Here is a 72089-nt window from a genome sequence, read left to right on the forward strand (position 1 = left end):
CGTCGTTCCCCCGGCGGCGATCGGCGGTGCTCCCGGTGTGGGGAGACTGCCTGCAGCCCAGACAGTCTCCCCATGGCGGTTTAGGACCCCTGTGGCCATGTGATCGCCCAACAGGGCGACCACATGGTCACAATAGGTGTCCTAGTCTCTGCCTGCAGGGGGACTGTCTGTGCTGACAGGCAGTCTCCCTGCTAGTGTAAGATCAGTGTAAAATCAAAAAAAATTTAAAGTTATAGTTAATAAAAAAAAAATATTATTATATATGTGTATATATATGATATATAGACATATATTATACCTATATAATATATGTCTATATATCATATATATAATGTCATGCTAAGTGTATTTTTATATTAATGTGTACATATATTAATATAAAAATACACTTATAATTAATTTACACACGTATATATATAATATATATAATAACTATATATATTGTATATATATATTATTATAAAATACGAATAATAAATAATTTAAATTAAATTAAAAAAATTAAAAATAATAATAAAAAAAAAAAAAAAATTATATATCTATACGAAATTTTATTCTAACTGTATTTTGATATTAATATGTATATATTTATATCAAAATACACTTAGAATGAAATTGTATATATATCTATGCATATATAAATAAATAAAAAGAATGCGAACTATTCATATGTCCATATACAAAATTACATAAATAATTATATAAATATACACGTAGACTTCAAATATATAAATATGCATATATATTTAAATTCTACGTGCGTATTTATGTAATATTTTTACATAATTAAGTTATTTTATTGATTGCAATTTAAGGGACCTGCCTGCCAACCCAGTCGGAAAGTACAGAGAATTTAATTTGCTATCACTGTATTTTACCCTGTAACGTTCTACGACACCCTAAAACCTGTACATGGGGGGTACTGTTTTACTCGGGAGACTTTGCTGAACACAAATATTAGTGATTCAAAACAGTAAAACATATCACAGCGATGATATTGTCAGTGAAAGTGACTTTTTTTGCATTTTTCACACACAAACAGCACTTTTACTGATGATATAATTGTTGTGATACATTTTCCAGTTTTTAAACACTAATATTTGTGTTCAGCAAAGTCTCCTGAGTAGAACAGGACCTCCCATGTACAGGTTTTATAGCGTTTTTGAAAGTTACAGGGTCAAATATATGGGTCAAATATTTTTACATTGAAAATGGCCAGGTTGGTTACGTTGCCTTTGAGAGCGTATGGTAGCCCAGGAATGAGAATTACCCCCATGATGGCATACCATTTGCAAAAGAAGACAACCCAAGGTATTGCAAATGGGGTATGTCCAGTCTTTTTTAGTAACCACTTAGTCACAAACACTGGCCAAAATTAGCGTTCAATTTAGTTTTTTACTTTTTTCACACACAAACAAATATGAACGCTAACTTTGGCCAGTGTTTGCGACTAAGTGGCTACTAAAAAAGTCTGGACATACCCCATATTGAATACCCTGGGTTGTCTACTTTTAAAAAAAATGTGTACATGTGGGGTGTTATTTAGCAATTTATGACAGATAATAGTGTTACAATGTCACTATTGATACATTTTAAAAATGTATGTTTTGAAACAGCAATATCCTACGTGTACTTATAGCCCTATAACATGCAAAAAAATAGCAAAAAGCATGTAAACACTGGGTATTTTTGAACTCAGGACAACATTTTGAATCTATTTAGCAGTTTTTTTCATTCGCTTTTGTAGATGAGTAAAAGATTTTTCACATAAAATTCAAAAAAACGTGTATTTTTTAAAATTTTTCATCATATTTTTTCATTTTTTTTAAATTAAATTACATGAGATTATATAAATAATGGTATGTAAAGAAAGCCCCTTTTGTCCTGAAAAAAACAATATTTAATTTGTATGGGAACAGTAAATGAGAGAGCGGAAAATTACAGCTAAACACAAACACCACAAAAGTGTCAAAAAGATGCCTGGTCGCAAATGTACAACATCGCAAAAAAAGTCTTTAAGTCTTTAAGGGGTTAATGGATGTTTCATCCTGAGTCAGGGTTGTGGGTTACATAGTTACATAGTTACATAGCTGAAAAGAGACTTGCATCCATCAAGTTCAGCCTTCCTCACATATGTTGTTGCTGTTGATCCAAAAGAAGGCAAAAAACCTAGTCTGAAGTGCTTCCAATTTTGCCACAAACTAGGAAAAAATTCCTTCTTGACCACAAAATAGCAGTCAGATTTCTCCTTGGATCAAGCAGCTATTACCCCACTAATTAGAAATTATATCCCTGTATGTTATGTTTTTGTAAGTATTTATCCAATTGCAGTTTAAACATCTGTGGTGACTCTGACAAAACCACCTCTTCAGGCAGAGAATTCCTTATCCTTATTGCTCTTACTGTATAAAAACCTTTTGCCTTAGATGAAATCTCCTTTCTTACAGCCTAAAAGTGTGACCTTGTGTCCTATGTATAGCCCTGTTTATGAATAGATTTCCAGATAAAGGTTTGTACTGGCAGCATATTCAAGGTGTGGTCTTACCGGCGATTTATAAAGAGGCAAATAATATTTTCATCCCGAGAATTTATGCCCCTATTTATACATGACAAAACCTTACTGGCTTTAGCAACTGCAGATTGACATTGCATATTGCTGCCTAATTTGTTGTCTATAACAATTCCCAAATCCTTCTCGTGTGTGGTTATTCCTAATTCACTACCATTAAGTGTGTAAGTTGCTTGTGCATTCTTAACCCCGAAGTGCATATATTTGCATTTCTTTACGTTAAATTTCATCTGCCATTTTAGTGCCCAGTCCCCCAATCTATCCAAATCCCTCTGCAGCAAAGCAATATCCTGCTCACATTTTATTACTTTACAAAGTTTTGTGTCATCTGCAAATACTGAAACATGACTTTCAATGCCCATTTCAAGATCATTTATAAATATGTTAAATAGAAGTGGTCCCAAAACAGAACCCTGAGGGACACCACTTACCACTTTTGTCCAGACTGAAAATTTACCATTAATCACAACTCGTTGTACTCTATCCTTAAGCCAATGTTCTACCCAAGAACAAGAATATTCATCTAGACCAATTTCTTTTAGTTTGAAGACTAACCTATTGTGAGGAACCGTATCAAATGCCTTGGCAAAATCCAAGTAGATCACATCCACTGCAACACACTGATCTATACTTCTACTTACTTCTTCGTAGAATGCAATTAGGTTAGGGTTGAACATTGGCATACATTGAGTACATATCATAGGTGTTGCAGATGTTCTCTAACTTAAAATATTATACATTACATTTTTGTAACTTGTATATCTTAGATATTGAAGACATTTTTTTTACCATATCACATTCTACATTACCTATGTATAACTTGTGGTATAAAAAAGAAAAATCTTAAGTCTAAAACTAAGGAAATGATGACGGCTGACATGTTGGAAGAGGCGAAAGTACTGAAAAACGGCCGGAAACATACCATATACGGAGAAGGGGGAGGTTAATGGATGTACACCTGTTTCTTTGTTTTAATTGATTATGAAGTGTTTTGTGCCCTATATAAGGGAGCTTATTTTAGTTGCAAACTGATATGCACCTGAGGAAGACCTATTGCATTAGGTCGAAACGCGTTGTGCTATTTATTGTTTTTCATTTATTTTGCATCAATTATAGTATTTATTATATATTCATCTTGGTTCCTGGTTCCTGATCTACTAAACAGAGGATTATCTATACCTCCTGGGGGACCCCAAACCAGCAATTTCACATCTGTTTGATGTATCCTGCCTTCATAGTTTAGAGCAAACTCAGAAATGCTCTAAACATTGTGAGTTTTCCAATTATTTAATTTTCCATACCTTGTGTGTGACTTTATTACGCTATGTTGGCTTTTTATACTTACAGATTTTAGAGATTATTTTCACAATCCAGGAGTTCCTTCTATAAAAGTGCGCAATCACCTCTCCTTCATTTTGTAAAACTTATTATACCTTATGTATTTATACCTTGTATATCCTAGGTGTTGAAGACAACCTCTAACATAGCATATTATACATTATATATTTATAACTTGTGGTGTAGGAAACTTTAGATCTAAAACTTATGCTTTGTGTCACCTGTGCAGCACTCTAGGCATTGTACGTTTGTGAGTGCCATCGACTTCTTAGACACTGCGCTAGTGCTATAGTATGCCTGACTGTCCAAATATCCCAATAATCTCCTTCCAATGGTCTAATTGCCCTGGCGTGTCACACAGACGACATCTATTAACTCATATTTATCAACTATATAATGCAACATTTAAAACATTTTATTTTTTTTGAATTGAGTCAGTACATCAGCTCTTTGATGGCTATCCCCTTTCCTGGGGAGGTATGGTGTATTAGTTACTTGACTGTTCGTACAGTTGCACTTAGCATATTTATGTTGCGTACGATGCAGGTTGCTTTGGGTCATAAGATGGGAGAGTGGAGATTAATTAGCAGTAATAACCCTTAGCAGGTAATTTACATAGTCTCTTACTGTGGGAAATTTTAACTACATGTTGCTTAAAGTACAGGTTGTTTACATCATTAGTTGGGGGAGTAGAAAGCAGATTAGCAGTAATAATTCTTAGCAGTTAATTTACATGGTTTCATACCATAGAGAGATTGAACAGTATGCTGCTTAATATGCAGGTTGCTTTAACCCATTAGGTGGGAAAGAAGAAAGCAGGTTAACAGTAATAATCATAGGCAGTTAATTTACATGGTCTCTTACTAGAGTAAGATTTAACCTTATGTTGCTCAATATGCAGGTTGCTTAAGCTCATTAGTGGGAAAGTAGAAAACAAATTAACAGTAATAACCCTTAGTAGGTAGTTTACATGGTATCTTACTATGGGGAAATTGAACCATTAGTTGCTTAATATGCAGGTTGCTTTAAATCATTAGGTGGAAGAGTAGGAAACAGATTAATTGTAACAACCCTTAGTAGGTAATTTACATTGGCTCTTACCATAGGAAAGTTGAACCGGAACCGCAGGCTTGTTGCTTAATATGCAGGTTGCTTTAGATCATTAGGTGGAAGAGTAGAAAATAGATTATCATTAATAACCCATAGCAGGTAATTTACATTGGCTCTTACTATGGGAAGGTTTAACCATATGTGCTTAATATACAGGTTGCTTTAAAACATATGATGGGAAGATAGAAAACAGATTAACATTAATAACTTTTAGCAAGTATTATACATGGAGGTCAGTCCATGCTGTGTGCAGTTACAACTTGCTTGCTTTTGTTTTATACTTACAGTCTTTCAGTGAGGTTTTTTCGTGGGGGTAGCTCTGCTCCATTCAAGCTGCAAATGACGAGGTGGTGAAACCTGCGGTTCCGGTTCTTTTTCTGTGAGTCCCCAGAGCCGCAATTTTCTTATCCCGTCCCCCGGTGATGTGATAACTTGTGTGGATCCGTCTTTTGTTAACAGCATTTTTGTTGGGAAACCCCAGCGGAATCTGATGCCGTTGGACCGCAATGTGTTGGCTATTTGTGAGAAGTATTTTCTTCTGCGTAAGGTGGAAGCCGAAAGATCCGCAAATATTTTAATCTCTGGGAAGTCTGCCGGCGGTTTCACTTTGTTGCGGCTCACTCGCAATATGTGCTCTTTTATATTATAGTAATGAATGCGCATCAAGACATCTCGGGGTGCTGTTTCAGGCAAGAATCTTGGCCTTGGAAGCCGATGCACTCTATCTATGAGTAACATATCCGCTGGTATCTCTGGGACATATGCATGAAGGAGACCTCTAACATAGGTTTGTAGGTTTTCTGGTAGTATTGATTCTGGTATCCCTCTGAGGCGCAAATTATTTCTGTGCGCCCTATCCTCCAGGTCAGTTAGTTTCAATTCAGTAGTGGTGAGCTTTTGTTCAATCTGTTCCACGTGTCTGGCCAGATCGTTATATGCCGAGGCAAATTCCTCCATTTTAGATTCAACATGTGATGTCCTTTTGCCCAGTTCTTGATCATCTTTCCTTAATGAGTCCATTGAATGCTGCCAAGTTGTAATCAACTTCTGTGACAGTGCATCCAGTGCCAGCTGTAGGTGACTTTTTGTGAGCTTGTCAGGGTCTGGATCTATCTCCGTTGGAGTGGGGCACTCTGTGCCGTCGGAGCTGGCGCCTCCATCTTGAGAGAAGGCCCGAATCTCCGTATGCTCGTTTTGTGATTTATTCCCCAAAACGTTACGTTTTTCTGCCTTTGTGGCGTTCTTCTTCCCCTTCTGTTGTGCCATGTCGCCTTTTTTGTCTTTATATGTGCTCAGATTGTCAGGATAGCATCAGATTGTGACCCTGTGAGCCAGAGCTAAAGGATTAGGCATCCATTGCTCTAGGCTGTTAGCCCCACCCCCCTCACCATTCAATTTTAACCCCTGCTGGACTCCCAAGGATCAAGAAAGGTAAGCTTGAGAGGGAGCATAACACGGAGCACCGTAAAACACACATTGACAATCCCCAACACATAGCACACAGCCAACATCTTCCACACCCATTCCACACAACCTACCCTCACCACATTCCACACAGCCAACAAATCCCCCACACGTTACACACAGCCATCGCACACCACACATTACACACAGCCAACAAACCTACCACATATTACATACAGGGTGCAAAGAAAGGAAGACAGAGGATCAACGCTAGAGTAACAAAACAGAAACAACAATTATATATATAGAAGGCAGCACACCTAAGGGAATTGGGCTCCCTCACAACCCCAGAATAAATGTAAACAACAATCAAATACCAAAGGAAAGGTTGCACCTAAAAAAGATATAAGTGAAACAATTAAAAATAAAACTTAAAGAGCACAATGAGAAGGATATGATTATCCTATGTAAAATAGTGAATATAAAACACTGTAAAATAAATATTATATAACAAAGTGCAACAGGGAAATAGCAAGGAAATAGCAGTCAGTCCTGTAGAGGAGTCTTTTCTCTTAGTAGAAGTATAAAATAATTAATTGCTTAGGATTCGTATCCACATAGAAATAAAACACAGAGACTCCATTGGTGTAGTATGTCACATCAAAATAATGAATAATTCATGGGTCTATACAGTCTTACTGACATTTAATAGAGTTAGTACCAGCTCTAGTATAATTCACATTCAGTGGTGTTGATCTCCTATGTACAGGATATTAGTAAAGATGCGATCAGCAGACCATGCAGCAGAGTGGTGACCATAAAACCTAAAAAAGAAGGTTGAAGTAAACCATGAGTAAACCAACGTTCTTCCATTGCGCCTTGATCCAGTTCTGACGCTCACGTTACCATTGAAACCTCTTTTGGCGGTGGACAGAGGTTATTATGGGCGCTCTGACCGGTTTGCGGCTAATCAGCTCCATCCGCAGCAAACTGTGAGTTCTGAAACCTTTCTGTCATGGCCAGCATTAGGTTTTTCAGCAATTTGAGCTACAGTAGCTCTTCTCTGTTATCGGCTAGCATTCCCTCCCATCAAAGAGGATACTGCTTCCTTGCACCACATTTGCTAGGTAGTAACCACTGCATACTGGGAACACCCCACAAGTCTTGCTATTTTGGAGATGATCTGAAGCAATCATCTAGCCATTACTATTTGGCCCTTGTGTAAGTATTTTCGCTTGCCTATTTTCTTGCTTCCAACACATAAAATTCAAGAACTGACTATTCACTTACTGCCTAATACAGGAGCAGGCAACCTAGTCCAAAACATCTGGAGTGCAGAAGGTTGCCTACCCCTTGACTAATCTATCCCACCCCTTCACAGGTGCCATTGTAACAATATAAAAATGGAATTCACTTCACCTGTCAGTGATTTATTGTCACTTCACCTGGCAGTGATTTAATGTTGTGGCTAATCCTTGTACAGAGTTAGCAACTAAACCTGAGAAAAGTTAGACATAAAGAGCCGATCTAGCAAATCTAATATAGAAAAAAGTTCCATCTCAGCTCAAGTCACAGTTTGGCTACTTTAACCTAATTTTTGCCATTTGGATTTTGATTTACTAATAATGGAAAAGTCTCGGAAAATATAGAAGTGTATGTATTGTGATAAAGTGAAGGCAGAGAAGCCATTTAACCCCAGGGGGAGTATATGTAGTTTGTGTTTTGTGCAACACAAAGCGTTGTTTAGTTATGGGCCCCTGGGGTGGAGTATTTGGAGAGAAGGGAGGGCCAATGCTCCACTCCACAGTTTAGTGGTTTTCATGGGAGACATAGATCCAGGCCAGGGTTTTTTGGACTGTCTCCAACACACTGCTCAGCTGCTGATAATCAGCTGTAGCAGTGGGAATAAACCACTCCCTGCTAGGCAGGTAGAGGGGGATTGCTGGCTTCCTCTCAGGAAGCAGGTAGGAGAGAGGGTGTTCTCTCCAGTAAGAGAATCAAGGAGACTAGGCACTGGGAGTGCTAGCTTCGGCAGCACATATACTAAAATTGGAACGATACAGAGAAGATTAGCATGGCCCCTGCGCAAGGATGACACGCTAATTCGTGAAGCGTTCCATATTTTTTTAGTGTAACCCCTGAGAGATAGGGAATCTGATGTGAGTTAGTGCTCAGACGAGCTAGGCTTTTTGTTATAGGGATTTGTGTTACATTATTTCATTTATGGTTACATTTGCTGCTGCCTCATGTGTGGATTTACGAATAAAGTTGCCAGGATTAAAATAAAATTAAAGGACTGTGCATGTTTTTGCCCTAGAGGACCGTGCTATCTACAGACAAGGATCACAATATGGTGGAGAATGCGGGCACAGTAGCACATTGAGGGTCTGTGGGTGTGCCAGTCATCCGTTGGTCTGCTTATTGAGGACTTTTATTTTGTCAGACCTGCTAATCGAAAAAAAAAAAAAAAAACACTGTACCTTTAAGACTGTTACCTGTGTGGTGCTATAATGGAGGACCTGCTGAAGGCTCTGGTACAGACAACTGCTGTACAACAAGAGGCAACCGCTAAACAACAAGGCACAAACAGTTTCCTGGCTGCACAGGTTAAGAACCTGAGGGACACTCAGCAGGAGCATAGAGCTGCCCTTACTGAGGTTTTGCAGATTGCCCCCTGCAGGGAGCGTGGGGACAAGGGACCCCGTAACCAAGCTACTGACATCCTGCATAAGATAACAGAGGCAGTAGAAGAAGTCTTTAGCAAGCTGAAAAGCATGGAGGAAGCAAAGCGTGATGTTGAGAAACACGCAGAAGAGAGAGAACAGGAATTAGAAGGCAAGAAGGATATAACTGAGCCTGAAAGTAGTGATAACGTGGAAGAGAGTGAAAAGGCAGCTGGATCCTCCAAGGAACAAAAAGCAAAAGAAAAAAAGGTAGTAATGAGACCAGCAAAACTAAAGGAAAAAGCGGAATTGTCAAGAGGCAGTGATGGTGACACTGATGACATGCGCCAAAGTAAGAAAGGTCAGAGGACTCCGAAGGGAGAACAAGACAAACTGATTACTGAAGTTGACAAGTGTTTATATGAAAATCAAAACATTGCAGCTTCACGTGAAAGCCTCAAACTTGCTCTGAGTGACATCACAACAGATGAAGTCTTAGAAAAAGAGTTGAAAACTAAAACATTTTCAAGCTCAGACACTGAATCTTGCATGTTTCAAGAGAAAGCTGGAAAGGCATTTGGAAACAGAAAGGTACTGAGAAATCTTCCCAAGGCAACAAAAGGAGAAAGAAAGACTGTGACTGAGGCCAGCAGTGTAAAGTCGGTTTGTGCTATAAAGCATGAGACAAGTAAAAATACACCATGTAAAGGTGATAAGACCAAAGCATGCAGAAACATCCTAAAGAAAACTGCAAAGATGAGAAATAAATGTACGCAAGGCCAAGTGTTGGTCGTAAGCAAAACCCACCCGGAAGGTGCAAGTGAAGCTAGTGGATACAGCCAGGGAAAGAAAAATGAAGCAGAAGCCGCTGATGTTCATCCAAGTGAACAAGTTAAAGGCATGAGAAGCAGACTGACTTGGGGAGTCAGAGAAGACAACAGCGAAGGAGCTGAGCTTAATAGAGAGAAGCAAAGCACCCCAGTTGAGCTAAAAAATACTGTGCACTGTTTAGTAGCAGAGGCTACCCAAGAATGTCGACCAGCTGTTGAACAGTTGGGCAGAGAAGTAGTGGCAAAACAAAGTCACAATAAGAAAGGCAATGTAGCCGCTTCTGATCTAAGCCAAGAGAGAGCGACTGTTACAGAACCATGCTGGGATGAAAAAATGGGCACTTCCGCAGCTAAGCCAAACCAAGGCGAAAATGACATAGTAGATGACATTGGCGTAGCAGAACGAAATATTTCAGAGACACCTGGTATTGCTACAAAGACTTTAAATGATTGTTCGGGAGCCGTAAAACTGGAACTGCTGGCAAAGACTACTGCTACAAGGCCTGGGCGCACTGACTACCTGGAACAGCTGCCAGATCCTGGGAACACAGTCATGGGATTAAAGGCGGGACTCGGAATGCCTGACCGGCTGTTTGATACCGGGGCTGTCATGACCCAGCGAGAGGCCATAACTGCGTCTCTGTACACCCCTGAGGGAGCAGGGAGACCACCAGACAGCCCAGAGGAAAGCATTGCTAACATTGAGAGGTGGCTGCTCAAGGCCGAGCAAGCAGAGGATACCCCTGGGAAGGAAACCAGGCAAAGGAAAGAGGAGCTAAGCTGGGAGTCTGGGCCTCCGGCAGAAGAACAGCGCTCCATACCAGGCCAGGCCGAGCATGATAACATGGAGCTGAGATCAAAGGCTGCATTCATGCAGGAGGAAGTTGCTCTAGACAGCCTCCATGGCCAACCCTCTGAGGATATAGAGAGGAGACCTGTAGCATTAACAGTAGAGCGCAATGAAGGCTCCCAGGAATTCACAGAACTGATGGAGGGTATTGTGGAGCCCTTCACGGAGGGATCTGTTCCAGTGAAGGATGAGCGTGACTCTGCCTCTGAGGGCGAAGCGAATGAAGTTGGAAGTTCAGGGCACCAGTACGAGAATGAACATAGCGATGCAGAAGAGGACAGGAGAGGGGGTGCCAGTGGATCAGAGAATGATGAAGCTCCTGCAAGGCGGGTTGCAAGTGACTCTGAAGATGAGACGCCTGCTAAGCGCACAGCTGCCAATAAGCGAAAGAAAGTTGCAAAGCATGCAAAAAGTGACTCTGAAGATGAAGCTCCTCTAAAGCGTGTAGCTGCCAATAAACATGTAGCTTCTTCAAAGCATCTGTCTAAGCGGACAACCTCTGCCAAACATTCAGCGAGCGACTCTGAAGATAATGCTCCAGCAAAGAAGGCAGGAAGTGACTCCGATGAGGCTCCCCCGAAGCACACAGCAAGCGATACTGAAGATCAAGTTCCTGCTAAGCGTGCAGTTATTGATCCTGATGATGATGATGTACCTGAGCCAATGGTTATTAATGACGATAAAGCTCCTCCTAAAAGTATTCCTTCTGATTCAGAGGATGAAAAGCCTGCTAAGATAGAAGACAATTCAGAGGATGAATTTCCTAGAATGAAGAGGAAAATTGTGTCTTCTGATGACAGTGAGGACGATTTTAAACCTGACCCTAAGAAGAATAAGAAGTCCTTGCAGCGCAGCTCCAGTAGTGATGATAGTGAAAATGAGGGTACGAAAAAAGAAAGACCTGAAAGTGAAGGAGATAAAGCAGGGAAAAGGAAAGCGGCAATCTTGACAGACAGTGAAAATGGAAAGAGAGGACAATATAACTATGATGGTAGAACGTACCTAAAAACCCCATTTTGGCTACAAGACCAGACTGAGAAACAACTCCGATGTTTCAACTGCCACATGCAAGGACATATTGCATATAACTGTCCTGAGAGTGAAGAGCCAATACAATATGACTTAGTAATAAGGGCTCTGCATGGGATTGTATTGACTTGCTTAAAGAGGTGTATGGTGACTGGTGGTGGTACAGCACAGATAAAAGTGGTGATGGTGGTAGGGAAGAGTGCACAAGCACTGATAGATTCAGAGATGGAGGTTACTTTGATGAAAAGTGTTCTGTTCCAGCAAGAGTATGCAGCTGCCCACCTTGGTGGTGTGGCGATTCACAGGGTGGACTGTGAAGCACACCTGATGAAGGTCCAGTTAATTGTGCATAATGTAAGGGCTGCCGGTTTGACCGCTAACAAGTGTTATCTAGGATTTGAGGAAGCTAACTATTTGGGTTATCCACTTGGGTGGAGGTTCCTTAAAATACAAGGGAGCAAGGTAGCAGCCATCTACAATAGGCCACTTCCTGTAACTGAGGAGCAAGTCAGGGCTGGTACAGCCCTAGGTGACGTGAATGTTCACGGTTTGTGTTTTAAGGCCGCTCGACCCGATGGGTCTGAGCTGGGGGGGAGGATATGTGATAAAGTGAAGGCAGAGAAGCCATTTAACCCCAGGGGGAGTATATGTAGTTTGTGTTTTGTGCAACACAAAGCGTTGTTTAGTTATGGGCCCCTGGGGTGGAGTATTTGGAGAGAAGGGAGGGCCAATGCTCCACTCCACAGTTTAGTGGTTTTCATGGGAGACATAGATCCAGGCCAGGGTTTTTTGGACTGTCTCCAACACACTGCTCAGCTGCTGATAATCAGCTGTAGCAGTGGGAATAAACCACTCCCTGCTAGGCAGGTAGAGGGGGATTGCTGGCTTCCTCTCAGGAAGCAGGTAGGAGAGAGGGTGTTCTCTCCAGTAAGAGAATCAAGGAGACTAGGCACTGGGAGTGCTAGCTTCGGCAGCACATATACTAAAATTGGAACGATACAGAGAAGATTAGCATGGCCCCTGCGCAAGGATGACACGCAAATTCGTGAAGCGTTCCATATTTTTTTAGTGTAACCCCTGAGAGATAGGGAATCTGATGTGAGTTAGTGCTCAGACGAGCTAGGCTTTTTGTTATAGGGATTTGTGTTACATTATTTCATTTATGGTTACATTTGCTGCTGCCTCATGTGTGGATTTACGAATAAAGTTGCCAGGATTAAAATAAAATTAAAGGACTGTGCATGTTTTTGCCCTAGAGGACCGTGCTATCTACAGACAAGGATCACAGTATATACTGCTTTATTATGTTGCCATGCATATATATAAACTACTAAACATATATTTTATAAAACTAGTCAATGATCGTACTGCTGCTAGAGTTGTACAATAAACACATATTTGACCACTTCAATAAAGAGTTTAGAATTACAATAAGCTTTTTTTTTTTTTTTTAATGCAGGTAGTCAGGATGTTAGAGTGTTTCAGCAACCCGCTGTGAAAACATGGTGTCATCATGGGATTTGTTCATTGTCTGGATGGTCTCCCTCATGATGATCCAGTCATCTTTCCAGTTTTCTGGCACTCTGATAGAGAGTTGCTGTTTCAGAAAAAGAAATCTCAGGTGAATATACCAATATCATTAATTGATCAAATTGTTTTATATTTTTAAATAAGAATGCATCACATAACATGATATTCTACAGAAAACGTTTTGTCAAAGATTAATGTCGAGTAACAACATTATGACTGAGAAAACAATCAAAGTAATTTTAATCTAAGCCTGAAGCAATCAATCCATGAGAGATTTACTTGTGTTTTATTCAATGAAAAAGACTCCACTGGTAAATCCCAGACTCATTTATTTGTTTGGGCACAGATTAAAAGGAATTTCATTCATTCGTAGGAGCTGAGCATAATTTCTCCACAAGTCTAATTAAGATATCATTGGTATATGTGCTAAATTTTTATAATCTTCACATCTTTATACAAACCTGAAAATCTGGAATGAGAGTTAGATTAAACCCAAATACTTCAAATGCAGTCAACCACTCGAACAGTGCAGTGAGTGCATGGATGGTCTAGGAGAGAAGATACAAGACATGTATTTTTTTTACTGGAATAATATTAGGGATATCTAAAATCCTAAAACATTTCCAACCCCAACAGGCAAATAGCCCATCACCCCAATGCTCAACTTAAAGGGACACTATAGTCACCTGAACAACTTTAGCTTAATGAAGCAGTTTTGGTGTATAGAACATGCCCCTGCAGCCTCACTGCTCAATCCTCTGCCATTTAGGAGATAAATTCCTTTGTTTATGAACCCTTGTCACACCTCGCAGCATGTGACTTGCACAGCCTTCCATAAACACTTCCTGTAAAGAGAGCCCTATTTAGGCTTTCTTTATTGCAAGTTCTGTTTAATTAAGATTTTCTTATCCCCTGCTATGTTAATAGCTTGCTAGACCCTGCAAGAGCCTCCTGTATGTGATTCAAGTTCAATTTAGAGATTGAGATACAATTATTTAAGGTAAATTACATCTGTTTGAAAGTGAAACCAGTTTTTTTTTTCATGCAGGCTCTGTCAATCATAGCCAGGGGAGGTGTGGCTAGGGCTGCATCAACAGAAACAAAGTGATTTAACTCCTAAATGGCAGTTAATTGAGCAGTGAAATTGCAGGGGAATGATCTATACACTAAAACTGCTTTATTTAGCTAAAGTAATTTGGGTGGCTATAGTGTTCCTTTAAGGCCTAGACTTTCACCTAAACACAGTTATTGATCAGAGTCCACCTCTAGTTTGTCTTGCTGGTCCAAAAAATTAACATTTCCAGGGTTTACACCCACAAGTGACATTGTTGCTCAATGACCTCCAAATAAATTACTAAAGGCTTGTATATAAATAGGGAGATACATTTAGTGACATAAACAGAAAGGTTGCTGCTCAGAGACCCAGAAACACACACACACATATCATGGTGCAGAAGCAGAGAGCATCATGTACATGGTTAGATAGGTTATATATAGCATAATGTCATGCTCAATTTTAGTTTTTCTGGCGCTTTTCCTATTTGTACCTATTTATTCTCTTTGTAAATTGAATTTCATACAACAATAGAATTACAATATACCTTGTTTAATCTGAGTTTAGATGCAGGCAGTCAGGATGTTAGAGCGTTTCAGCAACCCGCTGTGAAAACTTGGTGTCATCATGGGATTTGTTCCTCATCTGGGATGGCCTCCCTCATGATGATCCAGTCATCTTTCCAGTTTTCTGGCACTCTGATAGAGAGTTGCTGTTTCAGAAAATTATATCTCAGGTGAATATACCTATATAATTAATTAATTAATCTTTTTTTTTTTTTTTTTTAAACACATCACATAGAACAAATTAGGAGAATATTTACAGAAATAGTGTCTGGAAACCTAAAAGCTAGAGACTAAACCACCAACATGAGGACTGCGCACACAGGTGCTTGTTAATGAAAATAGTTTTCATTGAAAGTAAACCTCCTTGGGATAATTTAGAATACACAATATCAGGTAGTATATAGTAAGTATATAGTAAGTATACCTTAAAATCTGGAATGAGAGTTAGATTGAACCCATATACTCCAAATGCAGTCAACCACTCGAACAGTGCAGTGAGTGCATGGATGGTCTAGGAGAGAAGATACAAGACGTGTATTTTTTTTACTGGAATAATATTAGGGATATCTAAAACCCCAACAACATTTCAAACCCCAACAGTCAATAATATCCAATAGCACATCACCCCAGTGCTCAAGTTAAGGCCCACATTGTCACGTGAGCCCAGTTATTGCAGAGTCCACCTCTAGTTTGTCTTGCTGGTCCAAACAATTTCCAGGGTTCACACCCACAAGTGACATTGTTGCTCAATGACCTCCAAATAAATTACTAAAGGCTTGTATATAAATTGGGAGATACATTTAGTGACATAAACAGAAAGGTTGCTGCTCAGAGACCCAGAAACACACACACATATCATGGTGCAGAAGCAGAGAGCATCATGTACATGGTTAGATAGGTTATATATAGCATAATGTCATACTCAATTTTAGTTTTTCTGACGCTTTACCTATTTGTGTCTATTTATTCTCTTTGTAAATTGAATTTCATACAACAATAGAATTACAATATACCTTGCTTAATTTGAGTTTAGATGCATGCAGTCAGGATGCTAGAGTGTTTCAGCAACCCGCTGTGAAAACTTGGTGTCATCATGGGATTTGTTCCTCATCTGGGATGGTCTCCCTCATGATGATCCAGTCATCTTTCCAGTTTTCTGGCACTCTGATAGAGAGTTGCTGTTTCAGAAAATGAAATCAAAGGTGAATATACCTATATCATTAATAAATTAAATAAATAATTCAGTTTTTTTTTTTTTTTTTTTTTAAACACATCACATAGAACAAATTAGGAGGATATTTACAGAAATAGTGTCTGGAAACCTAAAAGCTAGAGACTAAACCACCAACATGAGGACTGCGCACACAGGTGCTTGTTAATGAAAATAGTTTTCATTGAAAGTAGACCTCCTTGGGATAATTTAGAATACACAATATCAGGTAGTATATAGTAAGTATATAGTAAGTATACCTTAAAATCTGGAATGAGAGTTAGATTGAACCCATATACTCCAAATGCAGTCAACCACTCGAACAGTGCAGTGAGTGCATGGATGGTCTAGGAGAGAATATACAAGACGTGTAATATTTTTACTGGAATAATATTAGTTATATCTTAAACTCTAATAACATATTCAAACTCCAACTATCAATGCTATCCAACAGCCCAGTGCTCATTAAGACCTAGACTAGGGGTAGGCAACCTTTGGCACTCCAGAATTTGTGGACTACATCTTCACTGATGCTTTTCCAGCATTATGGAGTTATTGGTTGCCTACCACTGGCCTAGACTGTCACCTGAGCTGAGTTATTGGCCAGAGACCATCTCTAGTTTGTCTTGCTGGTCCAGGCAATTAACTTTTCTAGCACCTACGCCCACAAGTCATACTGTTGCTTAATTACCTCACTTTAATGAGAGCCAATGATGAAACAAAGTGGGGTTTGACAAAGTTTCCTATGTGTGCCTATTTATCCCGTTATTACATTAATTTATTCACTTTGTAAATTTAGTTTCATACGTTTAATAGTAGATCTAACAAAAATAACACAATTTGAAATCTCCCAACTGGGTAATTAAGTGGGGCTAAGTGCACAACAACCTAAAATATTTAATAAGCAATGCAAATCTAATAACACCTACCTCTAGAGTCAAGTTCCCTTCAATGCCTTTAACCATCCCGTATATATGGAATGAATATACTAGAAACACGGTATATTAAGAAAAATAATAATACGTCATATAAAGAGGAAATAAAACAGTGTATGGGTTAACACACACTTGTCTATTTAATAAACAGTGAAATGTGATAATTGAAAACAAGCTTACAAAATTAAGGTCAAAATGGCAGAGTTGGAAAACATCTCTAAGTCTGCTGAAATAAGGGTTATCTCCAACTCTGCAATTTTAGCTTGAATTGTGCCAGCCACTTCTCAGGTCACCACAGCTCACAGTTTAATGAATAAACCCCAATGATTCATTAATGTGATTTAGTAAATCTCATTCAACATCCTGTTTATCCTCTGCCAATAGAGCAAATCTGTAGAGATCACAATTTTTGCACTATTAAAACATGTTAAAAGGATACAATGCAGCATGAAAATGAATGAAAGGAAGGTTAGTGCTATTCTCCAATAGATGATGGTATTGCTGTTCCATCGAGGATTTGCTCGGTATGCCCTTATTGAATTGCAGAGCATAAATATCAGAGCACACGAGATTGTGGAGACCCCTACTACGCAATGTATTATGGGTAATTCATTTTCCTGGAAGACAAAATGTTCAGGTTATTTTCTCATTGTTCATTATAAGTTCTCTGTATAACTTAAAGCAGGGGTTCTCAACCCAGTCCTCAAGGACACCCGAACCAGTTCAGGATTTAGGGATTACGCTGCTGTGTCTGATGTGTTTTTAGGGGGGGAAATAAACACTTTAGACACAACAGGGTAATCCCTAAATCCTGGACTTGTAGGGGGTCCTTGAGGACTGGGTTGAGAACCCCTGACTTAAAGGAACATTCTCACCCTACTAAGTTGTTATGGGGGCAGGAGTATCTGTTTCCTTGAGCTGCTTAACCCATTTTAGAGCAATTTTACCTCAAAATTGGATCCCTGGCTCCAAACGTACTGGACTTCTTCTTGTGCCCTTAGTAACCTGGCTCCAACCAATGCTTAGTACTTAAACGATTTCTAAATAGTTTAAAAACTTACCAGGATCCCCCATGAAAGTATCAAATAATTTAATACATAATAGTCAAATAATTAAGTACATTATTTTACTACTAACTGTTGGACAAGCTCCCCTGAAACTATAAACACTGTAGTGGGCTGTAGAAAGTATTGTGCCCAGGATTCTACTTTGATGAATATATTGCACTTACTATTGTCTACAACTGTGAACTTTTAATTTTACGAAATGCGGTTGCATTCATCCTTTATATAACTATTTTCTGATGCCCCACACATCATGGGTACAGATGTGTTTCTTTTATTTGGAATTAATTCAAAGCAGGCCTGTTGTCTTGTCTAATTTTTCCTATCTAGATACCCAGTGATGATCTAGTTTAGTTTAAATGTTTGGACAGTTTTCTTGTAAATTGATGTTTATTTATAGGAAACCAATAAAATAAAGTGTGATGATATTCCTATGAGACTGTTTAGCTAATGCTGCCAGTTTAAAACAGTGATGGTACCCTGATTATGTGTCAACTACACTTCCATGAATAACAGCACACCTAGAGATGTGTGTAGGCCATTGTCGGTTTAGAATTTTCTTTAATATCAACAATAAAAGCACACAGCATTGTTTTTTGTTCACGTTTGTAAAATTGTTACTCACCTTAAAAAGGACAGCCATCAGATATCTGAGGGACCCTATCCACCCAATGCACAGAAGGGCATACTTGGTGGTTTTCTTTACAGTCGGGTTCCTCAGTTCAATCAGCTTGACCATCATATATATTTTAATGGCCGCTAAAAAAAGAAATAAACTGAATTAATAGCAGGCTTTCTTAAACAAGACTTGTATAAAGCATTTTAGAAAATTCTAATACAGCACAAAAATAACCTTAAATAACCTTCAAACACATCATCAGTACAGGTTTATAGATTCTCTTTTTGAGAGACTAAATATTTGTGTTTAAATGTTTTGTTCACAGTTACTATTGTCCATTAGTAAATGTTTCAACCGCTGAAGTGAACCTATAGATTATTTCAGTCAGCTCCCATCATTGTATTTCAAGAGCGCATAGAAGAGCATGTATTTTCTTTTAATTTCTATTATCAATGTCAAAAATCTATCCACACATTAATTCTAGTTAATAGTAAATGGCAAAACTGGTGACACTTACCAAACATGCCGGATAAAGTAAGGACAAAAGTCAAGACAATGTTCTCTGGGTACCTTTCACCGAGAGAGCTGGAAGAAGAACAATGACAATGATGCTTACAGGGAAATATAACGGACTGAGTAGTGACAATGCTGTGAAATGTACAATTAATGATTAAATATTACATAGCTACGGAACCATTCTGTTTGTGCTCTATACCATTAGGATCTTGATAACATTCCCCCACTAAGAAGACCTTGAAACTTTTGACACAACTGATTGTACCCCAAAACATAGTTTTATTCTTTCTTTTCTATGTCACAATATTTTCAAAATTATTCATATGGGAGATAGAGGGTTCACGGAATCACGGAGGCTTCGTGGGACTCTCAGGGTAAACTTACTACAATTACCTGGGGAGCCTCCACTGAAGCCAAGACTTCTATTATACAGTCATATGAACCAGTTCTGCTCTTGTAATTACTCCGGTCCATCTCCTTTGATGCAAAACCATCCTGAATGATGGATGAAAATCTCCACAATTTTAAAGTATTTTTGTGCAGTAAGACTAGTGGTGGTGGGTTAGTGAATTATGGATGCCTATATTATTATCATTTTGTCAGTTGAAGGCTGATTTATTTGTGCATGTTGTATTCAGTTTGGCAGCATTGAAAGTGTTAGTTTTGTTAAGCGCTAGCTTGGCTGCACATAATATTGATTAATAGTTTAGGGGTTAGAAAAATATAATCAGGTGTCAACACAGACATTAGGACAGGGATACAAATATCTCCATGTTCTAAATGCTTTTTTTCTTGCTTCAAACTTTATAGCTGCACGATAAATGGAAATTCTTTTTATTTGTACCAGATTTCGTCTATTAGTGTTCTAGTAGTCAATAGGATATATACAGATAGCATATACATGCAATTATGAAACTTCCTAACGGTCTGCAGATGGCCTGGTGCAGTTGTTGAGTTGTGTCTGCACAGTTCACATTCTCCAGGTTAGCACATTGAATGTTCATGCCTTGAACTGCGTCATCAATAATTCATGTTTTTATCAGCTGATTACTATTCTCAACTACTCTCAGAAAATGAATGTTTATTTTTAACCCAATGAAAGAGCGAATTGAAATAATGATGATAATAATAATACTAGCACTAATTACTTAACCTACCTGAGTAGTTATTATTTAGTATTATTTTGGTTCTCAATTAAAAAATAAAATTGGGCAACATACAGTATATATAGATCAATGATGGCTGCTGTAGGCTACTCCACATTTTCACTTCTCTCATCAAGCTCAGCCCTTGTAGTGGCTGACACTAGGATAATCCTCAGTGATAAAGAATTACAGTAACATAGCTTACCTTACAGATGGCAAAAAAGGCGCACTGTGCTTTAATAACACAGCTAGCATATAGGCAGTTGCGTGTCCCATGAACGCAAACAAAGTAATAAGGATCGGAAAGAACGTTAATCCTTCACACAGCATTTTGTGTATTCACAATTAATACAATTCTCAAGAAACAAATCAGTCTCAATAATGAGCCAAGGTCTCTTTCGGAATGCAGCCTGTAAATCTACCCTGGAATGGATAGTATCACACTTGGTGATGTCATAATTATGCATTGTGATGTCATTGGAATTGTCATTCAGATTGCCTGTGTGTTGAGTCATAATGCAGATTCATGCAATAACTGTAATACAAATTTCTGATAGGCCAATAGATATTACACACTGAATGATGCTTATATTTTTTTTATCCCCACTGAGGACATTTGCATAACAGTTACCATTGCTTTCTCACTGACCACAGAAAGGCAACAGCTGGAAAATGAACTTTTGGCTTATAGCTGTAATGCTGCAAGTTTGTGGCACATTTATAAGAATAATTGTGATATTTATCTACCAATCAATCTAATTCATATGAAACACAATCTTTCCTTCCATAAACATGTATAACGTTCTGTTATGTTGTTGTAGAATTATTAAAACCTGTATTAAATTTCTCCATTAACTCCATCTAACTTCATTATATGACAGATTTTCTTAACAACATTTAGAATATTAGAAAGAGAATGTATTTTCTAGAAGAATATGAGTAACACCGGAATTATCAAGTTCCTGTAATATGAAACATTGTATGCCCTAGTTAGATCACGAGAAACTGTACTAATGAAATGTCCATTCACTAAAAAAGCCTTGAACCTGACCTCGAATCTAACAGCACTAACTACTCAAAATGGCTGGCTGCCAGATCCCCCCTCCCATCGAGCGAGCCTCGTGCTAAACAACAATGGCGCTTGAATCTTATGTCCAATCCCTGTCTAAGATGACGACATCCCATGATGGGAGGATGCCTAACTGACCACTTAACACATAGACCAATTAATAATATAGATGGGAGGGCATTTAACTTACCACTTAACACATAGACCAATTAATAATGTTTATTTGTTGTTATCTTGATATTCTATGATGATGTAATATTGCCTTTAAAAGGGTCTGCATACCCGCTTTTTAACCAGATGCCATTAAATTTTCTCGAAGTTCTTTTAACCTGAACTCCATGTGTCAGTGTGAATTTACTTCTGCGTATACGCAATTTAATCATCTCAGATTTGGACAGGAACAGATAGTCATTCAAACATATTTGTTTGCTTAAAATAATCTATATCAATTTCATACGTTCTAAAGAAGACATACTTTTATCTTGCTCTAATAGAGCAAGAAAATATTTCTAATTTTAATATATTTATACATAATGTGGAGTTTTCTTATTTGTCAATACTTCTCCATAGAACTGGATATAGTGCAGGAGGAAATTTCCCTTTGCATTATATATAAAATATTTTACCAGGATGGATACATTTTCAAGTATGTCCTGGGTCCACAAAACATTGCATTGTTACAATAGGATACAATAGTACAAAAATACAATATACAAACGATATATATATATATATATCTATATATATATAGATATATATATGCAGGCAGTAAGTAGAGCACTCCAGAGGACTTGTTAAGATCATTTATTCAGTGCAGAAGAAAATCGACGTTTCGACCCTCAGGTCTTTATCAAGATACTAAACAGTGTACAACAGTGACATTATATACCCTAACTAATTAAAAAGTAATCACTTACCCTGGAATAGCTGTGCACCCCCGAGCCATGTGTGAACGCTGACATGTGATTGCAAACCATGCCGTACAGGTCCCGTAAGTGAGTGATGACGTCACGAATAGTGCGACCGGAAGAGGTCGTGAACATGCGTCTAGGTAACCAAGGGAACTAGTTGTAAATGGACTTACGTGATAAATGTGGAATAACGTGGGTTAAAGGAATATGTAAGTTAGATAGACCTACTGATGGATCTGAGTACTGATGTGGGTATGTACTGTTGCAAAGAGCAAAGATGCTTAGGGTAATGAGCTAAGCGAAGAGAGCATAATATACGTAGAACACAGATAGCTGGCCACAAGGAGCCTATATTACACGCCACCTATATACTGATGGACACTATACTGAATATCCATATGTAGACTATGTTGATATTATGCTGCACATATTTAGGTATTTACAGTGTTAACTAACCATGTCCACCTTGCTTTTTGCTTTTTGCATTGTAGTAGGGAGGGCAGGACTTTGGTTATAGAGTCTGCCATTTATAGTCCCTATATACCTTGATTCTTGTATTTTCGCTTCTTTCATCTTGTACGCTTGGGTCCTTAGGTCTGTTATTAATTTTCATTTTTCTGGTCACGGTTTTATCTTCATCACTTCTATTTACCATGCATTCAGTCACGCACGCAATCTTTATTCTTTATCTTCACACATCTATACTCTCATGACACTCTCTTAGTGTATTATCATGCTTATTCACAGTCTTCTTTATCATCTCTCGTCGGCCTCATCACTCTTTATCCCCTGGCGACTAGGTTCGCATTTATATATTTTTCTTGTGTATATAGCATCATTTGTCATCCCACATAGGTTCGTTCACCTATACATATTTCCCCTCCTCCACGTTCTTTTGTCACGTTCCCACTATGTACACACTTACTCTGCACTCCGTCCACCAATACCTTTATATAGGCTCCTTGTGGCCAGCTATCTGTGTTCTACGTATATTATGCTCTCTTCGCTTAGCTCATTACCCTAAGCATCTTTGCTCTTTGCAACAGTACATACCCACATCAGTACTCAGATCCATCAGTAGGTCTATCTAACTTACATATTCCTTTAACCCACGTTATTCCACATTTATCACGTAAGTCCGTTTACAACTAGTCCCCTTGGTTACCTAGACGCATGTTCACAACCTCTTCCGGTCGCACTATTCGTGACGTCATCACTCACTTACGGGACCTGTACGGCATGGTTTGCAATCACATATCAGCGTTCACACATGGCTCGGGGGTGCACAGCTATTCCAGGGTAAGTGATTACTTTTTAATTAGTTAGGGTATATAATGTCACTGTTGTACACTGTTTAGTATCTTGATAAAGACCTGAGGGTCGAAACGTCGATTTTCTTCTGCACTGAATAAATGATCTTAACAAGTCCTCTGGAGTGCTCTACTTACTGCCTGCATATCTATTTACGCTTTGCAGCACCGAGGCTTTTTCTTCTGAACGTATTTAAAGGTAGAGTGCCAGACTTTGCATACATTTTCTATATATATATATATATATATATATATATATATATATACATACACGCACACATATATATATATATACACACACACACAAACACACACACACACATATATATATATATATATATATATGCACACCCACATATATATATTTTATACATAACAGGTAATAAATATATTCAACCATTAAAGGTGCATTCTGTATTGAGGTAGATTGCCATAGATCTCTTAAAAGATTTTAGATTGAATGAAGATTTGACGGTGTCCCTGAGGTTATTCCATAATTTCAGTGCTCTGTAGGAAAATGAGGAACGAGACACTTTATTTTTGTATTGCGGTATGCTAAATATCGTGCTAGTACTGGATCGGAGGTTATAGGAGGTGGGAACAGCTGGGGAGAGCATTCTACTCAGGTAGGGTGGGAGCTTCCCAGAAATGCTCTTATGCTCAAGGCTGGAAAGATGAAGAGTGCGTCGGGATTCCAGCAATAGCCAGTTTAGCTCTTTTAACATGTCACAGTGGTGGGTAAAGTAATTACATTCTAGTACAAAGCGACAGAACAAATGTATTATTAGTTCTGGGTTTTTCTCTGATTTAATTCTTTTTTTGTACTTATTTATCAATTTAATGTTTCGATTAGTCCAACATTTGTTCAAGACATTTTCCATTAAAGAAATCTGCTGCTCTTACTGCTGATCACAATTACCTAAAGCCTCTGTTCTAAGCCTTTAATTATGACACACCATCATGGATGATCAAACAGTGCATTGTAGTGCATCATCCAGTTTGACATTTATTTTGCTACTTGCTTTACCAGTTACTACAGTTCAATTTCGAATAAATCCTCAAGCGGTTGCCTTCATCTATGGTGCTGTTGAGAAGTTGACTATAACTCTTAATACTCCTTATTTTTCTGAAAATAATGAGAGTTCCAGTCAACAGATTAACTCATGCACAGCTCCTCAGAAATTATAAGCCGATTTACTTAACTCACAGAACAACATTGAAAGTAAACATTGGCCGAGAGCATGAGTTGATTACTCTTAGTGTTTGAGCCTAATTCCTTTGCTGCCAGATTTAGTTCAGATAGAGAGCTTCTGCCTCACTCTCTGAAATAATGGAGGTGGGGAGCAGTGCCCTAGCAGACCACAGATACAAAGTCAACCGTTCTGGAATAGTTTAACTACTTTCTGTGCGTGGGGTGTCATGGCAATCCTGGCACCATAATCACTACAACAAACTGTAGTGGCTAAGGTACTTGCAGTGTTCCTTCCATAGCGTTCAGAATGAACATGCTTGGAGTGATGACCATGAAAGTGAAAATGTTCTCTACAGGTCTCTTAAAAGAACACTATATTGCCCTCTGATCCCCCCTCACTCATGGCCCTCCATGCAGCACATAAAAGGTTAAAAAAAAACTTTAATCACTTACTTAATTCCAGCGTTGATGTTTCTCGGTGCTGCGTCGGTGCTCCGCCTCCTCCAACATCAACCCATGTGCGGACCTAATGCACATGCATGGCAAGCGCTATGAGCGCATTAGGCCCTCCCCATAGTAAAGCATTGCCTACTGACTCACTAGAGCCCTTAACCCACCAATTGCAGCCCTGCTACATCCCCTAAACAGCTCCTACCCCCCAACTAGAGCCCCTATTCCCTACTACAGCTTCTATCACCCCCACTTTAGAGCCCTTATTCTCCCATTGCAGCATCTTAACCAACACTACTGCCCCCTATACCTGCACACTACAGCCCCCTATCCTTCACCACAGCCCACAACCACTGCCCCTCCTAAGATTATGTTCTGGATCCCCTCCTGATTCTACCAGGAATTGTACAATCCTATCACATTTGATTGTATAACTGAAAATCAATATCTAGGACAAGTAACTGTATCTAAAAAGTATTGTAAATTAGAAGTATCGCATCAATGGGGAAACAAAGCATTGTCTGAGATCTTCTACATGAGCAATTGTGAAAATTGGCATTGCGAGGAATGAAAGGAAAGTAATACTCACCCTTCAAACCCTTACATGGCTGTTGGTATACAACGATATGTAGATGGTACTATAGTGGGAGTGGGATATAGTGACAGAAAAGGTAAGGGTAGGGTAAAAATGTAGGTTGCTAGGATAGTATTCACTGAGGGCTTAGTGTTTTGATTTGATGACAGTTGCAGGAGCTTAATAGATATGTGGGGTTGTTGCAGATCAGATATTCATGAATTCTTCTACATGCAAAGCTGGTTGCAGAAGCTAGCATCTTGATTAGATGTTCATGTGTAGATGTCATTGTTGCATTTTCAAAACCTTTTTATAGCTTACTCATATTCTACAAAATCTATGTACAGCTGTTACTGAGAAAGGTAGGGGGTAGACTTGAGCTTGTGTGCTACCCAAGGTCAGAAAGAAACTTTACAGTCAATAGTATCAGCAACTTTGAATACAGGAGATACCAGGCCTCCGTTCTTTTAGCTATAATAAACTCTATTTTAAGCCTTGCTTTGCGACACAGCAAATACATATTAAACTTTCAATATCAACCCTTTATAATTTTTTTTATAGGGGCTATGCGCTCTAGCCGCCATTTCATACTTTTTTGTATCTTCCATTTGTTGAATGCATTCATTTATGTGCGGAGGTTTTGTTTGTAACCATTTTCTGCTTATATTTGTGAGTGCAGCGGAAATAATGTGGTATATTAAGTATCTGTCAGCTTTTTTAATGCTAGTTGGTAAGCACTGGAGGATGTAGTGTTCAGGTGCTTGTGGTAGGTTAGTCTTGGTCACCTTTTGTATTAGTTAGTGTATGTCTGTCCACAGTTTCCCCAGATCTGGGCATGTCCACCACATGTGCAGCATTGTTCCTGGGTGTTTGTTGCATCTCCAACAAATCCCCGAATGTGCCGGTGTGATATGTTTCATTCGTGTAGGGACCAAGTACCAGCGGTACAGTATTTCCTACTTATTTCCAAATGGGACGTGTTCAGTGTTAGGGTTTTGTTTACGCGGAATATGTATGCCCATTGGTCATCCGTTAGTCTCTTGCCCAATTCTGTTTCCCACGCTTGGACAAATGTAAGGTCATGTGGGGATTTTGTTAGATAGTTTTGATTGTATATCTTAGATAATGGATGTGAAGGCTGTTTGTTCTGTAGGCACATCTGCTCTAGGATTGTAAGGTTTGTCCACCTGTCTTTTGAGGGAAGTAAATGTTTGTGTTTTCCCAGCCAAGAGCCAACCTGCCTATGTGCGAATTCTGCTGAGTTAGGGAGTTTGTGTTCCCTTTGCAGCTGCTTAAATGATATAAGTTTGTGTTGGTCATATAGCTGGTATAGGTGTCTCAAACCTGTCGTGTTCCAAGTGACGATGTTCACGCTGTTACCCTGTGTGTAATGCCGTAATTTGAGTTTGTGGAGGTTCTGGGCAGTTTTGTGGAGCAGCAGGTCATTGATTTGTTTAGTGGTAAGTGCTATTTCTATTAGTCTTTCGTTTTTGGGTTTTATTAATATAGATGTCCCGAACAGTTTTCAGGCGAATAGTTCCAGGCGAACATAGCTTGTTCGCGTTCGCCACGGACGGCAAACATATGTTCGGTTCGCCACGGACGGCAAACATATGTTCGGTTCGCCCCTGTCAGGATCGGGACAGGGATCCAACACGCAGAGTACAAAGAGTAGTAGGTACGTATACCGGACCTTAGAATGGCCGGACTAACGTAAGGACTAAGTAGAGAATGGTCAGAGACAAGCCGAGATCGAGGGAACGAGAAGACAGGTAAGCGAGAGACAAGCCGGGTCAAAGGATAACAGAGATAAGCAGGGTAATACAAACAAGCCGGGTCAGAACCAAAGAGACAATAGAAATAGAAATAGAAATTTCTCAACCACACATAAATCATGCTTTCCCTACCCTTCAGACTTTCTCCCCAGCTACTGAACAAGAGGTGGCTGCACTTCTCCATTCCTCTCGCCCCACCACTTGCCCACTTGATCCTGTCCCATCTCACCTCATCAGATCTCTCTCCCCTTGTCTTGTGCCTATCCTAACACACATCTTTAACTGCTCTCTCTCTTCTGGCACTGTTCCTGCTGACCTTAAACATGCCACTGTAATACCTATCCTGAAAAAACCATCTCTTGACCCGTCCTCCCCCTCGAACTATCGTCCCATATCCCTGCTCCCTTACTCATCAAAGCTTTTGGAAAGACTTGTCTTTACCCGTGTGTCTCACTTCCTTAATTCCAACTCTCTCCTTGACCCTCTTCAGTCTGGCTTCCGCCCTCTCCACTCTACTGAGACCGCTCTTATCAAAGTGACTAATGACCTAATCTCCGCTAAATCCAAAGGTCACTACTCCATATTAATTCTCCTTGACCTCTCTGCTGCCTTTGACACAGTTGATCATTCTCTCCTCCTTCAAACTCTTCAATCACTCGGTCTCTGTGACTCTGTCCTCTCTTGGTTTTCTTCCTATCTCTCCCAACGCTCATTTAGTGTCTCCTTTTCCAAGGATACCTCCTCCCCTCGCCCTGTCTCGGTTGGAGTTCCCCAAGGCTCTGTCCTTGGTCCCCTTCTATTTTCTCTTTATACTGCCTCTCTTGGAAAACTTATTGCCTCTTTTGGATTCAACTACCACCTGTACGCTGATGACACTCAGATATACCTCTCCTCACCGGACCTCTCCCCGGCCGTCCTGCAACGTGTCACTGCTTGCCTCTCTTCCATCTCTGACTGGATGTCGTCACGCTTTCTCAAACTTAACCTCTCTAAAACTGAACTCCTTGTCTTTCCTCCTCCTAATACTGATCCTCCTCTCTCACTCTCCCTTCAAGTCAGTGATATCCACATAAGTCCATCCCTACAAGCGCGCTGTCTTGGCGTCATACTTGACTCTGGTCTCACCTTTGAGTCTCACATCCAGTTTGTTGCCAAGTCCTGTAGGTTCCAACTCAAAAACATAGCCCGCATCCGCCCCTTTCTTACGCAAGATGCTACCAAGGAGCTTGTCCATGCTCTAGTAATTTCCCGCATGGATTACTGTAACCCTCTCCTGATTGGTCTCCCCAAAAGCCGTACTGCCCCGCTACAGTCTGTAATGAATGCTGCAGCTAGACTGATTTTCCTATCCAGTCGGTCCTCTCACACCTCGCCCCTCTGCCAGTCCTTACATTGGCTCCCTGTATCCTATAGGAGTCAATTCAAAGTGCTAACCCATACATTTAAAGCACTGAACAATTCCAGCCCCTCTTATATCTCTTCACTGATCCAGAGGTATGCCCCTCCTCGTACCCTCCGCTCTGCCCGCGACCACCTCCTGACCGCTGCTCGCACCCGTACGGCCAACTCACGCTTGCAGGACTTCTCACGGGCGGCTCCTCTCCTATGGAATAACTTGCCTACTGCCATCAGACTCTCCCCTAGTCTTCAATCATTTAAGAAGGGCCTTAAATCCCATCTCTTCAGGAAAGCGTATGGCCTCCCAGAGTAATCTCTCCCTTACATACCTGTCCCTATGGGATAGTGCTTTGCTCTCTCCTCCAGCTCTGCTTCACTCCTACTTGATATTTCCTATCCTAATGTTTCTAATACCCCACCTCCTATAGACTGTAAGCTCATTTGAGCAGGGTCCTCTTCAACCTATTATTCCTGTAAGTTTTCTTGTAATTGTCTTATTTATTGTTACATCCCCCCCCTCTCAAAATATTGTAAAGCGCTACGGAATCTGTTGGCGCTATATAAATGGCAATAATAATAATAATAATAATAATAAATACCAGAGCACTGAGTGACTAGACAGGCTAGAACCACGACAGGGCAATGAGCAAATGCGGGAAGCTCTATTAAATACCCCGGTTCTAGGAGGTAATCACACCCCCGACGAGTCCTGATTAGTGTTCAGGGCTTGACTGACAGGTCGAGCAGGATTGGCGTCATGACGTCGGCTACTGAGCGTCGCGTCATAAAAGGACGTGGATCCCTCGCGGCCGGCGTGTAAACGACCGAGGGGACCGCGAGGAACGGGGGAAACAGCCCTTCTGAAAGGAAAAACGTCTAAGTCTCTCCTCTTATCAGAGGTAGAGACTACAGGTACCCTGACAGTAGGGACGAGATGGAAAGCGGGAGTGAAAAGCCCTGCGGAGACGAGGAGCATGTACATCCTCCTGAGGTACCCAAGTCCTCTCCTCAGGACCATATCCCTTCCAGTCGACAAGATACTGTAACCTCCCCCGAGAGACTCGAGAATCGATGATGGAGTTGATCTCGTATTCCTCCTGACCCTCAACCTGAACAGAGCGAGGGGAGGAAACAGTAGAGGAAAATCTGTTGCAAATTAGCGGTTTCAGCAAGGAAACATGAAAGGAGTTAGGGATGCGTAAGGCAGATGGAAGTACTAGGCGATACGCAACCGGGTTGATACAAGTCAGGACCCTGTAAGGACCAATGTAACGAGGAGCGAATTTCATAGAAGGAACCTTTAAACGAATGTTTTTTGTACTCAACCATACCCTATCACCAGGAACAAAAACTGGAGCCGCCCTTCTGCGCTTATCAGCGTGTTTCTTGAACAACATGGAATTATGTAGGAGAATTTGTCGAGTCTGATCCCACAACTTCCTCAGATTGGCAACATGAACATCAACCGACGGTACCCCTTGGGAAGGAGAGACCGAAGGAAGAATGGAAGGATGAAAGCCATAATTCATGAAAAAGGGGCTAGAACGAGTAGAATCACAAACAAGATTATTGTGTGCGAACTCTGCCCAAGGAATCAAACCGACCCAATCGTCCTGATGTTCGGAAACAAAACAACGCAAATATTGTTCAATTTTTTGATTGGTACGTTCAGCAGCTCCGTTAGACTGAGGGTGATAGGCAGAAGAAAAATTCAATTTGATGCCTAATTGAGAACAGAAGGATCTCCAGAAACGTGAAACAAATTGGGAACCTCTATCAGAAATAATTTCGGAAGGTATCCCATGTAAGCGAAAAATTTCTTTAGCGAATATTTCCGCCAATTCAGGAGAAGTCGGAAGTTTAGGTAAAGGCACGAAATGAGCCATCTTAGTAAACCTATCGACCACCGTGAGAATAACAGTCTGTCTCTTAGAAATAGGCAAATCCACAATAAAGTCCATGGCCAAACAGGACCATGGTCTCTCTGGAATGCCCAAGGGATGTAATAGACCACATGGAAGAGTATGAGGTTGCTTAGTCTTAGTACAGACCTCACACGCTCCGATGAAATCCTTAATATCCTTCCGTAAAGAAGGCCACCAGAAATCTTTAGAGATCAAGGAATATGTCTTGCGAATGCCAGGATGCCCAGCCACCTTACTTTCGTGAAAACACTGTAAGAGCTCCAGTTGGAGTTCAGGAGGAACGAAGTGTCTTGCCACAGGAGTCTGTCTAGGTGCCAGATGTTGCAACTTCATGATCTGGTCAGGCAGCGGAGAATGAATTTTAAGACTTGTGTTGGCGATAATATTGCACTTGGGAACTATAGAAGACAAAACTGGCTCAGATACAGTAGAAGGTTCATATTGGCGAGACAAAGCATCGGCTTAAGAATTCTTAGAACCAGGTCTATAAGTGAGTACGTAATTGAAATGAGTGAGGAATAAAGACCAACGAGCTTGCCTGGAGGACAATCGCTTGGCCTCCCCAATATAGGACAAGTTCTTGTGGTCCGTCAAAATAGTAACAGGATGTAAGGTCCCTTCCAATAAATGTCTCCATTCCTTTAAAGCCATGATAACCGCTAGTAGTTCCCTGTCACCAATGTCATATCTGCTCTCCGGGCCTGATAGTTTTTTGGAAAAAAAACCACATGGATGTAATGGTTTATCCACACCTAACCTTTGGGACAGGATAGCACCTATACCCGTCTCTGAGGCGTCTACTTCGAGTAGGAAAGGCAGAGTAATATCAGGGTGAACTAAAATTGGTGCAGAAGCAAAAAGTTCCTTGAGAGTTTTGAAAGCAAGAAGCGCTTCAGTAGACCAATTCTTAGTGTCAGCCCCCTGTCTGGTCATATTGGTGATAGGAGCAATAATTGAAGAGTATCCCTTAATGAAGCGCCTATAATAATTAGAGAATCCAATAAACCTCTGAATGGCCTTGAGACCCTTAGGTAAGGGCCAATCTAAAATGGACTGGAGTTTATCCGGATCCATCTTAAACCCTTCCCCAGAAATCACATAACCAAGAAAGTTTGTCTGGGACTGATCAAAGCTACATTTCTCCAATTTGCAGTACAAGCCATGTTGAAGGAGTTTGCGCAAAACCCTTCTGACTTGTCTGTGGTGAGTCTCAATCTCCCTAGAATGTATAAGTATATCATCCAGGTATACAATAACACAGTCATGTTGAAATTCCCTAAGAACTTTATTGATCAAGTCCTGAAATACTGCCGGTGCATTACAGAGACCAAAAGGCATTACAGTATATTCGTAGTGCCCATATCGAGTGTTGAACGCCGTCATCCACTCGTGACCCTGCTGAATTCTCACCAAGTTATATGCCCCTCTGAGATCTAACTTGGTGAAAATCTTGGAACCCTTTAAACGATCAAAGAGCTCAGTAATCAAAGGAATCGGGTAGGCATTTCTAATGGTTATTTTGTTCAAACCTCGGTAGTCAATGCAAGGTCTCAGCGTGCCATCCTTCTTTTTAACAAAAAAAAAACCAGCCCCGGCAGGAGAGGAGGATCTCCTAATGAATCCTTTGTCTAGGTTTTCACGAATATACTCCTCTAGGACTAAGTTCTCTTTAGTAGACAAAGGGTATACATTGCCCCTGGGAGGCATAGTACCAGGAAGTAGATTAATCTTACAATCAAAGGACCTGTGTGAAGGTAAAGTATCGGCCTTCTTTTTGTCAAATACCGCCTTTAAATCCAGGTACAGTGGCGGTATTTGTACTTCTGTAGAGTCGGTAGAATTAGTAGGTGTATTAACTATGCAAAGCGGTGACACTTTCTGTAAACACCTCTCCTGACAACTCTGGCCCCATGAGACTATTTCCCCTAATTCCCAATCAATAATAGGGTTATGTCTCTTTAACCAAGAATACCTCAGGACTATGGGAACAGAAGGAGATGAAATGAGTAATAGAGATATGTCTTCCTCGTGTAAGATACCAACAGTTAAGTTAACGGGTATGGTTTCACGAAAAATAACAGGCTCAACTAAAGGTCTACCATCTATGGCCTCAACGGCCAAGGGCGTCTCCCTTAACTGAGATGGGATAGTGTGTTTAGTGACAAAAACTTGGTCGATAAAGCTCTCAGCAGCTCCGGAATCTATCAATGCCACAGTTTTTATTACTCCCTTCTCCCAAGTTAAAGAAACGGGTAGCAGAAGCCTGTGATCTTTATAATTATGAGTAGAGGACAAAATAGAAACACCCAAGGCCTGTCCTCTAGAGAAACTTAGGTGCGAGCGTTTCCCGAGCGATTAGGACAATTTAGGCGTAAGTGACCTCTGACTCCACAGTACATACACAACCCCTCCCTTCTCCTGTACTGTCTCTCCTCTTCTGAGAGACGAGTATTGCCTATCTGCATAGGTTCTGGAAAAGGTGAGGTTTTGGTTTCAGGACTTAGAAATGAGGGAGCTAGTTTAAAGGAAGGTCTACAGGTTCTATCTCGAGTGTTCTGCCTCTCTCTTAAGCGTTCATCAATGCGAGAGATAAAAGAAATTAAATCCTCCAAATTCTCAGGAAGCTCTCTAGTAGCAACCTCATCAAGTATTACATCTGATAATCCGTTTAAAAATACGTCTATATAAGCCTGTTCATTCCACTTAACTTCTGCCGCCAAGGACCTGAACTCTAGTGCATAATCCACAAGTGTTCGGTTATCTTGTCTAAGGCGCAACAATAATCTAGCTGCATTGACCTTTCTACCAGGAGGGTCAAAAGTTCTTCTAAAAGCAGCTACAAAGGCATTATAATTATATACTAACGGATTATCGTTTTCCCACAACGGATTGGCCCATCTCAGAGCTTTCTCAACGAGTAAGGTGATAATAAATCCGACCTTCGCCCTATCTGTAGGATAGGAGCGGGGTTGTAATTCGAAGTGGATACTGATTTGGTTTAAAAAACCTCAACACTTCTCAGGAGAACCACCATAACGTACAGGTGGGGTAATACGGGAAGAGGCACCTACAGTGGCTACCTCTAGACCTGAACTTACAGGAGAGATAGAATTATTACGCATCTCCTCTGGTGGATTATTAGGACGAGATAATAACGCCTGTAGCGCTAGGGCCATCTGGTCCATTCTGTGTTCCATGGCGTCAAACCTAGGATCGGAAGGACCAAGCTGACTATTTGTACCTGCAGGATCCATTGGCCCTGTCGTAATGTCAGGATCGGGACAGGGATCCAACACGCAGAGTACAAAGAGTAGTAGGTACGTATACCGGACCTTAGAATGGCCGGACTAACGTAAGGACTAAGTAGAGAATGGTCAGAGACAAGCCGAGATCGAGGGAACGAGAAGACAGGTAAGCGAGAGACAAGCCGGGTCAAAGGATAACAGAGATAAGCAGGGTAATACAAACAAGCCGGGTCAGAACCAAAGAGACAATAGAAATACCAGAGCACTGAGTGACTAGACAGGCTAGAACCACGACAGGGCAATGAGCAAATGCGGGAAGCTCTATTAAATACCCCGGTTCTAGGAGGTAATCACACCCCCGACGAGTCTTGATTAGTGTTCAGGGCTTGACTGACAGGTCGAGCAGGATTGGCGTCATGACGTCGGCTACTGAGCGTCGCATCAAAAAAGGACGTGGATCCCTCGCGGCCGGCGTGTAAACGACCGAGGGGACCGCGAGGAACGGGGGAAACAGCCCTTCTGAAAGGAAAAACGTCTAAGTCTCTCCTCTTATCAGAGGTAGAGAATACAGGTACCGTGACAGCCGCCAATTCATCTTCATTGAGTAAACTTTGACCCTGTACCTCACAGTGAGCAGACACATTCCGGCCAATCAGCAGCAGACCCTCCCTCCCAGACCCTCCCACCTCATGGACAGCATCCATTTTAGATTCATTTGGAAGCTGTATTCTTTTTTTTTTTTTGTATTTTTTTTAGACAGAAGTGTGTTATATTTGAGCATGCTAGGCTGAACGTGCGTATATCAGGGCTAGTTGCACTGAGGGTATGAGTATATAGCAGTACATTGTTGTGAAAGATGGCTGTCATGTTTAGGGTGTAGCTTGCACGATATCAACTGTGTATTTATATCAGCAGCTCCACCACTAGTTATAAATCAAGTGTGAGTCGCCCCATGAGATGAGACTAGTGAATAACATAATACATGAACGGTTAAGGTAAAGGCATGTAAGGAACTACTACAATAAACTCTTTAGGAGGTGAAATAATGACATGTTTAAACGCTTGCTACTTTACGATTAGTTAATGTGCAGAGAGCAGTTCATGTGATCAAAGGCATGGTGTGGAGGATCGGCTATAGTGGGACATGCTTGGCAGGCTGCTGTTTACTGCTTGTGCTCATCCGATCCCTTCTGGGCGCCAGGTGCAGACCCTGGGAGTCCCTGATACCTGGAACAACAAAGGCAAGCCTCTGGCTGAGTGCCGGGTTCACGGCTTGAGGTGGTGGAAGCTTGTTTTGTCGGGTGGTCGGATCTGTCCCGGTGGTGCTTCACGTCCGGTGCGGGATTGTGGTGGCTTAAGGTGGAGGCGAGTGCTTGACATGGGGCAGGCTCTGCATTTCTGTTTGTGCCTCCGGTCCCATCTTCGACGCCTTTTGCGTTGGTGGATTTTAATGGGGACTGCTTCGCTTAGCTGTGGTGGAGCTTGTTGGGGCTGTGGTGGAGCTTGTTGGGGCTTCCTGCTTGTTATTTGCTTCCAAAATTGATTGAAGAGTCTGTCCAGCTTAGACTCAATATCCTGCCATGCTTTGCTGGTACCAGGAGGACACGCGGCTGCCGCCATATTGGGAGAGTCGCAGATCAGTATGTCAGCCTGGGCGGCTGTGCTCTGTGCGTTCATGAGCTCCAGACAGCCTCTCAGGGGTGGACCGGGATAACCCCCACCGATCCGAAGGGGGGGTAACAGAGCTCCTGCCGGGAAGTAGCTGCTCCTGGGCATCCCAGGATCGGTGAGCACCAGGCCACACTTGCCACGCGGAGGTAAGTAAGACTCTGTCGAGTTGCTGACCGCTATTAAGCATGTCAGGTCGGTCAGGTAGGAGCAACATTGCTGAGTCATCCCCTTCTGGGGGGAAATTCGCTTGTTGATAGCTGCTTAAAGTGAGATATTGAGGGAGCTCACACAAAGTGCGTCTTTCCTCCATGACAGCTAGACCCCGCGCCCCGGAAGCTGCATTCTTAGTGAGAGGAGGGACAGTGTAGCTGCTGCTGATTTAATAGGGAAATCGATAACTAGGCTAGTGTATTCAGTGTCCACTACAGTCCTGAAGGACTCATCTGATCTCTGCTGTAAGGACAGCACCCCAAAAAGCCCTTTTTAGGGCTAGAACATCAGTCTGCTTTTTTTTTTCTCTGTAATCTAATTGCAGTTGCCTGCCTGCCAGCGTGTGTGTCAGGCTCACAGCGTATACTGTGCCCACTTGCCCAGTGCCACCACTCATATCTGGTGTCACAATAGCTTGCATTTAAAAAAAAACAAAAACTTTTTGGACTGTAATATAATAGCAGTCAGTTTCCTTCACACGTGTGCGTTTCAGGGCCTGCCAGGGCACAGTGTCACACCAGTGCAACTCATATCTGGTGTAACAGTAGTGTACATTTAAAAAAAAAAAATACAGGGGGCTTGTTGTCACCTTTTGGGGACGCTTGGTGTTGTACATGGCTGGGTGGAGGAAGAGACCTTGAATGACATCAGTGAGGACAAGTAACGGGACATGGCTAGCTTGGTATCGAAAATTGTGCAAATGGGGAGTTTGCGGTTGTGCAAATGGACTGTTTGCGGTTGTTTGCGGTGCGTTAAACGGGGAGTTTGGTCTGTCACTGTGAAGCGGGCGTAACCCTTACACTACCTGATCGATACAACATCATACCTGATGTTTTAAAGCACGTTATTCCAAACAATTTAGGAATGTTAGGTGATTTATGCCCTTTATGGATTAAAACCAGACTCTGCATCAACTATGTAATTTTCCATAGGAGTTTTGCCATGGATCCCCCTCCGGCATGCCACAGTCCAGGTGTTAGTCCCCTTGAAACAACTTTTCCATCACTATTGTGGCCAGAAAGAGTCCCTGTGGGTTTTAAAATTCGCCTGCCTATTGAAGTTTATGGCGGTTCGCCCGGTTTGCCCGTTCGCGAACATTTGCGGAAGTTCGTGTTCGCCGTTCGCGAACGGAAAATTTTATGTCCGCAACATCACTATTTATTATAGTTCATTATTGAGATCTCAAAGCTCTGTCAATAATTGTAGATATTTATTTTGTGTGCTCCGTTTTATATACGCTGCTCTGCTTATGAGTAGTCCTCTAGTTACTGCCCTGTGGGCTTGCCATAGTGTGGTGGGCAGGAGCTCCGGATTTTGATTTGTCTGGAAATAGTCATTTATGTCTGTTTCTAATTTAGTGTTAAAGTCTGCATCAGTCAGTTATGTGTTGTTCAATTGCCAGGGGGGGGTTTCCCTCTGTGGTTGTAAGTGTCGTGGGTTGTGAGTGTTACTGGGGCATGATCTGACCACACGATGTCCCCCAGCTGACATTTGGTCACCTGTGAGATCATATCACGTGACACCAGAATGTGATCTATTCTAGAATGCGTTTTGTGAATCGCTGAGTAGAATGAATTCCCTCTCATGTTTGGATGAAGGGTACGCCAGATGTCGTATAGGCCATAATCTGAAATAAATTTAGTGACGGCCTTACATTGTGGGTTTAGTGCTTTGGATCTGGGAGTGGATGTAGGAGCTGTCGTGTCCATACGTGGGTGTAGTACATGATTGAGGTCTCCACATATTTTTAAAGAAGTTGGTGTTATGGTGGGGAATTTTGTTCAGTACCTTGTGTAGAAAGTTGCGTTGGTTGCTGTTTGGACTGTATATCCCCACTAAGGTATATAATGCGTTGTTGATATTGCAGTGCAGCATTAGGTAGCGTCCCTGGGTGTCTTTTTTCATCTGTAAAAGTTCAAAGGTTAGTGATTTATGGAACAGGAAAGAGACACCTCTTGTTTTAGAGGAGTAAGTGGCGTGATATTGGGTTGTATATTCCTGTTTCCCAAACTCTGGGACCCTGCAGTGTGCAACGTGTGTTTCTTGGAGACAAAGAATGTCTACGTTGTCCTGTTTAGCACCTGCTAGTAGAGTCCTTTGTTTGTGTGGGGTATTTAATCCCCTAACGTCATGTTATTGTATTTTCATATGTTGTTAGTTTTGGGGGAGCATCAGTTGTGGTTACATGTGTGTATTTGTTTCACAGTTTATGGTGCCTTTTTTTCGAGGTGTGGAGTAGGTTGGTTTGATTGGGTGACCTTGTCGTTGTTTCTCTCGCCTTGAGTTGTACAGTGAACCTTGGTTGGGTCGGTGACACTTTGGTGGGGTTTTCTGGGAAGGGGAGAGGGGAAATGAAACTGGGGGTAAACATGAACTAGATATTTACATAACCTCTGGTCGTGAGGCATGGTACTCCTATGGGTACCGTGGGGGTGGAAACTTCTGTGTTTCCTTAAGGTGGCTTCGGGTGTAAATGATACTCTATATAACCCCTTAAGGACGGAGGATGGTTCAGGACCGTCATCAGCATTTTTGCGTTGCCGACCGGTGACGGTCCTGAACCGTCCTAACCGTCCAATGTACTTACCCGATCGCCGTCGTTCCCCCGGCGGCGATCGGCGGTGCTCCCGGTGTGGGGAGACTGCCTGCAGCCCAGACAGTCTCCCCATGGCGGTTTAGGACCCCTGTGGCCATGTGATCGCCCAACAGGGCGACCACATGGTCACAATAGGTGTCCTACTCTCTGCCTGCAGGGGGACTGTCTGTGCTGACAGGCAGTCTCCCTGCTAGTGTAAGATCAGTGTAAAATCAAAAAAAAATTTAAGTTATAGTTAATAAAAAAAAAATATTATTATATATGTGTATATATATGATATATAGACATATATTATACCTATATAATATATGTCTATATATCATATATATAATGTCATGCTAAGTGTATTTTTATATTAATGTGTACATATATTAATATAAAAATACACTTATAATTAATTTACACACGTATATATATAATATATATAATAACTATATATATTGTATATATATATTATTATAAAATACGAATAATAAATAATTTAAATTAAATTAAAAAAATTAAAAATAATAATAAAAATAAAAAAAAATTATATATCTATACGAAATTTTATTCTAACTGTATTTTGATATTAATATGTATATATTTATATAAAAATACACTTAGAATGAAATTGTATATATATCTATGTATATATAAATAAATAAAAAGAATGCGAACTATTCATATGTCCATATACAAAATTACATAAATAATTATATAAATATACACGTAGACTTCAAATATATAAATATGCATATATATTTAAATTCTACGTGCGTATTTATGTAATATTTTTACATAATTAAGTTATTTTATTGATTGCAATTTAAGGGACCTGCCTGCCAACCCAGTCGGAAAGTACAGAGAATTTAATTTGCTATCACTGTATTTTACCCTGTAACGTTCTACGACACCCTAAAACCTGTACATGGGGGGTACTGTTTTACTCGGGAGACTTTGCTGAACACAAATATTAGTGATTCAAAACAGTAAAACATATCACAGCGATGATATTGTCAGTGAAAGTGACTTTTTTTGCATTTTTCACACACAAACAGCACTTTTACTGATGATATAATTGTTGTGATACATTTTCCAGTTTTTAAACACTAATATTTGTGTTCAGCAAAGTCTCCTGAGTAGAACAGGACCTCCCATGTACAGGTTTTATAGCGTTTTTGAAAGTTACAGGGTCAAATATATGGGTCAAATATTTTTACATTGAAAATGGCCAGGTTGGTTACGTTGCCTTTGAGAGCGTATGGTAGCCCAGGAATGAGAATTACCCCCATGATGGCATACCATTTGCAAAAGAAGACAACCCAAGGTATTGCAAATGGGGTATGTCCAGTCTTTTTTAGTAACCACTTAGTCACAAACACTGGCCAAAATTAGCGTTCAATTTAGTTTTTTACTTTTTTCACACACAAACAAATATGAACGCTAACTTTGGCCAGTGTTTGCGACTAAGTGGCTACTAAAAAAGTCTGGACATACCCCATATTGAATACCCTGGGTTGTCTACTTTTAAAAAAAATATGTACATGTGGGGTGTTATTTAGCAATTTATGACAGATAATAGTGTTACAATGTCACTATTGATACATTTTAAAAATGTATGTTTTGAAACAGCAATATCCTACGTGTACTTATAGCCCTATAACATGCAAAAAAATAGCAAAAAGCATGTAAACACTGGGTATTTTTGAACTCAGGACAACATTTTGAATCTATTTAGCAGTTTTTTTCATTCGCTTTTGTAGATGAGTAAAAGATTTTTCACATAAAATTCAAAAAAACGTGTATTTTTTTAAATTTTTCATCATATTTTTTCATTTTTTTAAAATTAAATTACATGAGATTATATAAATAATGGTATGTAAAGAAAGCCCCTTTTGTCCTGAAAAAAACAATATATAATTTGTATGGGAACAGTAAATGAGAGAGCGGAAAATTACAGCTAAACACAAACACCACAAAAGTGTCAAAAAGATGCCTGGTCGCAAATGTACAACATCGCAAAAAAAGTCTTTAAGTCTTTAAGGGGTTAATGGATGTTTCATCCTGAGTCAGGGTTGTGGGTTACATAGTTACATAGTTACATAGCTGAAAAGAGACTTGCATCCATCAAGTTCAGCCTTCCTCACATATGTTGTTGCTGTTGATCCAAAAGAAGGCAAAAAACCTAGTCTGAAGTGCTTCCAATTTTGCCACAAACTAGGAAAAAATTCCTTCTTGACCCCAAAATAGCAGTCAGATTTCTCCTTGGATCAAGCAGCTATTACCCCACTAATTAGAAATTATATCCCTGTATGTTATGTTTTTGTAAGTATTTATCCAATTGCAGTTTAAACATCTGTGGTGACTCTGACAAAACCACCTCTTCAGGCAGAGAATTCCTTATCCTTATTGCTCTTACTGTATAAAAACCTTTTGCCTTAGATGAAATCTCCTTTCTTACAGCCTAAAAGTGTGACCTTGTGTCCTATGTATAGCCCTGTTTATGAATAGATTTCCAGATAAAGGTTTGTACTGGCAGCATATTCAAGGTGTGGTCTTACCGGCGATTTATAAAGAGGCAAATAATATTGTCAGATTGTGACCCTGTGAGCCAGAGCTAAAGGATTAGGCATCCATTGCTCTAGGCTGTTAGCCCCACCCCCCTCACCATTCAATTTTAACCCCTGCTGGACTCCCAAGGATCAAGAAAGGTAAGCTTGAGAGGGAGCATAACACGGAGCACCGTAAAACACACATTGACAATCCCCAACACATAGCACACAGCCAACATCTTCCACACCCATTCCACACAACCTACCCTCACCACATTCCACACAGCCAACAAATCCCCCACACGTTACACACAGCCATCGCACACCACACATTACACACAGCCAACAAACCTACCACATATTACATACAGGGTGCAAAGAAAGGAAGACAGAGGATCAACGCTAGAGTAACAAAACAGAAACAACAATTATATATATAGAAGGCAGCACACCTAAGGGAATTGGGCTCCCTCACAACCCCAGAATAAATGTAAACAACAATAAATTACCAAAGGAAAGGTTGCACCTAAAAAAGATATAAGTGAAACAATTAAAAATAAAACTTAAAGAGCACAATGAGAAGGATATGATTATCCTATGTAAAATAGTGAATATAAAACACTGTAAAATAAATATTATATAACAAAGTGCAACAGGGAAATAGCAAGGAAATAGCAGTCAGTCCTGTAGAGGAGTCTTTTCTCTTAGTAGAAGTATAACATAATTAATTGCTTAGGATTCGTATCCACATAGAAATAAAACACAGAGACTCCATTGGTGTAGTATGTCACATCAAAATAATGAATAATTCATGGGTCTATACAGTCTTACTGACATTTAATAGAGTTAGTATCAGCTCTAGTATAATTCACATTCAGTGGTGTTGATCTCCTATGTACAGGATATTAGTAAAGATGCGATCAGCAGACCATGCAGCAGAGTGGTGACCATAAAACCTAAAAAAGAAGGTTGAAGTAAACCATGAGTAAACCAACGTTCTTCCATTGCGCCTTGATCCAGTTCTGACGCTCACGTTACCATTGAAACAGCTTTTGGCGGTGGACAGAGGTTATTATGGGCGCTCTGACCGGTTTGCGGCTAATCAGCTCCATCCGCAGCAAACTGTGAGTTCTGAAACCTTTCTGTCATGGCCAGCATTAGGTTTTTCAGCAATTTGAGCTACAGTAGCTCTTCTCTGTTATCGGCTAGCATTCCCTCCCATCAAAGAGGATACTGCTTCCTTGCACCACATTTGCTAGGTAGTAACCACTGCATACTGGGAACACCCCACAAGTCTTGCTATTTTGGAGATGATCTGAAGCAATCATCTAGCCATTACTATTTGGCCCTTGTGTAAGTATTTTCGCTTGCCTATTTTCTTGCTTCCAACACATAAAATTCAAGAACTGACTATTCACTTACTGCCTAATACAGGAGCAGGCAACCTAGTCCAAAACATCTGGAGTGCAGAAGGTTGCCTACCCCTTGACTAATCTATCCCACCCCTTCACAGGTGCCATTGTAACAATATAAAAATGGAATTCACTTCACCTGTCAGTGATTTATTGTCACTTCACCTGGCAGTGATTTAATGTTGTGGCTAATCCTTGTACAGAGTTAGCAACTAAACCTGAGAAAAGTTAGACATAAAGAGCCGATCTAGCAAATCTAATATAGAAAAAAGTTCCATCTCAGCTCAAGTCACAGTTTGGCTACTTTAACCTAATTTTTGCCATTTGGATTTTGATTTACTAATAATGGAAAAGTCTCGGAAAATATAGAAGTGTATGTATTGTGATAAAGTGAAGGCAGAGAAGCCATTTAACCCCAGGGGGAGTATATGTAGTTTGTGTTTTGTGCAACACAAAGCGTTGTTTAGTTATGGGCCCCTGGGGTGGAGTATTTGGAGAGAAGGGAGGGCCAATGCTCCACTCCACAGTTTAGTGGTTTTCATGGGAGACATAGATCCAGGCCAGGGTGTTTTGGACTGTCTCCAACACACTGCTCAGCTGCTGATAATCAGCTGTAGCAGTGGGAATAAACCACTCCCTGCTAGGCAGGTAGAGGGGGATTGCTGGCTTCCTCTCAGGAAGCAGGTAGGAGAGAGGGTGTTCTCTCCAGTAAGAGAATCAAGGAGACTAGGCACTGGGAGTGCTAGCTTCGGCAGCACATATACTAAAATTGGAACGATACAGAGAAGATTAGCATGGCCCCTGCGCAAGGATGACACGCAAATTCGTGAAGCGTTCCATATTTTTTTAGTGTAACCCCTGAGAGATAGGGAATCTGATGTGAGTTAGTGCTCAGACGAGCTAGGCTTTTTGTTATAGGGATTTGTGTTACATTATTTCATTTATGGTTACATTTGCTGCTGCCTCATGTGTGGATTTACGAATAAAGTTGCCAGGATTAAAATAAAATTAAAGGACTGTGCATGTTTTTGCCCTAGAGGACCGTGCTATCTACAGACAAGGATCACAATATGGTGGAGAATGCGGGCACAGTAGCACATTGAGGGTCTGTGGGTGTGCCAGTCATCCGTTGGTCTGCTTATTGAGGACTTTTATTTTGTCAGACCTGCTAATCGAAAAAAAAAAAAAAAAAACACTGTACCTTTAAGACTGTTACCTGTGTGGTGCTATAATGGAGGACCTGCTGAAGGCTCTGGTACAGACAACTGCTGTACAACAAGAGGCAACCGCTAAACAACAAGGCACAAACAGTTTCCTGGCTGCACAGGTTAAGAACCTGAGGGACGCTCAGCAGGAGCATAGAGCTGCCCTTACTGAGGTTTTGCAGATTGCCCCCTGCAGGGAGCGTGGGGACAAGGGACCCCGTAACCAAGCTACTGACATCCTGCATAAGATAACAGAGGCAGTAGAAGAAGTCTTTAGCAAGCTGAAAAGCATGGAGGAAGCAAAGCGTGATGTTGAGAAACACGCAGAAGAGAGAGAACAGGAATTAGAAGGCAAGAAGGATATAACTGAGCCTGAAAGTAGTGATAACGTGGAAGAGAGTGAAAAGGCAGCTGGATCCTCCAAGGAACAAAAAGCAAAAGAAAAAAAGGTAGTAATGAGACCAGCAAAACTAAAGGAAAAAGCGGAATTGTCAAGAGGCAGTGATGGTGACACTGATGACATGCGCCAAAGTAAGAAAGGTCAGAGGACTCCGAAGGGAGAACAAGACAAACTGATTACTGAAGTTGACAAGTGTTTATATGAAAATCAAAACATTGCAGCTTCACGTGAAAGCCTCAAACTTGCTCTGAGTGACATCACAACAGATGAAGTCTTAGAAAAAGAGTTGAAAACTAAAACATTTTCAAGCTCAGACACTGAATCTTGCATGTTTCAAGAGAAAGCTGGAAAGGCATTTGGAAACAGAAAGGTACTGAGAAATCTTCCCAAGGCAACAAAAGGAGAAAGAAAGACTGTGACTGAGGCCAGCAGTGTAAAGTCGGTTTGTGCTATAAAGCATGAGACAAGTAAAAATACACCATGTAAAGGTGATAAGACCAAAGCATGCAGAAACATCCTAAAGAAAACTGCAAAGATGAGAAATAAATGTACGCAAGGCCAAGTGTTGGTCGTAAGCAAAACCCACCCGGAAGGTGCAAGTGAAGCTAGTGGATACAGCCAGGGAAAGAAAAATGAAGCAGAAGCCGCTGATGTTCATCCAAGTGAACAAGTTAAAGGCATGAGAAGCAGACTGACTTGGGGAGTCAGAGAAGACAACAGCGAAGGAGCTGAGCTTAATAGAGAGAAGCAAAGCACCCCAGTTGAGCTAAAAAATACTGTGCACTGTTTAGTAGCAGAGGCTACCCAAGAATGTCGACCAGCTGTTGAACAGTTGGGCAGAGAAGTAGTGGCAAAACAAAGTCACAATAAGAAAGGCAATGTAGCCGCTTCTGATCTAAGCCAAGAGAGAGCGACTGTTACAGAACCATGCTGGGATGAAAAAATGGGCACTTCCGCAGCTAAGCCAAACCAAGGCGAAAATGACATAGTAGATGACATTGGCGTAGCAGAACGAAATATTTCAGAGACACCTGGTATTGCTACAAAGACTTTAAATGATTGTTCGGGAGCCGTAAAACTGGAACTGCTGGCAAAGACTACTGCTACAAGGCCTGGGCGCACTGACTACCTGGAACAGCTGCCAGATCCTGGGAACACAGTCATGGGATTAAAGGCGGGACTCGGAATGCCTGACCGGCTGTTTGATACCGGGGCTGTCATGACCCAGCGAGAGGCCATAACTGCGTCTCTGTACACCCCTGAGGGAGCAGGGAGACCACCAGACAGCCCAGAGGAAAGCATTGCTAACATTGAGAGGTGGCTGCTCAAGGCCGAGCAAGCAGAGGATACCCCTGGGAAGGAAACCAGGCAAAGGAAAGAGGAGCTAAGCTGGGAGTCTGGGCCTCCGGCAGAAGAACAGCGCTCCATACCAGGCCAGGCCGAGCATGATAACATGGAGCTGAGATCAAAGGCTGCATTCATGCAGGAGGAAGTTGCTCTAGACAGCCTCCATGGCCAACCCTCTGAGGATATAGAGAGGAGACCTGTAGCATTAACAGTAGAGCGCAATGAAGGCTCCCAGGAATTCACAGAACTGATGGAGGGTATTGTGGAGCCCTTCACGGAGGGATCTGTTCCAGTGAAGGATGAGCGTGACTCTGCCTCTGAGGGCGAAGCGAATGAAGTTGGAAGTTCAGGGCACCAGTACGAGAATGAACATAGCGATGCAGAAGAGGACAGGAGAGGGGGTGCCAGTGGATCAGAGAATGATGAAGCTCCTGCAAGGCGGGTTGCAAGTGACTCTGAAGATGAGACGCCTGCTAAGCGCACAGCTGCCAATAAGCGAAAGAAAGTTGCAAAGCATGCAAAAAGTGACTCTGAAGATGAAGCTCCTCTGAAGCGTGTAGCTGCCAATAAACATGTAGCTTCTTCAAAGCATCTGTCTAAGCGGACAACCTCTGCCAAACATTCAGCGAGCGACTCTGAAGATAATGCTCCAGCAAAGAAGGCAGGAAGTGACTCCGATGAGGCTCCCCCGAAGCACACAGCAAGCGATACTGAAGATCAAGTTCCTGCTAAGCGTGCAGTTATTGATCCTGATGATGATGATGTACCTGAGCCAATGGTTATTAATGACGATAAAGCTCCTCCTAAAAGTATTCCTTCTGATTCAGAGGATGAAAAGCCTGCTAAGATAGAAGACAATTCAGAGGATGAATTTCCTAGAATGAAGAGGAAAATTGTGTCTTCTGACGACAGTGAGGACGATTTTAAACCTGACCCTAAGAAGAATAAGAAGTCCTTGCAGCGCAGCTCCAGTAGTGATGATAGTGAAAATGAGGGTACGAAAAAAGAAAGACCTGAAAGTGAAGGAGATAAAGCAGGGAAAAGGAAAGCGGCAATCTTGACAGACAGTGAAAATGGAAAGAGAGGACAATATAACTATGATGGTAGAACGTACCTAAAAACCCCATTTTGGCTACAAGACCAGACTGAGAAACAACTCCGATGTTTCAACTGCCACATGCAAGGACATATTGCATATAACTGTCCTGAGAGTGAAGAGCCAATACAATATGACTTAGTAATAAGGGCTCTGCATGGGATTGTATTGACTTGCTTAAAGAGGTGTATGGTGACTGGTGGTGGTACAGCACAGATAAAAGTGGTGATGGTGGTAGGGAAGAGTGCACAAGCACTGATAGATTCAGAGATGGAGGTTACTTTGATGAAAAGTGTTCTGTTCCAGCAAGAGTATGCAGCTGCCCACCTTGGTGGTGTGGCGATTCACAGGGTGGACTGTGAAGCACACCTGATGAAGGTCCAGTTAATTGTGCATAATGTAAGGGCTGCCGGTTTGACCGCTAACAAGTGTTATCTAGGATTTGAGGAAGCTAACTATTTGGGTTATCCACTTGGGTGGAGGTTCCTTAAACTACAAGGGAGCAAGGTAGCAGCCATCTACAATAGGCCACTTCCTGTAACTGAGGAGCAAGTCAGGGCTGGTACAGCCCTAGGTGACGTGAATGTTCACGATTTGTGTTTTAAGGCCGCTCGACCCGATGGGTCTGAGCTGGGGGGGAGGATATGTGATAAAGTGAAGGCAGAGAAGCCATTTAACCCCAGGGGGAGTATATGTAGTTTGTGTTTTGTGCAACACAAAGCGTTGTTTAGTTATGGGCCCCTGGGGTGGAGTATTTGGAGAGAAGGGAGGGCCAATGCTCCACTCCACAGTTTAGTGGTTTTCATGGGAGACATAGATCCAGGCCAGGGTTTTTTGGACTGTCTCCAACACACTGCTCAGCTGCTGATAATCAGCTGTAGCAGTGGGAATAAACAACTCCCTGCTAGGCAGGTAGAGGGGGATTGCTGGCTTCCTCTCAGGAAGCAGGTAGGAGAGAGGGTGTTCTCTCCAGTAAGAGAATCAAGGAGACTAGGCACTGGGAGTGCTAGCTTCGGCAGCACATATACTAAAATTGGAACGATACAGAGAAGATTAGCATGGCCCCTGCGCAAGGATGACACGCAAATTCGTGAAGCGTTCCATTTTTTTTAGTGTAACCCCTGAGAGATAGGGAATCTGATGTGAGTTAGTGCTCAGACGAGCTAGGCTTTTTGTTATAGGGATTTGTGTTACATTATTTCATTTATGGTTACATTTGCTGCTGCCTCATGTGTGGATTTACGAATAAAGTTGCCAGGATTAAAATAAAATTAAAGGACTGTGCATGTTTTTGTCCTAGAGGACCGTGCTATCTACAGACAAGGATCACAGTATATACTGCTTTATTATGTTGCCATGCATATATATAAACTACTAAACATATATTTTATAAAACTAGTCAATGATCGTACTGCTGCTAGAGTTGTACAATAAACACATATTTGACCACTTCAATAAAGAGTTTAGAATTACAATATGCTTTTTTTTTTTTTTTAATGCAGGTAGTCAGGATGTTAGAGTGTTTCAGCAACCCGCTGTGAAAACATGGTGTCATCATGGGATTTGTTCATTGTCTGGATGGTCTCCCTCATGATGATCCAGTCATCTTTCCAGTTTTCTGGCACTCTGATAGAGAGTTGCTGTTTCAGAAAAAGAAATCTCAGGTGAATATACCAATATCATTAATTGATCAAATTGTTTTATATTTTTAAATAAGAATGCATCACATAACATGATATTCTACAGAAAACGTTTTGTCAAAGATTAATGTCGAGTAACAACATTATGACTGAGAAAACAATCAAAGTAATTTTAATCTAAGCCTGAAGCAATCAATCCATGAGAGATTTACTTGTGTTTTATTCAATGAAAAAGACTCCACTGGTAAATCCCAGACTCATTTATTTGTTTGGGCACAGATTAAAAGGAATTTCATTCATTCGTAGGAGCTGAGCATAATTTCTCCACAAGTCTAATTAAGATATCATTGGTATATGTGCTAAATTTTTATAATCTTCACATCTTTATACAAACCTGAAAATCTGGAATGAGAGTTAGATTAAACCCAAATACTTCAAATGCAGTCAACCACTCGAACAGTGCAGTGAGTGCATGGATGGTCTAGGAGAGAAGATACAATACATGTATTTTTTTTACTGGAATAATATTAGGGATATCTAAAATCCTAAAACATTTTCAACACCAACAGGCAAATAGCCCATCAACCCAATACTCAACTTAAAGGACCACTCTAGTGCCAGGAAAGCATATTTGTTTTCCTGGCACTAGAGTGCCCCCAACCTCAGGGACCCCCTCCCGCCCGGCTCTGGAAAGGGGAAAAGGGGTAAAACTTACCTTTTTCCAGCGCTGGGCGGGGAGCTCTCCTCCTCCTCTCCGCCTCCGTTCCTCCCCGTCGGCTGAATGCGCACGCGCGGCAAGAGCTGCGCGCGCATTCAGCCGGTCACATAGGAAAGCATTCATAATGCTTTCCTATGGACGCTTGCGTGCTCTCACTGTGATTTTCACAGTGAGAATCACGCAAGCGCCTCTAGCGGCTGTCAGTGAGACAGCCACTAGAGGAAATAGGGGAAGGCTTAACTAATTGATAAACATAGCAGTTTCTCTGAAACTGCTATGTTTATAAAACAATTAGTTAACCCTAGCTGGACCTGGCACCCAGACCACTTCATTAAGCTGAAGTGGTCTGGGTGCCTAGAGTGGTCCTTTAAGGCCTAGACTTTCACCTAAACACAGTTATTGATCAGAGTCCACCTCTAGTTTGTCTTGCTGGTCCAAACAATTAACATTTCCAGGGTTCACACCCACAAGTGACATTGTTGCTCAATGACCTCCATAATAAATCCCTAAAGGCTCGTATATAAATAGAGGAATGCATTTAGTGACATAAACAGAAAGGTTGCTGCCCAGAGACCCAGAAACACACACACATATCATGGTGCAGAAGCAGAGAGCATCATGTACATGGTTAGATAGGTTATATATAGCATAATGTCATGCACAATTTTTGTTTTTATGGTGCTTTTCCTATTTGTAGCTATTTATTCTCTTTGTAAATTGAATTTCAGACAACAATAGAATTACAATATACCTTGTTTAATTTGAGTTTAGATGCAGGCAGTCAGGATGCTAGAGTGTTTCAGCAACCCGCTGTGAAAACTTGGTGTCATCATGGGATTTGTTCCTCATCTGGGATGGTCTCCCTCATGATGATCCAGTCATCTTTCCAGTTTTCTGGCACTCTGATAGAGAGTTGCTGTTTCAGAAAATGAAATCAAAGGTGAATATACCTATATAATTAATTAATTAAATAAATAATTCATCTTTTTTTTTTTTTTTTAAACACATCACATAGAACAAATTAGGAGGATATTTACAGAAATAGTGTCTGGAAACCTAAAAGCTAGAGACTAAACCACCAACATGAGGACTGCGCACACAGGTGCTTGTTAATGAAAATAGTTTTCATTGAATGTAGACATCCTTGGGATAATTTAGAATACACAATATCAGGTAGTATATAGTAAGTATATAGTAAGTATACCTTAAAATCTGGAATGAGAGTTAGATTGAACCTATATACTCCAAATGCAGTCAACCACTCGAACAGTGCAGTGAGTGCATGGATGGTCTAGGAGAGAAGATACAAGATGTGTATTTTTTTTACTGGAATAATATTAGGGATATCTAAAACCCTAACAACATTTCAAACCCCAACAGTCAATAATATCCAATAGCACATCACCCCAGTGCTCAAGTTAAGGCCCACATTGTCACGTGAGCCCAGTTATTCCAGAGTCCACCTCTAGTTTGTCTTGCTGGTCCAAACTATTTCCAGGGTTCACACCCACAAGTGACATTGTTGCTCAATGACCTCCATAATAAATCCCTAAAGGCTTGTATATAAATAGGGAGATACATTTAGTGACATAAAGAGATAGGGAACCACTCAGAGACCCAGAAACACACACAAATATCATGGTGCAGAAGCAGAGAGCTTCATGTACATGGTTAGATAGGTTATATATAGCTTAATGCCATGCTCAATTTAAATTGTTCTGGCGCTTTTCCTATTTGTACCTATTTATTCTTTTTGTAAATTGAATTTCATACAACAATATAATTACAATATACCTTGTTTAATTTGAGTTTAGATGCAGGCAGTCAGGATACTAGCGTGTTTCAGCAACCCGCTGTGAAAACTTGGTGTCATCATGGGATTTGCTCCTCATCTGGGATGGTCTCCCTCATGATGATCCAGTCATCTTTCCAGTTTTCTGGCACTCTGATAGAGAGTTGCTGTTTAAGAAAATGAAATCAAAGGTGAATATACCTATATAATTAATTAATTAAATAAATAATTCAGCTTTTTATTTATTTTTTTTAAAACACATCATATAGAACAAATTAGGAGGATATTTACAGAAATAGTGTCTGGAAACCTAAAAGCTAGAGACTAAACCACCAACATGAGGACTGCGCACACAGGTGCTTGTTAATGAAAATAGTTTTCATTGAAAGTAAACCTCCTTGGGATAATTTAGAATACACAATATCAGGTAGTATATAGTAAGTATATAGTAAGTATACCTTAAAATCTGGAATGAGAGTTAGATTGAACCCATATACTCCAAATGCAGTCAACCACTCGAACAGTGCAGTGAGTGCATGGATGGTCTAGGAGAGAATATACAAGACGTGTAATATTTTTACTGGAATAATATTAGTTATATCTTAAACTCTAATAACATATTCAAACTCCAACTATCAATACTATCCAACAGCCCAGTGCTCATTAAGACCTAGACTAGGGGTAGGCAACCTTTGGCACTCCAGAATTTGTGGACTACATCTTCACTGATGCTTTTCCAGCATTATGGAGTCATTGGTTGCCTACCATTGGCCTAGACTGTCACCTGAGCTGAGTTATTGGCCAGAGACCATCTCTAGTTTGTCTTGCTGGTCCAGGCAATTAACTTTTCTAGCACCTACGCCCACAAGTCATACTGTTGCTTAATTACCTCACTTTAATGAAAGCCAATGATGAAACAAAGTGGAGTATGACAAAGTTTCCTATGTGTGCCTATTTATCCTGTTATTACATTAATGTATTCACTTTTTAAATTTAGTTTCATACGTTTAATAGTAGATCAAACAAAAATAACACAATTTGAAATCTAGTAACTGGGTAATTAAGTGGGACTAAGTGCACAAAAACCTAAAATATTTAATAAGCAATGCAAATCTAATAACACCTACCTCTAGAGTCAAGTTCCCTTCAATGCCTTTAATCATCCCGTATATATGGAATGAATATACTAGAAACACGGTATATTAAGAAAAATAATAATACGTCATATAAAGAGGAAATAAAACAGTGTATGGGTTAACACACACTTGTCTATTTAATAAACAGTGAAATGTGATAATTGAGAACATGCTTACAAAATTAAGGTCAAAATGGCAGAGTTGGAAAACATCTCTAAGTCTGGTGAAATAAGGGTTATCTCCAACTCTGCAATTTTAGCTTGAATTGTGCCAGCCACTTCTCAGGTCACCACAGCTCATGGTTTAATGAATAAACCCCAATGATTCATTAATGTGATTTAGTAAATCTCATTCAACATCCTGTTTATCCTCTGCCAATAGAGCAAATCTGTAGAGATCACAATTTTTGCACTATTAAAACATGTTAAAAGGATACAATGCAGCATGAAAATGAATGAAATAAAGGTTAGTGCTATTCTCCAATAGATGATGGTATTGCTGTTCCATCGAGGATTTGCTCGGTATGCCCTTATTGAATTGCAGAGCATAAATATCAGAGCACACGAGATTGTGGAGACCCCTACTACGCAATGTATTATGGGTAATTCATTTTCCTGGAAGACAAAATGTTCAGGTTATTTTCTCATTATTCATTATACGTTCTCTGTATAACTTAAAGGAACATTCTCACCCACTAAGTTGTTATGGGGGTAGGAGTATATGTTTGCTTGAGCTGCTTAAAGGACCACTCTAGTGCCAGGAAAACATACTCGTTTTCCTGGCACTAGAGTGCCCTGAGGGTGCCCCCACCCTCAAGGATCCCTTCCTGCCCGGCTCTGGAAAGGGGAAAAATCTTACCTTTTTCCAGCGCTGGGCGGAGAGCTCTCCTCCTGCGATCCGCCTCTTCTCCTCCCCGTCGGCTGAATGCGCACGCACGGCAAGAGCTGCGCGCGCATTCAGCCGGTCACATAGGAAAGCATTCATAATGCTTTCCTATGGACGCTGGCGTGCTCTCACTGTGAAAATCACAGTGAGAAGCACGCAAGCGCCTCTAGCGGCTGTCAATGAGACAGCCACTAGAGGACATAGGGGGAAGGCTTAACCCATTCATAAACATAGCAGTTTCTCTGAAACTGCTATGTTTATGAAAAAATGGGTTAACCCTAGAAGGACCTGGCACCCAGACCACCTCATTAAGCTGAAGTGGTCTGGGTGCCTAGAGTGGTCCTTTAACCCATTTTAGAACAATGTTATCTCAATATTGGATCCCCGGCTCCAAACTTGCTGGAGTTCTTCTTGTGCCATTAGTGACCTGGCTCCATCCAATGCTTAGTACTTAAACGATTTCTAAATAGTTTGAAACTTACCAGGATCCCCCATGAAAGTATCAAATTATTTAATACATAATAGTCAAATAATTAAGTACATTATTTTACCACTAACAGTTGGACAAGCTCCCCTGAAACTATAAACACTGTAGTGGGCTGTAGAGAGTATTGTGCCCAGGATTCTACTTTGATGAATATATTGCACTTACTATTGTCTACAACTGTGAACTTTACATTTTACAAAATTCGGTTGCATTCATCCTTTATATTACTGCTGTCTGATGCCCCACAAATCATGGGTACGGATGTGTTTCTTTTATTTGGAATTAATTCAAAGTAGGCCTGTTATCTTTTCTAATCTTTCCTTTCTAGATACCCAGTGATGATCTAGTTTAGTTTAAATGTTTGGACAGTTTTTATGTAAAATATTATTTATTTATAGCAAACCAATAGTATAATGTGTGGTGATATTCCTATGAGACTGTTTAACTAATGCTGCTAGTTTAAAACAGTGATGGTTAGTTTTGGCACCCCGATTATTTGTCAACTACATTTCCATGATTAACAGCACACCTAGAGATGTGTATTGGCCATGGTCGGTTTAGATTTTTCTTTTTCTATAATATCATCAATCAAAGCACACCGTTTTTTTTGTTCAGTTTTGTAAAATTGTTACTCACTTTAAAAAGGACAGCCATCAGATACCTGAGGCACCCTATCCACCCAATGCACAGAAGGGCATACTTGGTGGTTTTCTTAACAGTTGGGTTCCTCAGTTCCACCAGCTTGACCATAGCGTATATTTTAATGGCCGCTAAAAAAGAAATAAACTGAATTAATAGCAGGCTTTCTTAAACAAGACTTGTATAAAGCATTTTAGAAAATTCTAATACAGCACAAAAATAACATGAAATAACCTTACAAACACATTAGCAGTACAGGTTTATAGAGTCTCTTTCTGAGAGACTAAATGTTTATGTTTAAATGTTTTGTCTAAATTCTGTGAGTTCACAGTTACTATTGTCCATTAGTAAATGTTTCAGCCACTGAAGTGAACCTATGGTTTAAGCCAGTCAGTCAGCTCCCATCACTGTATTTTAAGAGCGCATAGAAGAGCATTTGTTTTCTTCTAATTTATATTCCACCAATGCCAAAATTGTTTCCACACATTAATTCTAGTAAATAGTAAATGGCAAAACTGGTGACACTTACCAAACATGCCGGATAAAGTAAGGACAAAAGTCAAGACAATGTTCTCTGGGTACCTTTCACCGAGAGAGCTGGAAGAAGAACAATGACAATGATGCTTACAGGGAAATATAACGGACTGAGTAGTGACAATGCTGTGAAATGTACAATTAATGATTAAATATTACATAGCTACGGAACCATTCTGTTTGTGCTTTACACCATTAGGATCTTGATAACATTCCCCCACTAAGAAGACCCTGATGAAACTTCTGACACTACTGACTGCACCTCAAGACATACTTATATCTCTCTTTTCTGTGTCCCAATATTTTCCAGATTATTCATATGGGAGACAGTGGGTTCATGGAGGCGTCTCAAAACTCTGAGGGCAAAGTTACTACAATTACCTGGGGAGCCCCCACTGAAGCCCAAGACTTCTAATAAACAGTCAAAGGGTTAGAAAAAGTATCATTAGGTGTTAACACAGACATTGCCATGGGAATACAAATATCACCATGTTCTAAATAGTTTTTTCTTGCTTTAAGCTTTAGAGCTGCATGATTAATGGAAATGATTTTTATTTCCTTGTTTTTAGCAGTCAGTAAGATATCTTTACAGATAGCATATACACGCAATTATGAAACTTCCCAATGTTCTGTGTATGACCTGCTCTAGTGGTTAAGTTGTGTCTGCACAGTTCACATTCGCCAGGATGACACATTGCACTTTCATGCCTTGATCTGCGTCATCACTAAAACATGTTTGTATCAACTGACATACTCCCCCCACATGGTAATTAAACCTGCACAGAAATACGAATATTTGTTTTAAATGCAACATCATTTAAAGGACAAGTAAAATAAAGCTAAAATAAATAATAATAATGCCACTGATTATTTAACCTTCCTGAATACATATTATGTATTATGTCTAATATTTAAATCTATATATATATTGCTCATAACTGTTGCTTATTTTCCTCACTGTAAAGAATGAATAATTACAAGGACAGAATAAATATAAAAAGTTGGTGGCCTGCATATCTCTAATCTTCTGTGTATCTTCTAATAGACAGAGGCATTTGTGGAAATAATTGGTTGGTTACACATTCTCCTCCCTTTCCTGCTCATAGACTCTCTGTTTGCCCTCAAACTCCAGAATGAGTAGTACATTCTGGCAAGTTCTCACTTATAAAAAAATAAATGGGCAAACATATATAAAGCAATGGTGGCGGTCATAAGGCACTCCTCATTATACTTCACTCATTAAGCTCAGCCCTTGTAGTGGCTGACACTAGGATAATCCTCAGTGATAAAGAATTACAGTAACATAGCTTACCTTACAGATGGCAAAAAAGGCGCACTGTGCTTTAATAACACAGCTAGCATATAGGCAGTTGCGTGTCCCATGAACGCAAACAAAGTAATAAGGATTGGAAAGAACGTTAATCCTTCACACAGCATTTTGTGTATTCACAATTAATACAATTCTCAAGAAACAAATCAGTCTCAATAATGAGCCAAGGTCTCTTTCAGAATGCAGTCTGTAATTCTACCCTGGAATGGATAGTATCACACTTGGTGATGTCATAATCAAGCACTCTGAAAGACAATTCCAATGACATCACAATGTATATGTGTTGAATCATAATGCATACAAATGCAATAACAGTAATACAGATATCTGATAGTCCAATAGATATTACACACTGAATGATGATTATATTGTTTTATCCCCACTGAGGGCATATGCATAACAGTTACCATTGCTTTCTCACTGACCACAGAAATGCAACAGCTGGAAAATAAACTTTAGGTTCTGGCTTATAGCTGCAATACTGCAGGTCTGTGGCACATATATAAGATGAATTGTGATATTTATCTATCAATCAAGCTAATACAAATAAAACACAATCTTTCCTTCCATAAACATGTGTAAACAAGTTCTGTTATGTCATAAGTTCTCAAGAAGACATTCTTTAGAACTGTACTATTGCCCCTGTTGCCGCCCCCCCCCCCCCCTCTTCCTGGATCCGCAATGGGTGGGGAACAGTGCCATGGCAGATCACAGATAAGTAGTCAAACTGTTCTGAAACAGCTTGACTACTTCCAGTGGGTGGGGTGCAATGGCAATCCTGGCGCCATAACTACTACAACACAGTGGCATTGTTACCTCAATCTTAAAAACGAAACCATTAAAAGGGAGGTGTGAAGCCTATTCCACTTGTCTTCCATATCAGAGTTGTGATTTTAGTCCACTGAGCTCAAGTCTGATCAGGTGGTTCTATACATTCTATGCATTTATAGCACCCACTCTAAACTCTGTTGCTCATGGCAAATTTCAAATTATATTTTCCATGTCATGATATCATAATATGAGGAAAGTATTAGGACACTACACTTAAAGGAACACTATAGTTGTATTCCTAACGCTATAATACCCATGTCCCTAGTTCTTTATGGGCCCCCCACGTGTATGATGCAAATGAATAAAAAAAGATTTATTTGCCTTTTTCCAGCACTGAGTCTCGCTCGGGCTCTTGCAACATCATGGAGGTGGCCTACCTCCCAACATGTGAAAAAAACAAAAAAGGGACACAATTTTAGAGGTATGATAGGGGGTAAGGCCAAGGGCAGGGATGCCTTAGACCTGGGGTGGGGAACCTTCGGCCCTCCAGATGTTTTGGACTACATCTCCCTTGATGCTTTGCCAGCATTATGGCTGAAGAGCATTAAAGGAGATGTAGTCCAAAACATCTGGAGAGCCGAAGGTTCCCCACCCCTGCCTTAGACCATTGATCAGGATCCTTTAAAACAGATACATATAAGCAGTACAAAGGGGACTACTTCCCTGATTTCCTGTTGATAAGCTTGAGCTTCCTCCTCAACTCTGGCGCGAGCAGAGGGTGCTGCTGCTGCTGAACCTTCCCTCTCCTCCTGCATTAGAACAGCCTTGTGATGTGTGTGGAGATGATTAGTACAGTTGTGAGAGTGCTGCTGTTATTCTCACTTGTTTCAGTAAACAGTTTACATTTTGCAGGATCTGACTTCATCTTCTTCCACTGTTTAGTAACAGAATGCACTGGCCCAGCCACTACTTGTTACTGTGCCTTTGAATGTTTGAAAGCTATATAGGTATTCTTTTCTTACTAGGTGGTTGGGTGGACATTTTTGCCCATGGTAGCTGACATAACTGCTGAGTTTGTCCTATAGTGGTGCTGCTGCATTTAGCTGGAGACGCTGCATAGGTGGATTCCATTGGCTTTTTGTCAGAAGCGGACTAGATTGATTAGGGACAGTCAGGGGCCTGGTGGCACACTCATGTGATCTCCACAGTCAGAAGGAAGGTTGTGGGGCCCATCATGATACAGAAGGTCCCGGCAATATATCTCCCTGCAAATTATTTCCCAAGATAATTGTGAAACCTAGCAGCATTCCTGCCATCACTGCCAGGTCTCCTCTCTCTCCCTGCAATCAGTAGACAGTGCTCTGTGTGAGGGTGGGAGGGTACAGTGACATCACACCCCCTGCTCCTCTCTCACAGGAAATACTCACTGCATGGATGGAGGATGAGAAGTAGCAGCAGTACCCACAGCAGATCCCTCCCAGGTGTAAGCTGGAGGGAGGAAACAAAAATGCAGGCTGGTGCAGGTAAGCAGGTTTGGGGAGAAAAGGGCAGAACAATATGTAGGACAAAGGGATGAGACAGGGCATAGGCACACAGAGGGTTTGTAGAGATGTGGGATAGATGTAGTGGGACACCTCAGGGGTTTATTTTTGTTGTTGTTTATTTTTAAACATATTTTTGTTGGTTCTCTTTGTTTTTTGTTTTTTTTATGTTTATGTCTAATTTGTGTGATGTGTGTGTGTGTGTGTTTTACCTCCAATTAGGAATAAATGGGTTTTCCATAGGGGATTTTAATTTTATTATTAGTTTAACTAAGGTGCCATTACCTGGTATTGCTGCCTTACAGATTTTTTTCTTTGTACAGCCCCATATATATGACTTATTTTGCTGTTCAAGTAGTTCCATATGCTTATAGATATATATAAATGTGTCATTAATGTTTTATATTGTATAAAACATAGGCCAGAAGGAGTTAAAAACCCCTTCTGTCACTTACTTAATTCCAGCGGCGATGTCCCTCTGTGCTGGTTTACGCTCTGCCTTAGCTCCTCCCTCTCTGCGGTCAGCTCGACGCGCTTGAATTAGTACATCCCCCATAGGAAAGCCTGTACAATGCTTTCCTACAGGGTTTTACATGACGCTGGATGTCCTCATGCATAGTGTAGGGACAGCCAGCTTCTTGCAACCAAAAGTCTGGTAGACAGCCACTAGAGGTGGAGTTTTTTTTAAAAACTGCAATAATTACTGCAATTATAATTCAATGAGCTGAAGTGGTTTGGGTGCTTATAGTGTCCCTTTAAGTGAGATGGAAGACAAACGTGGGTTATTTGATATGGAGACGTAAGAGGTGCAGCAGAGGCACAACTGAGTGGGGCTTAAGGGGCACAGAAATGGAACAGATGGGTGACAAGTGGTGTTAGAGTCACAAAATGGGAGACAAGGAGTGACAGATAAAAGAGGGAGTTAATTGGAAGACACATACAGATTGGTGAATATTGAGACAGACATAATCTCAGATGAAAGTGGAGAGTCAAACGCTTGCAGCATATAAATATACTTCATTACACACATGCTGACACTGATTTCAGATGCACTCATTCAAATACATACTGATACTGGGTTTCAAATACACCTCTCACACACACTGACACAGATTTTAGATACACCCCTCATTCACACATGCACACACACACTGTGACACAGATTTAAGATATACCTCTTATTCACACATACACACACGGACCGATGTCTGATACATCCCCTCATTCACACACTTGTACACTCTGCACACATACAAATACACTCTAGCATTCACATACACACTTCACAAACATACTGCTTTAACGCGCTGACAAACCATACAAATCTATCCTAGCATTCATTAGAAGACTGTCCACGCTAATACACACTGGCATTCATATACCAATACCGGCGGGAGTGGACAAGTATGTTTTCCTGGCACTATAGTGGTCCTTTAACATTTACAAATGTGTATTTCTGACACTAGTTTTGAAAGTGTAGTTTAGGTGGCCAGCCCCCTGTCAGTGCCGTGCCTGTCTTGTCGCAGCTGGCTCCACCCAGCTCCTCCTACTTGGCTGAGATCATCACATTCGATGATCTCAGTCAAGCCAATGCTTTCCCATAGGAAAGTATTGGGAGGCTATTGCACTTGCGCGCAGTGACGTATCTATCGTGAGGCAAACAAGGCATCTTGGGCGGCACTTTGCAGGGGGCGGCAAAAAGCCCCGCCCCCAAATGCCCAGGCAGATCCCTTGTTTGCCTCGTGTTCTGGGGGGCTCAAGAGCTGGCCAGCTGGTCACTTTTGAGCCCCCCCCCCAGAGGTGGGTGGAGGGCAGCGAGGGAGCATGCTCTCCTGAGCTCTTCCTGCTCAGCTCCCTTGCGTGCCGCTTAATGAAGCCGGGAGCCGGAATATGACGTCACTCTGGCTCCCGGCATCACTAAGTGGCGCGCGAGGGAGCTGTGCAGGAAAATCAGAGCTCCCTTGCGGCCTACTCAGCCTGCGGGAGATATGGATTAACCCACTCATCCCTGCTTCAAGAAACACTCTTTAAAAATACCAGTGGATATATGCACTTTTTTTTCTTAATACTTTAAACTAGCATTTCAGATCTGAATAAGCCCACATTTATTTTCATATTTTCTAATCAATATTGATGTTCTATTCATAGCCATTACCACTGCTCAGGGAGTAATTAAAGCTCAGAATTGACATTCAGGGCTGCCATCAGAAATTTTAGGGCCCCTGACACAGTTCAAGAAAAGGGCCCCCGGGGCCAGCCCCGAGTCCGCACACAAGGATGAAGTGTGTGTGTGTATAGTGGATGTAGAATGTGTGTCATGGATGCAGTGTGTATGGTGGAGGGAGCCAGCCGCGGTACATTGAAGAGGGGGCCCAGCAGCACACACTGTCTTCCTTTCCAGCTCCTCTCTGACTAACTCTCGCGAGACAGGCCTGCGTGCTGTGCGGAGCGTTGCCATAGTAACCCGTGGCAACCCTCTGGCAGCCGCAGGGTGCAGGAAAGTTAGACAGAGAGCAGCTGGAAAGGAGGACAGAGTGTGCTACTGGGCCCCCTCTTCATTGTACAGGTAGCAGGGGGCCCTCTGTGCACATATATATAGCAAAAATCGCTAGATATATAGATATACAGATATATATATATGTGCACATAATGAATGTGGGGCTCGGGCCCCCCAGGACCGCCGGGCCCATGACAACCGTTATGGTTGTCATGCCCTGATGGCGGCCCTGTTGACATTCATGTATTGCCCAAATTAGCTATAATTCAAATGGTTTTCCTAATTTGCCAAAGTTTGTGTCTATTTCTTTTTTTTTTTTTTTTTTTTAGTACTTTATTTTTGTGTAAAAGTCTTGTCACAATAACAGCATACAATAGTTGGTGTACATTAGGTATAAGACATGTTCAATTACAATATTCCATACGTATTGTCGGTAGTTCTGTGTCTGCTCCTAGTATCAAGCATGTTATATAACAATGACATTTCACATTTTATGATATACTCAAAACTTGGATATCTAACTATCGGTGTTCCTGGATCGATAAGCTATCTACGCTATTGTGATCCTTTTAACCAAATTAAATCCTGAATTTCGGTAGTGGTTTGTGTCACCTTTCCCTCTTGGTGCTATCCTGGTCCAGCCAGGTTGTGTGATACCTATGTTGCTTAGGGATTTGGCACTAAACCCTTTTCCGAGATTGGGATAAGAAGGAGTTAAGTAATGAGAGAGACGAGAAGAGAGAATAGAAAAAAAAGGGGGGGGGAGGGGGAGTAATATAGGAATAGTGGAGATGAAGGGGAGGTGTGCGTCGGGTCGGTGGGAGCCGGGAGTGTCCGATGCCTCTCCTTTCATGCTTATCTATTGAAGGTGTCTCTTTTAAGTGCATGCCTCGCCCAAAAGGTCTTGAAATTATGCGTCATAGGTTACGTCATTCGCGGAATAGTTCGCTACTTGTCCATGGTTCCCAGATCTTTTCGAATCTAGCCATGGAGCCGCGCACCTTGGCTGTCAAATTATCCATGAGATATACTTCCTTCAAATTGGAAATCACCTTCCGAATGGAAGGTAATTTTACCTGTAGCCATGACTGTGCTAGTGTTCTTCGTGCTGCCAGTGTTACTTTATGTACTAATTTTTGTTCCCTGTTAGTCCAGTCATCTAGGGATCTATTTAGCAGGTACGTCCAGGGGTTCAGCTCGGGCGCCCTGTGGAAGATCTGTCTAAGTAAGTCGTATATTTTCGACCAGTAAGTTTGTACCTGAGGACATTCCCACCACATGTGGAGATATGTGCCCCTGAGGCCACATCCCCGCCAGCAGTCGTCGGATGGTGTTTGGTGCATATGAAATAGTTTTACCGGGGTGGTGTACCACCGAAACATGGTTTTAAAGGATTGTTCCTGGAGGGATACACATATGGATACTGCATTGTTCGCTTCCCATATTTCTCTCCATTCTGTTCCCTCCAGGACTTCTCCCAATTCTCTCTCCCATGTCTCAGTGTATGTGAGTGTTCCCCATTCTGCTGTTTCCGAGCATATGTGTGCGTATATTGTCGTGATAAGTCCTGCTGGTGTGGATTCGTTTAAGCACATTTTTTCATAAAATGTCAATGGGGTTTTCCCTGCTTGTTGTATGAGTGGCCGTCGTGCGAAGTCTTTAAGCTGTATGTACCGGAAAAAATCCCTGGGAGTGAGATGTGTCTCCTGTTTCAGTCTTTCGAATGTGACTATGCCTGCGCTTTCATACATGTGGCAAGCCCTCTGTAAGCCTGCTCTTTCTAGGTTTGCGAATTCCCTGGCCTCCATTCCCGGAGGGAAGGCCCTGTTTCTTAATAGTGGTAGTAGAGGGGAAGGGGAGCTTGCCAATTTATATTTGGATGCCGATGCGTCCCAAATTCTCAGTGAGTTTAATATTGCTGGGCATGTGGTTCTGAGGATGGGTCTATCTTCTCTGGGCACCCACATGTGGTATTGTGGTAGATCAGGGCCAGTGAGGTGGGACTCCAGGTCCACCCATCTCCTTACTTCTAGCGGTGTATGCCACATGGCCACCTGTGCTAGTTGCGCCGCTAGGTAGTAGAAATAAAAGTGTGGGAGCCCTAATCCTCCTCTCTGTCTATGTCTGTATAATATGTTTCGGGAGATTCTGTGGCGCCGGTTTTGCCATATGAAGTTCCCGACTGCCTTTTGCAGTGGGGCTAAGTCGGATTTTAACAGTTTGATGGGTAGCGCTTGAAACAGAAAAAGGATACGGGGTAGCACATTCATCTTAATAGTGTGAATACGCCCGATCCAGGAGATAGGTTTATCCTGCCATTTATCCAGGTCTCGCGTTAGTGTTCGTATGAGTGGTGTATAGTTTAAGTGATACAGTTTGGTATGGTCATTTGGAAGTTGTATCCCTAGGTATTTTATGTGATCCCTAGCTATGGGTATGTTATGAGTAGTCTGCAACGCCACCGTGTCCTCCGCGGACAGGCCCATGAGTAGGGTACTAGATTTTCCTAGGTTGGCTCTGTAGCCTGAGAATGTTCCGAAACGAGACAGGACTTCGTGTAGTGCCGCCATCGACTCCTTCGGATTTGTAACTGTCAGTAGGACATCGTCTGCATAGGCAGACACTAAAAATTCTTGTCCTCCCACCGTTATGCCGTTTATATTCGGGTGCTTGCGCAGCGCCTGGAGCAATGGTTCCAGGGACAGCGCAAACAACAACGGGGAGAGGGGGCATCCCTGTCGGGTGCCATTCCCCAGTTGGAAGGGGATGCACCTAGCTCCGGTAATTTTGACCTGGGCGGATACTTGATGGTACATAGCTTTGATTGTGGCTATGTACTTTCCGGGTAATCCCAGATATTCCAGTAGCTGGAACAGATAGGGCCATTCGACTCTGTCGAAGGCCTTCTCTGCGTCTATTGCGACTATTGCCGTGGGCATCGCCGTGGTCCGCTGTCTCCAAATGAGATCTATATTCCTCCTGGTATTTTCGAATAGTTGTCTATCTGGTATAAAGCCCACCTGGTCCGGGTGTATTAATGTTTTCAAATGAGGGTTGAGGCGATCTGCTAGGACTTTCGCTAGAATCTTTATGTCGTGATTAATTAGCGAGATGGGTCTGTAGTTGTCGGGGAGTAAGGGGTCTCTACCAGGTTTTTGAAGGAGTATAATGTTTGCCAAGGACATTCCGCTCTCCGGGGTGCCGCCATTCATAAAGTCGTTGAAAAGTCGTTCTAAGTGAGGTGTAAGGTCTTCTCTATACGTTTTATAGTAGGCCCCGTCGAACCCGTCCGGACCAGGGGCTTTATTCCCCTTAAGCTGTGCGATTGCCCTGTCTATTTCGTCTCCGGTGATGGCTTCATCCATGTGTGTCGTCGCCACTGTCGAGAGTTTTGGTAGGTCAAGCTGGTTTAAGAAGGTGTTGACATCAGTATTCGCCGCTGCCTGAGCGATGGGATCTCTTGGAGAATGGTTGTAGAGCGATTTGTAGTAATCTGTAAACACTTGCGCAATTTCCGATGGGGTGTTTTTTATGGTGCCATCTCTGTGTTTGATTGCAGTGATGTGTGTCCTATGTTGTCGTGGGCGCAGGGTCCTAGCTAAGAGAGTGTCCATCTTGTTGGATTTCTCGTAGAACAACCTCCTAGACCAGGTGATGGCTTTGGCAGCGTCGTCTAGAAGCAGTTCTGTGATAGAATGTCTAGTGTTTCCCAAGTGTTCCAGTATTTGCGGGGTTGGTGCCGTCTTATGTTGTTGCTCCTGTTTTCTCAGCACGTCTAATAGTTGGGTTAATCTCTGTGCCTTCAGTTTTTTCTTTCGGGTGGCCAATTTTATGCACGTGCCTCTAATCACTGCCTTATGCGCTGCCCAAATGGTGCTCGGGGACATGTCTGCAGTATCATTCGTATCGAAATATTCTTGTATGTCTTTTTGTATCTCCTCACGCGAGTCCTGGTCCCTCAGTAAGTGAGGGCTGAGTCTCCAATTCCACGATGTCGCTGTACACATGTTCCCCAGGGTAAGGGAGATATCTGCGTGGTCTGACCACGCTATGGAGCCTATCCCCGAGTCCAGGACCCTAGCCATGCATACGTTATTCACTAGGAAGTGGTCGATCCTGGAGTAGGTCCCATGTGGGGCTGAGAAAAAGGTGTAATCCTTCGTGCTGGGGTGTTGTGCCCGCCAGGCATCGATCAGACCAATGTCCTGCATGAATTCATGCAGAAGTTTGTCTTGACTCCCCCTGCCCTGTGACCTCAATTGGCCTGGTTTGGAGCTCCTGTCCGCGGCCGGACACGGTACGGCGTTCATGTCTCCCCCCACAATGAGCATACCATGTGGGAGTGCTTTGAGTTTAGTGGATAGGGTGTCCCAAAAAGCTACGTCCGGTGAGTTGGGAGCGTAAATGTTAACCAGATGTATGGTATGGGAATGCATGGTGCCAGTGAGTATGATGTACCTCCCTCCTGGGTCTTGGTCGCTTGTTGTAATGTGTAATGGGCATCTACTGTGTATAAGGACCGCTACCCCATTGTTTTTTCTATGGGATCGCGCTTCATATGAGGTGGAATATGTGCGGTCTCTTAGTTGGAGTGTCGTATTTTTGGGTATGTGCGTCTCTTGCAAGAAGGTGATGTCGGCGCCCATTCTCTTAACTTCCCTGAACATCAGTCTTCTCTTTTTGGGAGCGTTCAGTCCTTTAACGTTAATAGACGTCAGTTTTAGGGCCATACTTACGTTTGTGATGGGGGGCCGTGCTTATGTGTGTATGACGTCTGTCTTACGTGACACCTATGTGGGGTCCCTATGGGTGATTCCTGAGCACCACTCGGAGTGCCCACCGATTCCGACGCAGGTAGATGGGTGACAATAGAGGGGGCAGAAGGGAAAGTATAGAAAAGCTGAGAGAGTAAGAGAATGGTAAGAAATTGAAGACGTCTGGACTTACCAATCGCCAGACCGGAGTGGGGTGAAGTTATCCGTCCCATGTCCACACTTTCAGGAGGGATATGAGACGAAGGTTCCTGTACCACGTGGTTACCACACCGCGTATATGGTACTTGATTGTGTAACGCAAACTGTTTTTAACCTTATATGTTCAACGACAGCCCTTGCCTGGCTGTTCCTGGGGAGTCTTCAACCATGGGCCTTAACTATCATGGACGTGGGCCGGGTAGGGTGTCCTTCTGCCCTCGGTAAATGTTCTGCAGCTGATGTCCTATGTGTTAGTCAACATGTACAGGCGCGTATCTACTCCCCGGTGAGACATGACGTGGAGCGTGAGGCATACACACGCACGTCGCAGCTGCCTCTGGTATGCCCTGTCACGTGTACCCAAAAAGTGGAGGGCCATCCGGGGCTTCCCCGTCCCAAAAAATGCCGCAGGGCCACAGGGTTGTTACGCCCAGGGGAGGGAGGGAGGGGAGGGAGGGGGGGGGGGACACGCAGGTCTCTTCCCTTGGTCACAAAAAGGAAAGCATAAGTACAACCTGATCTAGTCCATAGGGGCAAGCATTCGCAGTTCTAGCGGAGGTCTGTATGTTCCGCAAACACTACATTTAGTAACCACATTATCTAGACACAACATGCACTTGATCTGGTTCCCCAAACTGCGAATACTCCCGATGCGTTACCATAGATGTTAATTGTAGATGCTGGTCCCCGCCACCCCCCCCCCCCCCAAGACCCCCCCCCCCCCCGACAGTGCCCCCCTGTAAATGTGCACGTATGTCTCTCCCGCCGCCCATTGAAGTCCTGTCTCATGGTGGGGCTGTTTAAGCTGTCCGGATGAGCACCAGTAAGGTGTGTCCGTCAAGAGCATGGTCCGTCTAATGAGTATGTCGTGGTGGATGGGTCAGTGCTGATACAGTATTTATAAGTCACTTCTCTGTGGGCAAAGTACATAGCGGTCCCCTTGGGAGTGTGTGGGTTACCCTTCTGGCTAAGGGGTTTGTCCCCGGATGGCACGTTTATGTCAATGTGGTCGTCCGTCCGGTATTAGTCGGTGGCAGGGTCGGGTATTTATGGCGTCCTGGGGGACAGTTATGTGGTTGGAGCTATCCGGGTTGGTTGTCGGCGTGTACTGCCCTCGGGGGCCTGTGTACAGTCATGTGTGTGTGTGTGCGAGTGGTATGCCCGGATTAAGTCTCATATTGGGATCATGGGTAGTAGTTTGCAATAGTCAGTCATGGTGTATGTGTACAGGAGAACCAAAAATTCGGCCGCTGGGGGGCCATGCATATCTGCCAATCAGTACATACATTGCAGTTAACATAATATTAGTGCCGCAAGTATAAGCAAGTGTCCCATATGCTGCAGTAGTTCTTATATCAGTCCCCTTATAGGTGAGCCTGGTTTCCCCATCGGGGTATGCAGCGCTAGTATGCGGCCATGTCGGAGCTGCGTCATCCCAGCCCTCTCGTGGCTTAAGCGTTCTATATTTACAGTTTTACATGTATCCCTGGCCCAACGCCATGTCTCGGGGCGGAACCCCCAGAGCCCGTTTCCAGTTTCCGTACCCCCCGTCCCCCTCCCCAATGTCCATGCCGCACACAGTTCCCGGTGAGTCCATATGTCCCACATCCATGTGTAAGTCTCCCCAGTTTATCTAAGTTGGTTGATTGTAACCCGTTTGCCCCGGTACCTTACTCTCCCGCGGTACGCCATTCGCTAGGGAGAGGTGGCAGGTCGCCTGCGTCGTTCATCATGGAGGGTATCTGTGCCGGAGCCTGGAGCCCAAGGGCTGCAAATAGGGCTGTCACATCGTCGCCAGGTTGGAGGACGTAGGTCTTGCCATGTTTGAATGCTAGAAGTTTAAAGGGGTATCCCCAGGCGTACTTCACGTTGGCTGCTCTCAGGGTTTCCGTGATGGGCTTCCATTCCCGCCTCCGTTGTAGAGTAGCTGGGGCGAGGTCATGGTAGAGCGTGATATCAGCGCCTTGGTAGCGGATTGGGCCTTCCCTGCCTCTCCTGATCAGTGCCTCCTTCGTCTGGAAGTGCAGGAACCGCATTATGATGTCTCTCGGGGTGTTAGTGTCTGATCTCCTGGTGCGCAGCGCCCTGTGGGCTCTTTCAATATGCCACAGGTGGTCTGGGAGCTCAGGAAGTAGAGGTTTGAGTATAGCCGTTACCACATCTATGACAGGGCCTTCCCCTGAGTTCTCTGGGAGGCCCCTCAGGCGTAGGTTATTACGGCGTGACCTGTTCGCCATGTCTTCTATGGCCAGCTCCGCTGCCGCCATTCTGGCGGTTAAGTGATTCACTTGGTGGATTGCTGTGTTATGTGCTGCTGTGGTAACCTCCAGCCTATGTTCTAATTGCGCGGTGCGTTCACCAATGGCGTGCATTTCGCTCCGCAGTACCTGTGTGGAGCGTTCTATTTCCCCTGCCAGGAACTCTTTCACCTCCGCCAGGGTCGCCAGTATAGTCGCTGTTTCCACGGAGCCCTGAGCGCCCCCGGGTTCTGCTGCTGATTTCACTGGGGATCTAGGCGATCCGGCGCCTTCTCGGCCTGTGCCGCCGCCATCTTGTGTACACGCGGGCCCACCTCGCGGCGTCGTAAAGAACTCAGCCATCGATGTTCCCGCGTCCGGTCCCTTTTTCGGGAGTTTCTTGGTTTGCCGCCTGTCCATTTTCGACGGGTAAGCTCGGCTGTCGCTGGTTATTTTAGCTGATTTTAGCAATCTGCGGTGTGGACGGAGCGGAGCTCTAGGCACACACGTCCAGCTCGCTCAGTGTCCAGGCCACGCCCCCGTCTATTTCTTTTTTTTTAAAGCATATTAATTAAATTACAATTAATAGAATTCTAAAATAATTTATTAATATAAGAATCTTTCAGTTTGGGGGCATATTTGGGGATTTAATGTCCACACAGCTGATGCACTAGATAGAGTTTCTGGATGCTGCGCTCCCAGCAGCCCCAGCAGCCCTACTGGACCTCAATGTTTTCATTGCAGGGTTAATATGCCTCTAATGGCCTCTAATGGCTGCCTTACTGGCAGCCACCTGAGATGCTTCTGCCCTAAAGAGCCCAGTTAAACTTGGCTCTTTCAATCATATGGTCACGAACTGCATGTGGTCACTAGCCTCCCACAGTTTTGCAATGGGAAACACTGGATTGTTTCAGATTATCTACAATTATGTACAGACAAAAAGGCGAAACATGATTGTGGAGACTAGTACAGCAAGGGCTGAAAGCTAAGTAATACTCACTCTCTAAACCGCAGACAGCAGTAGAGACACTACAATAGTGTCCCTACATTATAGTGTTCCTTTAATTTCAATGTACATTCACCTCATTTTGCTTTATTTTTTCTAGATTTCCTTTTATTATTTTTATTATTTATACAGATATATAACAGATAATTACAACAAGACAGGTTGGATGTACAGGAATAGAAGGTGCTGAGGGCAGTGCTCAAACCAGCTTATATTCTAACTGTAGTGGGGTAAAATAACACAATAGGAGGTAAGGGTAAGATGTATTTTATGTAATGGAAAGGAGGGAGGCTGCGTGGATTTAAATTAAAATAAAAAATAATAATTTGTGAGTGTTGGGGGAAATGTGTGTGTCTGTGAGTGAATGTGTGTGTGTCTGTAAGTGTGTGTGTCTGTGAGTGAATGTGTGTGTCTGTCAGTGAGGGTGTATGTGTCGGTCAGTGAGTGCGTGCGTCTGTCAGAGTGTATGTCTGTCAATGAGTGTATGCATCTGTCACTGAGTGAGTGTCTGTCAGTCATAGTGCGGCCTTGTCAGGAAGGGGTGGGGAAAATATTAGGGGGGGTGCCCGAGCACCGTCCTGCCTAGGTCAGCACAAATCCAAAATATACCACTGCTTGTGTGGCAAAACACCACAACGTACTCAGGTGGGGGCATGAGTCACTGGAAGCATCCCATTTCAAATAGCACGGCACCTCCTGCAGGTACAGGGCAGGAGGCGGCAGCTTCTGGATGCTGCGCCCTTGCTCTTCAAAAGCCTTGTTGGGCGGGATCATATAATACCTGCCTGGATGGGCAGTAGATGAGCAGTATACTTACTGCTCCTGCTTCTTCCCAATAGTGCACCTCTTACTGCTGCCCTCACGTGGAGGTGCCCCAGACAGTCAGTATAGCTGTTGAGAGTACTCCGTCTTCCTAATTTAGGTGCTGGACGCAAGCAAATTACAATGTAGGCACAATAATCTAGTAGCCCTATGAGTTTAGTTTTCAACTGTATTTGGTAGATAATTCTTATTTGTTATCCTATGTGGAACTACCATTTCTAAGGGTATCGAATTAGGTAACGATCTGCTAAACAGCACCCTAATTTCTTATCATATAGAATAATGGTCATAATAGCGTCCCAATTTTGTTTTGGTTCCAAAAATGTTCTGAATTTCCTTTTTTTCCAAATCGATAATTTCCCAATTTCAGACAAACAAAAATTCACAAACTAATAAAATGAAAGAAAAATTATTTTTACCCCTCGTGTTTAATTAATGTTGTATTTTCTTTCTTTTTTCCATTTTGTCCATATTTTTTTTTTAGGATTAGCTTTTTTTATTTGGTGATGAATTGGTGATGAAGGCTTTTCTTTTTTCAAAATATATTTAATTAATTTGTATTTATTTATGTATTTGCTGAAAATTAGTCATCGCATCACGGATTGAAGAATGCCACCGTTTGGGTGCAGCTATCTCACGTCATTAAATGTACACTATACGCACCCAGACTACTTCATCTCAGTGAAGTGGTCTATGTCTTTGTAGTTTTAACCCTGTTTTTCAGGAACAGCAATGTTTTCATTGCAGGGTTAATATGCCTCTAATGGCTGCCTTACTGGCAGCCACCTGAGATGCTTCTGCCCTAAAGAGCCCAGTTAAACTTGGCTCTTTCAATCACATGGTCATGGGCTGCATGTGGTCACTAGCCTCCCACAGTTTTGCAATGGGAAACACTGGATTGTCTCAGATTATCTACAATTATGTACAGACAAAAAGGCGAAACGTGATTGTGGAGACTAGTACAGCAAGGGCTGAAAGCTAAGTAATACCGTATATACTCGAGTATAAGCCGACCCGAATATAAGCCGAGGCCCCTAATTTTACCCCAAAAAACTGAGAAAACGTATTGACTCGAGTATAAGACTAGGGTGGGAAATGCAGCAGCTACTGGTAAATTTCTAAATAAAATTAGATCCTAAAAAATTTTTTTATTGAATATTTATTTCCAGTGTGTGTATATAATGAATGCAGTGTGTGTGTATGAATGCAGTGTGTGTGTATGAATGCAGTGTGTGCGTATGAATGCAGTGTGTGTGTATGTGTGCAGTGTGTGCATATGTGTGCAGTGTGTGCGTATGTGTGCAGTGTGTGTGTATGTGTGCAGTGTGTGTGTATGAGTGCAGTGTGTGTATGAGTGCAGTGTGTGTATGAATGCAGTGTGTGTATGAATGCAGTGTGTGTATGAATGCAGTGTGTGTATATGAATGCAGTGTGTGTATGAATGCAGTGTGTGTGTATGAGCGCAGTGTGTGTGTATGAGTGCAGTGTGTGTGTATGAATGCAGTGTGTGTGTGAGTGCAGTGTGTGTGTATGAATGCAGTGTGCGTGTGTGAGTGCAGTGTGTGTGTGAGTGCAGTGTGTGTATATGAATGAAGTGTGAGTGTGTGTGTGATGCAGTGTGTGTTTGTGTATGTGTTGGTGGGGGGTGGGCATTTTGATTATTGTTTTTATTATTATTTAAATCATTTTTTTTGTTCTATTATTTATTTTTAAATTATTATTTTAATATTTTTTTATTATTAGTTTTATTTTATAAATATTTTATTTTATTTTTATTTTATTAATATTTATTTTTTTCGTCCCCCCTCCCTGCTTGATACATGGCAGGGAGGGGGGCTCTCCTTACCTGGTGGTCCAGTGGCATTGGCAGTTCAGTGGGGGGGAAGGACTGGCAGAGCTGTTACTTACCTCTCCTGCAGCTCCTGTCAGCTCCCTTCTCCTCCGCGCCGGTCCGTGCAGCTCCTCTGTCAGCTTACACTGTAAGTCTCGCGAGAGCCGCGGGGTCATAGTGCGGCTCTCGCGAGACTTACACTGGGAGCTGACAGAGGTGCTGAACGGACCGGCGCGGAGGAAAAGGGAGCTGACAGGAGCTGCAGGAGAGGTAAGCGCTCGCTGCCAGCCCCCAGTCTGTATTATGGCAATGTAAATTGCCATAGTACAGACACTGACTCGAGTATAAGCCGAGTAGGGGTTTTTCAGCACAAAAAATGTGCTGAAAAACTCGGCTTATACTCGAGTATATACGGTACTCACTCTCTAAACCGCAGACAGCAGTAGAGACACTACAATAGTGTCCCTACATTATAGTGTTCCTTTAATTTCAATGTAC

General features: G+C 41.9%; 4 non-coding genes across 4 annotated transcripts; all 4 read left to right on the forward strand.

The window, feature by feature from the left end:
* The first annotated feature begins 8440 nt into the window (after positions 1 to 8440).
* On the forward strand, positions 8441 to 8547 carry LOC134613165 (U6 spliceosomal RNA). The gene has a single exon (XR_010091188.1). It is a non-coding gene; the product is annotated as a U6 spliceosomal RNA (small nuclear RNA).
* Positions 8548 to 12751: 4204 nt separating this feature from the next.
* Positions 12752 to 12858, forward strand: LOC134613162 (U6 spliceosomal RNA). Its single transcript, XR_010091185.1, has one exon. It is a non-coding gene; the product is annotated as a U6 spliceosomal RNA (small nuclear RNA).
* Positions 12859 to 43443: 30585 nt separating this feature from the next.
* On the forward strand, positions 43444 to 43550 carry LOC134613163 (U6 spliceosomal RNA). The gene has a single exon (XR_010091186.1). It is a non-coding gene; the product is annotated as a U6 spliceosomal RNA (small nuclear RNA).
* Positions 43551 to 47755: 4205 nt separating this feature from the next.
* Positions 47756 to 47862, forward strand: LOC134613166 (U6 spliceosomal RNA). The gene has a single exon (XR_010091189.1). It is a non-coding gene; the product is annotated as a U6 spliceosomal RNA (small nuclear RNA).
* The last annotated feature ends 24227 nt before the right edge of the window (positions 47863 to 72089 follow it).

Source organism: Pelobates fuscus, chromosome 5 (assembly GCF_036172605.1).
Source record: "Pelobates fuscus isolate aPelFus1 chromosome 5, aPelFus1.pri, whole genome shotgun sequence".
NCBI classification, from domain to species: Eukaryota; Metazoa; Chordata; class Amphibia; order Anura; family Pelobatidae; genus Pelobates; species Pelobates fuscus.